Source organism: Taudactylus pleione, unplaced genomic scaffold (assembly GCF_031769625.1).
Source record: "Taudactylus pleione unplaced genomic scaffold, aTauple2 ptg000009l, whole genome shotgun sequence".
Taxonomy (NCBI): Eukaryota; Metazoa; Chordata; class Amphibia; order Anura; family Myobatrachidae; genus Taudactylus; species Taudactylus pleione.
This window is the reverse complement of record NW_028284412.1, coordinates 15069432-15141520: the sequence shown is the minus strand read 5'-3', so window position 1 is coordinate 15141520 and position 72089 is coordinate 15069432. Positions and strand designations below refer to the sequence as shown.

The window sequence follows — 72089 nt, the reverse complement described above, 5'->3', positions numbered from 1 at the left end:
TGTGAGGTTGTCCAGTCCATAGGGGCTGGCTGTTGCCCATAATCCATATAGGGGCTGGCTGTTGTCCTGTCCATAGGGGCTGGCTGGCTGTAGTCCATAGGGGCTGGCTGGCTGTTGTCCGTAGGGGCTGGCTAGCTGTTCTGCTGTGCTGTCCAGGGGTTACTCTTCACCCCCAGTGTGAAAAAGATAAAAATAGATTTTTTTATTTTTGTGTATGCATTAGCCACACTTATTATCAGCAACGTAGGTATGCAGGTGTGCTGCCTGTGTCAATTATCAAAAGGCTGCTGCTTAATTCAGGAACCTCTACCCCCCCCCCAAGTGCCCCCCCCCCAAATTTTAATAAAAAATATTTGTTTTTCCTGTGTGTGCATGTTAAAAATCCGCTCTTATCTGCAACGTAGCTGCACTAGGCGTTTTGCCAATGTCAAGGGGCTGCTGCCTCTTTCAGGGGTGCTCTTCACCCCCAGTGTGAAAAAAAAATAAAGATGTGTGTGTGTAAGCCATACTTATCAGCAACGTAGGTGTGCAGGGGTGCTGTGCTGCCTGTGTCTCATTTATCAAGGGGCTGCTGCCTCATTCAGGGGTGCTTCCCCCCCAGTTTGATAAAAATAACAACAATTTTTTGTGTGTGTGCATGTTAGCCCCACTTATCAGCAACGTAGGTGCACAGGGGTGCTGTCCTGCCTGTGTCATTTATCAAGAGGCTGCTCCCTCGTTCAGGTGCTTTCCCTCCCAAGTGCCCAAAAAAATTAATACAATCTTTTTTTTGTGTGTGTGCACATTAGCCACATTTATCAGCATCATAGCTGCGCAGGGGTGCTGTCTGTGTCGTTTATCAAGAGGCTGCTGTCTCATTCGGGTGCTCTCCCTCCCAAGTGCCCCCAAAAAATTAATTCAATGAATCAATCTTTTTTTTTATTTTTATGTGTGTGTGCGCATTAGCCACATTTATCAGCAACATAGGTGTGCAGGGTTGCTGTCTGTGTCATTTATCAAGAGGCTGCTGCCTCGTTTGGGTGATCTCCCTCCCAAGTGCCCCCCCAAATTAATTCAATCAATCAATCTTTTTGTGTGTGTGTGTGCGCGCATTAGCCACATTTATCAGCATCGTAGCTGCCCAGGGGTGCTGTCTGTTTCATTTATCAAGAGGCTGGTGCCTTGTTCAGGTGCTCTCCCTCCCAAGTGCCCCCCCAAATTTAATTAATTAATAAATCAATGTGTTTTTTTTCTGTATGTGCGCGCGTTAGCCATGGTATCACAAACGTCTCTGCTGAAATTTGCATAAACATTTTCAAAAGTGAAAATAGAGGATATTGTTAAAAAATTTAATAAAGCAGCTAAAACTGCGTTCTCTGATTATAGTGTCCCTACTCCCTACCCATGGCCCCTCTACCTGAATTTCAGAGAGTCAGAGGGGCAACTCATGCAACCGTATTCCAGAGTGCAGCTGCTTCTCCTGTAGCCCATGTCAGAATATGTGTAGGGGGTGTGGTGATGATATTGACTAAAATGGAGCTAAAATCCCCTAAAGTGAACAATAAATCCCCAATCTAACAGGGAGCGCAGCTGTAATTTATACACAACACAGGATGGGATGATGATATAGGCTTGGGTGATGGTATAATCTGGGGTGATATATACATCATCCTCTTCACACAATATTAATTTGTCCCTGCTGGAATCTACCATTACAGGTGTCTCTGTAATTTTTGCACGTAATTGACTGTAAAGGTCTTTCTCATAGAATTTATAGTTCATTTTGATGGGCATCATCTTTCCACATTTTTTGGGAAGTAGTCTCATGCCGATCACTGACAAGGTTCCCGGCTGTGCTGAAAACTCTTTCTGAAGGTGGGCAGCTCAAGTAAAGCAAAGACAGTTTTGTGTACGGGCTTCCAAATTGCCTATTTTTCCTGTCAGTAGTTATTTACATCTCTTCAGATCTGTGTCTGTTGGGAAGAAAAAACAATGTCTTCATCCCTTCTGGGATGAAAATACACTCCCAGCAGCAGGCATGGTGCTCAAGACACAACGTAAGACTTAAATTTTAAATCTTCAATGTTGCATTTGCTACTCTGTTCCGCTTGTCCACTATATCTGCTCCAGTTAAGTGGACAGTGGGTACAACGGCAGTTTGAACTGAAGGCCACTAACTAAGTTTTTTTTAATGTCCCTGTACAGGTTGGGAAATGCTTTTTCGGAAGGTTTTCAAAGAATTATTTAACAGTCAATTGTTTTTGGAAAGCACTCTTCCTGGTCCCCTTTTGGGATGAAAATCCACTGCTAGCCACAGAAGCAGATGCAGGATTCTCAAGAAAGACACAACGTAATGCCTTAAATCAGGGGTAGCCAACCTCAGTCCTCGAGAGCTACTAACAGTTCATGTTTTCCAGACCACCTAGCTGGTGCATAATTGTATTCATTACTCACAAACAAATTTGGAAAGATCCACAGGAGGACCAGGGTTGGCTACCTCTACCTTAAATCATAGATCTTATGCTTGTCTACATGTCTGTGCTGGTTAAGAGGCACTTTGAGGCCACTAACTAACTATGATTTTTTTAATGTCCCTGTACAGGTTGGGAAATGCTTTTTCATGTGGAAAGCACTACTAGAAGTCTTCCTGGTCCCCTTCTGGGATGAGAAAATCCACTCAGCAGCAGCAGGCTGTGTCAAATATTTTTTTGCAAATGCCTCCTCCCCTCCCCTTCTCCCTCATAAATTTTCTTCAGAATCAAAAAATGTAATTACATTTACTACCAATCAACCCTTCCTGTCCTGCCCTGCCTTCAACTACATACATACTCCAACCCCTTCAGGCCTCTCTTGAATAATAAAAACATTTGTTTCCTGATGTGCCATGTTGGAAGTTGAACTGCCATGTGTTTGTGCCGCCCACTGCTGCTGCCGCTTAGCTTAGTCAGCCAGCTAGCTTGGTGCAAATTTTGGGCCTAAACTGGATGAAAACAATATAGTGAGCTGTCAGGTGGGCAAAATTTACTGGAAATGAGTGGAAATAAATGTTATTGAGGTTAATAATACTGTAGGAACAAAAACAGGCCAATTTTTTTGTGATTTTAGCTGTTTTTATGATTTTTTAAGAAAAAATCCAGATCCAAAACCAAAAAACAAAACAAGGAGGTGAGGTTTTGGCATAACCAATCCAGATCCAAAACAAGGGGAAATCCAGATCCAAAACCAAAACACGGGGGTCGGCGCACATCTCTAAAAATCAGAAGCTTGATAAAGTCAGAATGAAAACCAAATTTATGCAGTATGTAAAATAAATGATCCCAGGACACCAGATCGAAGGCCTTTTCGGCATCAAGGGTAACAACACTTTCATTCGCTCCGCCAGAATTTTCAATACAATTTTATAGTCAATATTAAGAAGAGAAATGGGTCTATAGGAACTAGAACATTCCAAGTCCATGCCCTGTTTGGGCAAAACCTTAAGGATTGCTGAGTTAAAATGGTAAGGCAGGGATTTAGTAGAATGCGATTGTATACAGAGGTTAGAGTTTCCGCAATTCTGGGGGAGAGAAGTTTATAAACTTCCCCGCTAAACCCATCAGAGCTAGGAGCTTTACCAGGTTTCATACCTTGTATAATTTTTTGTACTTCTAACATGGAAATTGGTGCAGTCAGGGATGCAGCCAAGTTGGAAGGTATTTGAGGAGGAACAACCATGGACCAAAAAGAGTCACGGTTTGTCACGTCAGGGGCAGAGGGAGCATATAAATTAGCATAGAAGGAGTGGGATTTCTCAACTATTTATTTGCTGGAGGAAGTATAAGATCTAGAAGTACACAGCCATTTGATAAGGGTAGTTGGACCTTTTAAGAGATTAAATAAGTTTTGTTGCCATACTTATAAAACTGAAACACTTTATGAAAAGTATATCGATGCCCCATTTCAGTCAGAATCTCATCAAAATGGGCCTTGTGTTCCAAATATGCTTTTTTATAGGTAGGAGTAGGAGAAGATTTGAATAAAGATAAAGAATCTGTGAGGGACTGCTTAGCAGATTTAAAAATATTCAAAAATCTCTTTCGGTTATGTGCAACATACAAAACTATGTGCCCGATTCAGAGCCGGACGCAATTAGTGTTCGCTCGTCCTGAAAATAGGGGTGGCTATTCAAATGAACCGTTCGCTGTTTGCGGTCTGTTCACGCCTCTCGGTCTGAACGAGCGAACAGAACTTGCGGACGTTTTTTGGGAAACTACACCCCCTGGCCGCTCGCATCCTACGTCATGTCCGCTATTTATTAGATTAATCGAGTACATCGACCAGGGTATGAACTGCTCGCTATTCTTGTGGTTGGTTTTTGCTACCACAATTTTGCGAGCAGTTCTGGCTTAAAAAAAACCCAGTGACGTGGTCAATGACGCTGCTGTTTTAAATATGCACACCCATAAAACGCCCGTTTTGACCTTTAAGCACGCCTGCGATCGGATCTCCACTCCTCGTTTTCAAGCACCTTCCCCTGTTACCACCCACATGCGCCTCATCCTGTCACTCAAATTAGCAGGCATTCGCTATTTTGCGAGCACATGAATTTCGGCCGCACTGACTGGTTTGCGCATGCGTATAACGATCCGTACGCATGCGCAGTTGGGCAAACATCACTCGGAGCGAACGAACTGCCGCTTATGAGTGGCTCTGAATCAGGCCCTATATCCCCTCTAATCACAGCTTTTGAAGCCTGCCAGAACAACAAAGGGTCATCTTGCTCATAAAAAGTATTATCCTGCTTGTAGGCCTGCCAGGAGGACTCTATCTTATTGCGAAATTTTAATGAGGAAATCAATTGAGAAGGGAACCACTGTCGAAATGGGCATCTAATGGGCCTTTATCTACATTAACTGTCATTGCAGCACAAACAAGAGCATGGTCCGACAAACCTATTGGCTATCTAATGATTTCAAAAAGACAGAGTCGGACATCAAAATATAGTCTAGACGTGAGAGAGAGCCATGGGCAGCCGACAAGCACGAATAATCCCTGTCAATGGGATGTTTGGCCCTCCATATATCTGTCAAATGTAGCTCCTGCATAACATACGGTATACCAAATCTAGGTGAGCATGTACATCGGCGAGACGGGTGTTGACAATCCATCTCTCTCAAAGCAATCATATTAAAATCCCCACATAAAATTATTAGGATAAAGGCTAGAAACAAAACGCAAAAACAGTTTGTCATATCTATTGGAGGCATATACAGTGCAAATTACATAGGGTACATCAAAAATTTAAGTTTCTATAATGAAACAATGACCCTCAGGATCAGTCTTAGGGCCCGATTCAGACCTGCTCACTTGATATCTTCGCACGGAGCCGTCAGCTGCCAAAGTATGCAAATCCTGCGATCGCACGGCAAGACATTAGTATGCCCACTATGTCTTTGCGTACGATTGCGGTATGTATTTAGACACCCACTTTCCCTTTGTAACACACACCATCCCCAGGACGTGTATGCAACAATCGGTAACATTGAGTAACATCGGACCCATACGCAGCACTTGCGGTCGATCATACCCTACTGCAAGCACTGCGAACACTACAGTGTGTAATACAGCCATGTGACATGTACTATGAGGCTGCATCTTAATTATGCACGCCCCTGAAATGGCGTTTTGGTGCTCAGGCATGCCTGCGTTCGCACCATCACACCCCAGTTTCCATCGACCTCCCCCTGTCACCACCCACAAACAGCGGGTCCTGTCACTCATTCTAGCGAGGCATCTATGTACAGCATGCGAACACTTCCCAATCGCAGCATATGGTTCACACACGCACTGCGTCTTATACGCATGCGCAGATTGCGAAAATCAGCCAGCTATGTGCGAACGCAGCCTAGCGAGCGGGTCTGAATCAGGCCCATAGTTGAAAGAACAGAAATAGGAAGAGAGTGTTTAGCTATCTCCACCACTCCTCTGGACTTGGAGTTGTACGAGGATGATGCCAATACTGTCCACCCCAACATATTAAGTTTAGCCACTTCTGCCGAGACTAAATGTGTCTCCTGCAAACACACCAGATCTAATTGTAACTTATTTAAATATAGTTACACTATTTTGTGCTTTATCAGGGAGTGAAACCCCCCAACATTCCAAGTGCCAAATTTTACCTGTGATATATAAATATTCTAAAAATAAATTAGAAGGGTATAAACCGTGCAGCAAACAGACCGAGTTTATATGGTTCCATAAAGTGTCATAAAGATATAGCAAAAACTAATAATAACATATAAAGATATAGCAAAAACTAATAATAACATATAAATGGACAAGGGAAGGAAATAGGAATACAAATGGAAGGAGACATACAAAGGGGTAAGAAAAATACAGCTATTACAAAAAATAGCGGCAAGTGCATAATTCATTGAATACGCTGTTTCATTATCAAAGCAAAGGCTTCCGGGAGGCACTGGTGGTAAGCGCCAAAAAGAAAAGAGTCCCAGTCACCAGACTCCTAACCAGGCCCAGTCAAATCAACAGCAACATAACTTTCAGCAAACAATATCCTCATAGCTGTGAAGTGGAGAGCAATATAGTAGTACAGTTCAACTGCTATATACTGTATATAAATCAATGAACAACATCACAGGTTATAGATGGAATAGAGATAAGTGTCAGTAAGGCAAGATTTGATCAAATCAAGAAGAGGGCCCATTAGCCTTGTTGGACTCCGATAGCTCTCGTAGATATGCTTAGGCATCAGCAGCAGTAGTAAAATCTTTATAAGTATCACCGTCATATCATCTCAGACGTGCTGGGAATAAAAGAACACAGTGACAACCATGTTGAATAAAATTTGGGCAGATAGGGGAATATTATTTCTGGGGTTTGGTGACTTCTGTAGAAAAGTCCTGGAACACAAATAATCTGTGGCCTTCCCAAGTTAAATTGCGGTGCCTGTAACTTGGGGTCTGCGCTCAGGGACATTCCTTTGTGGACCCAGACGGTGAGCTCTCTCCACAATAATATCTTTACAACCTTCAGCAACATCCAAAGAGCAGGAAGTGTATTGGTCAAAAATGTAACAAGATCCAGTCCTTTAAGATTTTCCGGTAATCCTACCACTCTTAAATTGTTGCGACGCGATCTATTTTCAAGGTCGTCAACTTTATTAAGTAATTGCAAATGAGACTTATGCAGTGTAGCATAATCAGCCTTGAGAGTGTTAAGTTCATGAAAATTGTACCAGACACATTTTCAGTCTCAGAGACTCTCTGGGATAATTGCTGCAGCTGGCCCTTTAAGGCAGACAATGTTTGCTGAAAAAGATCTGCCTGTTCCTAAAGCATGGGTGTCATAGCCTCTTTAATGGCTTGAACCACCTCCCCATAAGTTATAATAGAGTCAGTGGTATGTAGCAGGTTTGGAAGAGATCTGAACAGCTGGTTATGGAGCTGTGGTCACAGAATCTCCCAGCACTGAAGTCATGGCCGCTATCTTAGATTCAGAGGGGGGCAGTCAGAACGGCTTCTCTGCATTTTGCCTGGCATTGACGAGGATAAGAAGCGATCTATACAGGTGAGGGGAGTCAGAGGTAGCAGCGGATGTTTCAGGAGGCAGATCAGAAGTCAAACAGCCATATAATGGCAAAATTGCTGGGTCTTGAGCGGAGCTGCAGCCAGGCACAGCTCGCTGCACAGTAGGCGGAGCCGGAAGTCTCAATTTTTCATACTCTTAAACAACTAAGTAATGGTCTTGTCGATTTTCATAATGTCAACAACCTCTAAAGAATTGCCTGGGCCAGGAGACAGACTATGCTACTTACAGCATTACACATGCACCAGCAGTATAATTGTAAACATGATGATTAACCACCATTTTGACAGTTGTACTGCTGGCACCCAATAAATGCTTTAAGTAAACTTGTCGATCTACTGGTACTGGCATTCGGGGGTCCCCAAACTGTTTGTCAACATTATGAATGTTGACAACACTTATGTATTTCCTTAAAAAGCTGTGTTATTTTCAGGTGTAATTGTAGTAAACCATTTTTTACATTATAGAAGTTATACTACTCTACCTATGTGAGGTGCTGCTCTTACTTTTTACTCTCTTTGTATTTGGTAAGTCATTCAAAAGGTAATAGCCAAAAAAAATAACACAATGTGATTAGTGATAGTGAAATTTACCAAAAGTGCTTCAAGTTGTGTGGGGCAGATTTTGAAACCATTGACATTTACCTTTTTAAACAACATGTTTCCATGAAGACAACAGTATAGGTGCCCATACATGGTGCTGTGCAAACGAGCATACCATTAGATGTGTCGTAAAATGATTGCAAATTGTTTACGATATATCGTATGCAGTAAACAACCTCACAATGCATCTGCTGGAATCTCAATAAGAGAGGGCTTACCTAGGGGGTATAAAAGGCAGCATCCATTTTAGATCTGGGCACACTCTCTGTGACTAGTTACTATTATTATTATTATTATTATTATTATCATTTATTTATATGGCGCCACAAGTGTTCCGCAGCGCCTTACAAGGTACATAACCAAAAAGTGACTTACAGTAAAATACAATACAATGAAGGACAAGGACATGGATAATATACATTGATATATAGGTGGCCATAACACCCAATTAAGCAACAAAGCATAGGCACCAAGTGTTAGGTGTCCTAGTGGTGAGTAAGAAGTAGATGAACATAAAGTAAAGAGAAGCACAAGAGGGTAGAGGGCCCTGCTCGCAAGAGCTTACACTCTCAAGGGGAGGGGCGGACAGACGGGCATGATACAGATGGGGAAGACAGAGAGGAGGGAGCATGCAGTAGCAAGTTAGGATGAGAGCTGGAAAGCATTGATGAAGTAGTGGGTCTTGAGAGCCCATTTGAGGAATTGTAGAGAGGTGGAGAGTCTGATGGGGAGAGGGAGAGAGTTCCAGAGGTGGGGAACAGCACGGGCAAAGTCTTGGAGGCGGGAGTGGGAGGAAGTAATCAGTTGGCATGAGAGGCATTGTGCATTTGTTGAACAAAGAGGGCGGACAGGAAAGTGAAGGGAGATGAGGTCAGAGATATAAATGGGAGAGGAGTGTGTGAGGGCTTTGTAAGTGAGTGTGAGAACCTTGAATTGGGTTCTGAAGGGGAAGGGGAGCCAGTGGATGGCTTGTAGGAGAGGGGAGGCAGATGTGGAGCATTTGGAGAGGAAGATAAACCGTGCTGCAGCATTAAGGATAGACTGGAGAGGAGAGAGATGGGATTTGGGGAGGCCAGATAGGAGGAGGTTACAGTAATCCAATCCTGAGATGACCAGTGAGTGTATTAAGGTCTTAGCAGCATCCTGGGTGAGAAAGGGTCTGATCCTGGAAATATTTTTAAGATGGAAATGACAGGACTGTGAGAGGTTCTGGATATGTGGTTTAAAGGAGAGGGAGGAGTCCAGGATAATTCCAAGACAGTGCACTTTGGGGCTAGAGGAGATAATTGTGCCATCAATTGATAAAGAAATAGTGGGAGGAGAGGTTATGTGGGAGGGTGGGAAGATGATCATCTCAGTCTTAGACATATTAAGTTTAAGAAATCGCTGGGACATCCAGGAAAATATAGCAGAAAGATAGTTGGAGATACGAGTGAGGAGAGAGGGAGAGATGTCAGGGGAGCAAAGGTAGATCTGAGTGTCGTCAGCATAGAGATGTTAATGGAGGTCAAAAGAGCTGATGAGTTCACCTAGAGAGGATGTATAGAGGGAGAAAAGGAGTGGTCCAAGAACAGAACCTTGGTGAACACCTACTGTGAGAGGTTGTGGGGGGGAAGATAAGCCATGAGAGGAGACAGAGAAGGATCGATCAGAGAGGTTAGCCAGGAGAGGGCAGTGTCACGTAGACCAAGGGAGTGAAGGATTTGCACCAGGAGAGGGTGGTCCACAGTGTCAAAAGCAGCAGAAAGGTCAAGGAGAATGAGTAGGGAGTAGTGGCCTTTGGATTTGGTAGCAAGGAGGTCATTGCTGACTTTAGTGAGGGCAGTTTCTGGAGTGGAGAGAATGGAAGCCAGACTGAAAAGGGTCAAGGAGGGAGTGGGAGGAAAGAAAGCTGGTAAGGCGGTTGTAAACAATATGCTCAAGGAGTTTGGATGCAAAAGGGAAGAGTGAAGCTTAGTTTTATACCCTGCTGAACACTGTACATTGCTATAGTGCTCTGCTTTGTTTTGGGCTTGCCTTTAACAAAGTGTGTTCTATACTACATTTTGTGGTGATAGATTCCTATCGCTATAAGCTTCTGCTAGTCTATGGCTATCTGAAGCTGAAAGGTGATGGAACTGAGGAGAGGAGGAGAATGAGATCTCGCTGGACCAAGGAGTCAGGGCCGTAACTAAGGTAGTGCGACCTGTGCCATGGCACAGGGCACCGCAGGGCAGGGGGTGCTATTTGGGCCTGTCAATTTTACTGTTTATTATCATTCTCACTTGTAGCTTCCGCTTCTTTTATCCCCAGCATCTCCTGGTTGCTCCAGGAGTACCCCTTTCTCTATCTTATGTCCCTATTTAAAAAAATGGGGGGGCGCCAATGCTCTCTCTGGCACAGGGCACCAAAAAGTCTAGTTATGGCTCTGCAAGGAGTGGCTGATGAGGAGGGAGACCCCAGAGGCTGGACACCAGCATGAGGAGGATCATCCCTGCTGAGGAGAGGCTCATTGCTACCCTGAGGTACCTGGCTACAAGAAGGTCCTTTGAAGAGGTGAAGTTTGGGACCGTCATTTCCCCCCAGACTTTGGGGCGCATCATCCCGGACATCTGTGAAGTTTCACTACTTTAAGGTGAGTAAAAACACTACACATTTTTTTTCTGGTGAAAGAAAATTTTTATTTCTCACACTGAGGGAAAAAAATCAACCAACATGGCTGTAAATATCTATAAACGTAATTTTATTTAAAAGCAAAACCAACATGGCTGCTTTTTAATGTTTACCAAAACCAACATAGTTTTAAATGTATACAAAATGCTATATCAACAAGTTTTATCTCTCCCAATAGCTAGGCAGCTGCATGGTATACGGTGTGTCAAACGTCATATTGAATAGGCCAAGAAGCACATGGCGCAAGTCCAGATTGAGGCCCCGGCATTCTCCAATCTGTCCTTGCGCCATGCGTTTAGTGACCCTGTCTAATCTGCATTATCCACACCGTACACCATGCAGTAGCTATTGGGAGAGATAAAATGTGTTGATATTTAAAATGTATTATAATTTAAAAAAGTGGGATGGCTCCTCTCCGCCAACATGGCTCTGTAAAGAACCTCAGAGGAGGATGTGGAGGGGTTGGTGGATTCGGGAGTAAATGGGATGGGGTGTAGGATGGGATGGGGTTGACCCCAGTTGTGTGGCCTGGTAGCTTGGTGGCAGGTAGGAATGAGATGAGGATGACCCATAGCATGGCTGCATCATTGTCAGGGTCAGTGGCTCATCGGTCAGCCTAGTTGTAGTGCCCAGCTGCTTCAATCTCCCCACGGATCACTGTCTCGTAGATGATCCTCTGGGCATGGATTTGTTGGCCTTCATCCATTTCCCAGAGACTACTAGCTATATGAGTGCCCAGGTGGTAAAACATGTCCGGGGGCTTTTGTAGGGCCTGCTCAACCTGCTGAAGCAGCGGATCTGGCTGCACCTGGGTCTTATGCTGGTACCTACGCCATCTTGAAGCAGGCTGAGTAAATTCATCCTCGCTCTCGCTACGGGTGGCCATTTGCGGACTATTGATGAGGTCAAGATCTGGTGTTGAAGACTGTTGGAGGAAAGAGAGAAAATATTAATGTTAATAACATGTTTTCTAATATTTTGTGTTTCTTTCTTTATTCTAGTTCCCAACAACAGTGGAGGAGTGGCAGACCATTGCTGAGGAATTTCCCCAACTGCAGAGGAGCCATTGATGGCAAACATAACCACATTAACCCACCTGCCCACAATTGATCCTTTTATTACAATAAGGTTTTTTTTAGTATAGTACTCATGGCAGTGGTGAAACACCAATTACGAATTTCTTTTTGTTGATGTGGGAATAAATGGCCGTGCTTCTAATGGAGGATCATTTAAACAAATCCTCTTCTATGAGAGACTTAACACCAACCGTCTGAATTTGCCAAATACAGAGGCAACGAAGCACAGCCTAAACTACGTTTTTGTGGCTGATGAGGCATTTGCTCTCCATGAACACTTGCTGAATTCATATGAGCAAAGGGGCCTGACAAAAGAAAAGCGCATCTTCAATTACCATCTATCCAGGGCACAGAGGATAGTGCCAGACACCTTTAGCATTCTATGCAACTGATTAAGAATCTTCCATACGGCTATAAATCTATGTGTGGACAAAATAGATTCCGTCGTTTTGGCCTGCTGTGTCCTCCACAATTACCTCCGATAAACTTTGTATATACAACAGTAGATCCGGACCATCCACAGGAGACATTGCAAATGCCCTCTGTGGCCTCATCTGCAGTTGTGGAGTCAACAGAGACTGCGCAGGCTAAAGAGAAATACCTGGAATACTTTAATGGAGTGGGGGCAGTACCATGGCAGGAGGACAGTATTCACTAGTGTGATATGGACAATTGTGGACTATTGAACTTTTAAAAAACATTTTGCATGGTGTGTATGCACATCCAAAGAGGACGGTTGTTCTGTTTCTGCGTTGTCCTCTTGCTGCTCCCCAGGGACACACTCGACCATGAGCACTTGGGATGCTCGCTGTGGCTCCTGCTCGTGCAGGAACTTGAGCAGGTGAAAGTACCACAAGTTACTGGTGTAGACCTCATCGGCCCCCATTCTCGATGCTTCTGACTCCTGCTGCTTTTTATTTTCTTTAATGTACACTGTACGCAAATTCTGTATTTTGACTTTCACCCACTTCATGGAAGCCTCGTCATGGAATGGCTTACTAAAAGATACAAGCTCTTCAATTGCAGCAGCTTTCTTGTATTTATTACTGTAGTCAGGCCCCTTTATGCGCCACAGATATTCGTAGGCGCGATAGCACTCGAGAAAACCGATGACAGATTGGCGCTCTCTTGCACTGGTCAATTCTGTGGAAAAACAGAAAAGAAAAAGATTTTTAAATTTGAAAGTAACAGTTGAATTATTTTAATTAGTTGATATGTTTTAAATGTGTTCAAAATAAATGTTTAAACCTGTGTCAGTTTATTTTCATAGTACTTTTTAAATAAAAACAATTGGGGGACAACTTGCATTGCCCTATACTGTCATAACATTGCCTGGGGCAGTGGGTACATAGCGGGTGCGGTGGATACTAACCATTGATGGGCTCGGTCGTTGGTGGCATAGGGTACATTGGGGGTGCAGTGGTTAAAATACACATTGGGGGCACAGGGATTAATACACATAGGGGGTGGAATGGTTAAATACACATTGGAAGGCAAGGATTAATACACATTGGGGTGCAGTGATTAAAATACACATTGGGGTGCAGAGGTTAAAGTACACATTGGGGTGCAGATGTTAAAATACACATTGGGGGTGCAGTGGTTAATATGCATTGGTGAGGCAGGGGTTAATACACATTGGTCGGGCAGGGGTTAACATGCATTGGTGGGGCAGGGGTAAATACGCATTGGGGTGTAGTGGTTATTATGCATAGGTGAGGCAGGGGATAATACGCATTGGGGGTGCAGTGATTATTATGCTTTAGTGGTGCAGGGCATTGGAGGTGCAGGGGTACATTGGTTCTTCAGCTGTACATAGTAAATACAGTTGATTACTCACTTTTTATGTTTTATTTGCAAGCCTCTGCAAGAGATGATGCTGTTGCTGCTTCCACTTCCCCCATCATCTGTCACAAAATGGAGGAGGGGAGTGGCCAGTGACATTATAAATCGCAATCGTACATCAAGCAAAACACTGTACGATGTGTGTCAAATCGTACACTATAGGTCAAAATCTTACTGCAGGTTCAGTTGATCTGTGATGCCGATATACGACGCCAGGGATGCGCATTGCCATTTTAATCATACTGGAATACGCAACTTTTTACATGATTGGTCGCTACGAATGATCGAAAACGGACAAATTGTGTAAAAAATTGCACCGTGTAAGGGCACCTTACATCTCGGCATTTATACATTTGTAAAAATAAGAGCAAGTTGGCATTTAAATTAAAAATAACTATTATCTTTTTTTTTTTTAGGTTGGGTTCCTCTATTTATCCACACACTCCACTTAGGTAGGAGTGGATGTAGGCAGTGTTGTTGCCTGGTTGCTTGTTGATGATATTGTGGCAGGTGGTAAGTTGTACTGTTGTTGTGTTCGTTTAGCTCTCTATGCATCATAGCTTAGGCTTTACTCACAAATTGCTTCACTTAATTCTACTAAATGCCTTTGCATTGCCACTGTTGTTGCTCTAGATTAAGTTCGGCAGTTGAGGGAAATTATGGTAGAAAATTGTATGGATTGGTCATGTATATAAACCAACTGTAGTCACCTGAACTCCTCAAGGGATCCAGAAAACTGAGACAAAATTGGCTGGACTTTTGGGAGGAAGAGCAAGTCCTGCTGGGAGTCCTGTGTGATCTGAAAGGTGCTTTGTGTTGTTTCATCTAAAGGCTCAGCAGGATTCACTACATTATATTATTGTAAACTGACCACAATACCATGCACCAGTGCACAAATCTCCTGACAACTAAAGCACACATTTTGTCCAGGTTTGGTCTCTTCAGGAGCACAAACTGCTGGCTCTTCCTCTGCCTCAACCTCCTCATCTCCACCCTCCTCCAGAGGGAATGCCCCTGCCACCTCCTCCTCCTCCTCACTAACTTGTCCCTTATTCCTTTCACCATCCTCCTATGCACAAAAGACTTACAATAATTTTCAGTGAGTAATAAAGGTAAAACAAACACTACTAACACACTAGTCACACACAAATAGGACATCACAGAAAATACAAGGAGAATAAATTTTAGAAAGAAAATTTAAGAAACTAAACACACAAATGTGTAACACTCACCAAACAAGATACTCCACCACACTACTATGCTTTCTGCTACACCTAGCTCCTTCCAAAACCTACTGTATTCAAAAAAGTATGCGAAATCTATGGTTATATGGGGGGGAATCAGTCGGGAAGCCGATGGACGGGATCCCGACCGTCGGCTTCCCGACTGTCTAATCCTGGCAAGGGGTTAAATGATAGGCATCGATATCCGAAATCCAGTCATTTTACCTACACCGGGAGCCCGACACCTGGCTTATCAATCGAAGGTAAACCGGGCGCCGGATGCGGACAGCCGCGTTTTAGGTTTAGGGTTCCCGGGGGGGACCTAGGGTTAGCCACCCCTATGGGAGGTTAGGTTTAGGCTAGGGGAAGGGGGGTAAGGGTTAGGCACCCCCGGGGGAAAGTTAGGGTTAGGCACCCCCCAGGGGACTTTGGTTTAGGCGGCGGTGAAGGGGGGGTTAGGTTAAGGCACTTAGAGAGGGAATAGAGTTAGGCACTTGGGGGGAGGGTAGGGTTAAGCACCCCTAAGGGAGGATTAGGGGGTAGAATTAGGTTAGTCAATTGGGATTTCCTCCTCTGCAGGGATGTTGGTGTCGGGATTAGAACAGCCCCAGTGTGTCAGCCTCATTCTCTCCCCCCAGCATGTCTCTGCCTCGTTCTTCCCCCCAGTGTGTGTGTCAGCCTCTTTCTCTCCCCCCCAACGTGTTTGTCAGCCTCTTCCCCCCCAGCATGTGTGTCAGCCTCTTCCCCCCAGTGTGTGTGTCAGCCTCTTTTCCTCCCCCCAGCGTGTGTGTCAGCCTCTTTCCCCCCCCCCAGTGTGTGTGTCATGTCAGCCTCTTTCCCCCCAGCGTGTGTGTCAGCCTCTTTCCCCCCCAGCGTGTGTCAACCTCTTTCCTCCCCAGTGTGTGTCAGCCTCTTTTTCTCCCCCCAGCGTGTGTGTCAACCTCTTTGCCCCCCCAGCATGTCTGTCAGCCTCTTTCCCCCCCCAGCGTGTATAAATTTTAGAAAGAAAATTTAAGAAACTAAACACACAAATGTGTAACACTCACCAAACAAGATACTCCACCACACTACTATGCTTTCTGCTACACCTAGCTCCTTCCAAAACCTACTGTATTCAAAAAAAGTATGCGAAATCTATGGTTATATGGGGGGGAATCAGTCGGGAAGCCGATGGACGGGATCCCGACCGTCGGCTTCCCGACTGTCTAATCCTGGCAAGGGGTTAAATGATAGGCATCAATATCCCAACTCCTGTCATTTTACCTACACCGGGAGCCCGACACCCGGCTTACCAATCGAAGGTAAACCGGGCGCCGGGTGCGGACAGCCGCGTTTTAGGTTTAGGGTTCCCGGGGGGGACCTAGGGTTAGCCACCCCTATGGGAGGTTAGGTTTAGGCTAGGGGAAGGGGGGTAAGGGTTAGGCACCCCCGGGGGAAGGTTAGGGTTAGGCACCCCCCAGGGGACTTTGGTTTAGGCGGCGGTGAAGGGGGGGTTAGGTTAAGGCACTTAGAGAGGGAATAGAGTTAGGCGCTTGGGGGGAGGTTAGGGTTAAGCACCCCTAAGGGAGGATTAGGGGGTAGAATTAGGTTAGTCAATTGGGATTTCCTCCTCTGCAGGGATGCTGGTGTCGGGATTAGAACCGCCGGCCATGCAGCCGGCGGTAAATCGTATGTATTCCATATGGGGCTAATAAGGTCAAACATGACTTTGCCAAGCACCTGTATTTCTCAGCATCCTCGCCTTTGTCTCTCCAGCACCATCCCTACTGTGTCTGTCCAGCACCATCACTATATCTCCAGGTTCATCCCCCCTATATCTTACTAGCCTCATCTCCCCTATGTCACTCCTGCCTCATTCCCCTGTGTCTTTCCAACTCCAGCCTTCAGCTCCTCTCTCCTGTGTCACACAGCCTCATCTCTCCTGTGTCACACAGCCTCATCTCTCCTGTGTCACACAGCCTCATCTCCCCTGTGTCACACAGCCTCATCTCTCCTGTGTCACACAGCCTCATCTCTCCTGTGTCACACAGCCTCATCTCTCCTGTGTCACACAGCCTCATCTCCCTTGTGTTTCTCAGCATTATCACCCCTGTGTCTCTCAGCCTCATCCCCTGTTTTTCTCAGCCTCGGGTCCAGTACAAGTGTCTCCATTGTACCCCCCTGTCACCAGGTAAGTCATGCCACTGGGACCTTCTGTCAAATAATGCTTCCTAATTTCATACTGAAAGTTCCATCATTTCACATGTATACTGCCTACTTAACTATTCAAAATTATCTAGAGTAACCTAAATTTGCTCTATTGTTTCTATTGCTATTAAACTGCAACTTCTTTGCTACGTACTACAATAACTGGATACAATCTTCTACAGCACACCTTAAGAATTAATTTATTGCTGGTACTTGCAGGACACTTTATTTTATTATGTTTATATCTAAATGTTGTTATTTGTATTAATTACTTATTTTATAGTGTCTAAGTTCTAGACATTATATTGTGATATTTACATTTTACTAATTGTTTTCAATTGTTTTTATTTTCAATTCATTTATTTAATAAATTAGAAGCCTCTTTGTTTTCCATGTTAAGCTGCATATAAATGAATTAATATTACTCACACCAAGGCTAGTAGTTTTGCCCATTTTTTATGTGTCTATGTCCTGCTAGGGTGTTAGTGAATGCAGGGAGGGAGAGTGTGTGTTTGCATTCTGCTGGATTGTTGGCAGTGAGTGGAGGGAATTGTGGAGAGTGTGTCTGGGGTGCTGCTGTAGTGTAGACAGTAAATGCAGCAGGGAAGTGTGTCTGGGTGCTGCTAGGGTGTTAGTGAATTCACAGAGAAGAGTGTGTGTCTGAGTACTTATAGTTTGTTAGAGTGAATGCAAAGGGGTGTCGGGGTGCTGCTGGGGTGTTGGTATTGAATTCATGGAGGGAGGGTATGTGTCTGGGTGCTGCTGGAGTGTTGACAGTGAATACAGGTAAGGAAAGAGTATGGGTTCTGCTGGGGTGTTTGCAGAAAATGCAGGGGGTGTGTGGGTGCTGCTGGGGGTGTTGGAAGTGAATGTTGAGGGGGAGGGGGGTGAGAGTGTGTGTCTGGGTGCTGCTGAAGTGTTGGAAATTAATGCAACTATCTTGTCTCTGGGCTCCTGGTATGAGCTTACACCCCTGTTGGGAGATGTGGGAGACACATGCAGGGAGGTCCAATTATGTCAAGTGGCAATTTCATGTTAAATTGTTATGTTTTGTTGCATTAGTCTGCTTTATCCACCCCCAAAACAGGGTACGGGATTTTGTAGTACTGTGTCAGACTCCAATTTTGTGCACCAATTTTAGATCTCAAAATGAGACAAAACAGTTTTCACAGAAATCTCAAATCCATCAATCATTGCATTTTGGATGTGATACATCCCGTCAATGATCGCATGCATACTGGCGTTTAGTAACACTGTATGCATGATCATTTAAGTAAAGGACAGCTCTTTCAATAAGAGCTGTCCATTGTGGTGTTGGGACTTCTGGGTATGTGACCCGGGAGTTCCTCTGCGCATGCGCAAGCCGCATGGGAACCTGGCAGGGATCCCACTAGATCCCTCTTGGGGAGCCTATAGGCTTCTACTGTATTAGGCAACGCAATCTATAGATGGTGCTGGTTATCGGGTTCAAGCAAAGCTTTCCGGAGCTTGGTGCATATGAAAAATGCGGTCAAAACCCCAAAAACTACATTTTTGAGGGTTTGACCGCATTTTTAGCTTTGATGCATCCCGCTCCTTGTGTGTTTTGGATTGCATATAAACTACTCCTTTCAACTTCTAGCTACAATTTTATACTAGGGGAGAGGTTGTGGGGCTGATTCTGAGTCACACATAAAGTGGCTGTGGTCGCGGGTAATCACGGTAGCCTGATTTGCTACCTTATGCTAATGTGAGTATATGATGAACTCTTGCAGGGGTTTGTAGTGTCAAGCAGTAACCCAGGCCATTATGTCATTCTCCACAACCCTCATCATTAGTATCTGCAATTGCACCTCATCCTAGGTTAAAGAAATATGTCTGAAATGAGCTTCCCTACCCCATGAGTATGACTTTGAATCACACAGACCTTTTTATATGCGCCCAGGACACTTCCATGAGACTCCCACAAGTAAGGGTGGACATGTGCGAAAGCATTATTACAGCCCAGGTCACGCCCTGAAACTCCCTATTTCACGGAAAGACAGACCCGGCTAAGTCGCTTCTGACTCAGAATAGGATAGATATACACAAGGATACAAAAATTTGCAACTGCGCATGCGCGGTACTGTATGCTCATAATCATCATTTGCATCAGTGGAAAGAAATTCATGTGACTCAGAATCAGCCCCAGGGTCTTTAGGTGCAGTGAGTTACTGTGATAGAGACACAAAGACTAGGGGCATATTAAGAGAGGAGGGGGCAGTGGCGGAACTATAGAGTGGTGGGTCCAGGTGCAAGAATATGCTTTGGGTCCCCCCCCCCTTCCTGGCACCCCGCACCACAACACTTTTTCACCACCCCTCACTCCACCCCAGTAATTAAATCCAGTGTCTGTCCTGCTGCCCAGCCTTGTTTTTTCACCACCCCTCACTGCCCCCCCAGTCAGTAAATCCAGTCTGTCCAGCCCCAGTGTGTCAGCCTCATTCTCTCCCCCCAGCATGTCTCTGCCTCGTTCTTCCCCCCAGTGTGTGTGTCAGCCTCTTTCTCTCCCCCCCAACGTGTTTGTCAGCCTCTTCCCCCCCCAGCATGTGTGTCAGCCTCTTCCCCCCAGTGTGTGTGTCAGCCTCTTTTCCTCCCCCCAGCGTGTGTGTCAGCCTCTTCCCCCCCCCCCAGTGTGTGTGTCATGTCAGCCTCTTTCCCCCCAGCGTGTGTGTCAGCCTCTTTCCCCCCCAGCGTGTGTGTCATCCTCTTTCCCCCCCAGTGTGTGTCAGCCTCTTTTTCTCCCCCCAGCGTGTGTGTCAACCTCTTTTCCCCCCCAGCATGTCTGTCAGCCTCTTTCCCCCCCCAGCGTGTGTCAGCCTCTTTCTCTCTCATCCCCCAGCGTGTGTCAGCCTCTTTCTCTCCCCCCACAGCGTGTGTCTCAGCCTCTTACTCTCCCCCCAGTGTGTGTATCAGCCTCTTCCCCCCCAAGCATGTGTATCAGCCTCTTCCCCCCAGCATGTGTGTCAGCCTCTTCCCCCCCAGCATGTGTGTCAGCCTCTTTCCCACCCAGCGTGTGTGTCAGCCACTCCCCCCAGCGTGTCAGCCTCTTTCCCCCCCAGCATGATTGTCAGCCTCTATTCCCCCCCCAGCGTGTGTGTCATCCTCTTTCCCCCCCAGTGTGTGTCAGCCTCTTTTTCTCCCCCCAGCATGTGTGTCAACCTCTTTTCCCCCCCAGCATGTCTGTCAGCCTCTTTCCCCCCCCAGCGTGTGTCAGCCTCTTTCTCTCCCCCCCAGCATGTGTGTCAGCCTCTTTCTCTCTGCCCCCAGAGTGTGTCAGTCTCTTTCTCCCCCCCAGCATGTTTGTGTGTCAGCCTCTTTCTCTCCCCCCCAGTGTGTGTGTCAGCCTCTTTCTCTCTCATCCCCCAGCGTGTGTCAGCCTCTTTCTCTCCCCCCACAGCGTGTGTCTCAGCCTCTTACTCTCCCCCCAGTGTGTGTATCAGCCTCTTCCCCCCCAAGCATGTGTATCAGCCTCTTCCCCCCAGCATGTGTGTCAGCCTCTTCCCCCCCAGCGTGTGTGTCAGCCTCTTTCCCACCCAGCGTGTGTGTCAGCCACTCCCCCCAGCGTGTCAGCCTCTTTCCCCCGCAGCATGATTGTCAGCCTCTATTCCCCCCCCAGCGTGTGTGTCATCCTCTTTCCCCCCCAGTGTGTGTCAGCCTCTTTTTCTCCCCCCAGCGTGTGTGTCAACCTCTTTTCCCCCCCCAGCATGTCTGTCAGCCTCTTTCCCCCCCCAGCGTGTGTCAGCCTCTTTCTCTCCCCCCCAGCATGTGTGTCAGCCTCTTTCTCTCTGCCCCCAGAGTGTGTCAGTCTCTTTCTCCCCCCAGCATGTTTGTGTGTCAGCCTCTTTCTCTCCCCCCCAGTGTGTGTGTCAGCCTCTTTCTCTCTCATCCCCCAGCGTGTGTCAGCCTCTTTCTCTCCCCCCACAGCGTGTGTCTCAGCCTCTTACTCTCCCCCCAGTGTGTGTATCAGCCTCTTCCCCCCCAAGCATGTGTATCAGCCTCTTCCCCCCAGCATGTGTGTCAGCCTCTTCCCCCCCAGCGTGTGTGTCAGCCTCTTTCCCACCCAGCGTGTGTGTCAGCCACTCCCCCCAGCGTGTCAGCCTCTTTCCCCCCCAGCATGATTGTCAGCCTCTATTCCCCCCTCAGTGTGTGTCAGCCTCTTTCTCTCCCCCCCAGCATGTTTGTCAGCCTCTTTCCCCCCCCAGTGTGTGTCATGTCAGCCTCTTTCCCCCCAGCGTCTGTGTCAACCTCTTTCCCCCCAGTGTGTGTGTCAGCCTCTTTTTCTCCCCCCAGCGTGTGTGTCAACCTCTTTTCCCCCCCAGCATGTCTGTCAGCCTCTTTCCCCCCCCAGCATGTGTGTCAGCCTCTTTCTCTCCCCCCCAGCATGTGTGTCAGCCTCTTTCTCTCTGCCCCCAGAGTGTGTCAACCTCTTTCTCTCCCCCCCAACATGTTTGTCAGCCTCTTTCTCTCTCATCCCCCAGCGTGTGTCAGCCTCTTTCTCTCCACCCCAGTGTGTGTATCAGCCTCTTCCCCCCAGCATGTGTGTCAGCCTCTACCCCCCAGCGTGTGTGTCAGCCTCTTTCCCACCCAGCGTGTCAGCCTCTTTCCCACCCAGCGTGTGTGTCAGCCACTCCCCCCCCAGTGTGTGTCAGCCCCTTTCCCCCCCAGTGTGTGTGTCAGCCTCTTTCCCCCCCAGCATGATTGTCAGCCTCTATTCCCCCCTCAGCATGTGTGTCAGCCTCTTTCTCTCCCCCCCAGCATGTGTGTCAGCCTCTTTCTCTCCCCCCCAGCGTGTGTGTCAGCCTCTTACTCCCCCCCAGCGTGTGTGTCAGCCTCTTTCTCTCCCCCCCAGCATGTGTCAGCCTCTTTCTCTCCCCCCCCCCAAACCACCACCACTTACTTACCTTATTTGCTTCTTCCTCTTTGGCTCCTCTCGATCCCTTCCAGCAGCCCAGCCCCAGTCATGACGTCACGCACGCTGTCATAACGAGGAGCCGGGCCACTGCGGGTGTCTGTCTTGTTGGAGCCGGAGCGGCCAAAGTGGGTCCGTTCCGGCTCCAACCATTTAATTAATGGGGACCAGGTTGGTGGGCAGCTGCAGTTTTGGATGCAGGCTGCCATGGGCCCCTGCTCCACAGCAGGCCCTGGTGCAAGGCACCGGCTGCACTGCCGCTAGTTCCGCCCCTGGGAGGGGGCCCATGTGCAGTCTCTCCATCAGGGCCCCCATCTCTCTATCTGGTAACCAGCACTACACTCACTGCAGCATCTTCTAGCAGAACTATGAGCATTAGTAGACTCTGGCACTGTGTCAGAGTCTACAGTGCATGCACAAGTCTTTAGGGAAATGGCGTTGCAGCTATATATGCCAGCGATTGTTCTATTGTGCATGTGCAAAATGCTGGAAAAATGGCCACCGCTCTGTTTTTCTGGTGACATATGCAGTGCTAGCGCTGCCGATGTGTGACTCCAGTAAGGTAAGTACTGAAGAAATGGGTGCAGGGTGTGCAGTGTGTGCCCTCCTGTACCCATGGGCCCATGTGCACTGCGCAATCTGGGAATTGATATGTAATCCTGACGGCTGAATAGCCGCCGGATCAAATACCGACAATGGAAGACCGTGGATCAAAATCCCGACTGGGGCTGGTAAACACCCTAATCCTCCCCTCTCCCTACCCTAACCCTCCCTTAGTGGTGCCTAACCCTAACCTCCCCCCAGTGCTTTACCCTAACCTCCCCTCATTGGTGCCTAACCCTAACCACCCCTTCCTGCACCTTAAACCTTACCCTTCCGGGGAGGTGCCTAACCCTAACCTCTCCCTAGTGGTGCCTAACCCTAACCCCCCCTTTCCCTAGCCTAACCCTAACCCACCCAGGGGGGTGCCAAACCCTAAGTCCCCCCCGGGGTTTCTAAACCTAACCCCTCCGCTGCTACAACCTAAGACACCCGGCTTACCTTCGCTCTGTGTGCCGGTGTCAGGATTTCTATGCCTTTCTGTAGTCCCATGTCGGGCTTTCAGTGCCGGGATTTCGGCAGCCGGTAACCGGACTACATCCCATACCCTGCACCTATTATAAATATGCCACTGACATAGACATATTACCAACTATAGTGGACCTATGCTCAGCACTTCTCCCACTCCATGCAGTGCCACCTACCATCTGCTATTGGTGCCATCTGCTGTGTGATATCTTTGGAAGATGATACATCTGCAGAAGATAACAAATGCACTGGCACAGTGCTTTACTATCAACTGTTCTAGCAGTACTTTTCAAAATATATCACATGAAAGATGATTCCACTGGCAGCCTGAATGGGGGGAGGCACTGCAGAGTCTGTGATGTAGGGCCTTGGCCCAGGGGCCGTATGTGTACTGCACACCCTACACCCATTATAGATGCTCCAGTGGCCCTGAGTACAGTGTACTGTACTCAGGGCCAGATTAACAATGGGGTGGATTGCACTATAGCTCCAGGCATCTGGCTGCATGATGATAACCAGCTGCCTAGCTGGCCACACAGTCAGCCATAAATCATAAATATTAAAATTGTATTTCTAGTTTTTTGACAAAATTATGTAATTTAGATTTTTTTATGTATTTAGGGAGACATTGGAGCTGATAGTGTAGGAGGTGTACACATCCGCGAGGCTCTGGCCACACCAACACAGCACTGGTCACAGCACCTGCCCTTATTAGTATAGGTCCTTGAAAATATACAGCCGCAAACCTATGTGGCTCTTAATCCAGCCCTGACTGTACTAGCTCTCATTTAATTGTTCAAAAAACTTGTTTCAGTATTCCTTCATTATAGTACTGTAAAATATAAACCATTTAATTCTTGAAATAATTAGAGTGTTTCACAGTTGTTTATTGAGAGAGTGGCAGTTTCATCACATCTCTCAAAGGAAAAGCCTTCTGTGAACATTTGACTCTACAAAAGAGCAAAAATACTTGTACTCTTGTTAAAATCGAAGTGGTTACAGTTTTGTATTGATATTGACACAGTATGCTAGTGACAGTGGGCCTGATTCAGAGCCAGACGCTCTGACAAGAGCGCTCGCTCTGAATCAGGGCCCTCCTACCTAAAATTGGAGCGGCCTTCTGGCGGCTCGCATAGCTGTGGGTGACCACCCACAGCTTATACGAGCGGCCAAAAAGATGGTCGCGATGGTCAAGACCATCGCGACCATCGGGCTTGCGACGAGACCCTGCGGTAGGGTCTCACTGCCGCAAGCCCAGGAGTGCTTTTGGCTCCGTCTGGGCAGCCACGCCCCCGGCACGCCCACCAAATGGGGCGTGCTGTCAATCACCATCGACAGTACGCCCCCTTTGCTGCGAGACCCATAACGACGGCTTGGCCGTCGTTATTCGGGTCTCGCGCATGCGCACGATGGAGTGGGCTCCCTCGTGGGCATGTGTACTTGGGCAACATCAACCCGCTTGCGAGCGCTCAGCGCTCGCGAGCGGGTCTGAATCAGGCCCTGAATGCATTTATGTTATATATACACCTTATACACAGCCTGCAGTTAATTCTAGACAATATTTTCAATAATTTTGTGTCTTAAACAAAGTTTGTGTACATTGAACCATCAAAAAACAAAGGTGTCACTATCTCAGTCATGCTAAAAATATTCTGTATTTCGGAATATTTGGATATGAGAGACTTTTGAGGAACCACTTGAAATAACTGCAAATGATGTAGGTGCCTAGATAGGTAATGTCCCTACAGTACATCTACTTACTGTGGCAAAACAAAAGCTACATATGCCTTGACAAAAATTGTCTGGGTTGGATTAAAAATATTTCCACATGTTAAAGGTGGGGTTTTAGGTTTTGTTTTTACACTTTTCGTGGGTATGAGATGGTACCACAAGTGGCTGCCTTACTTGGGGCACTACAAGAAAAATACAGACAAGAGGTAATACAAACAATGGGAACTATAAGAAAAATACAGACAGTGGGCACAGGGCCTGATTCAGCAAGGATCGCAACTGCGCTTACGCACGTAATTGGCCGATTGTTGCGTTCTGCATATGCATCACAGTGTGCGTGATAATCAATAAGACTTATTGATTATCTTTACACATCTATACTTTACACTTCACTGTCACCTTTCTTCCCTTTTTCATGTGATGCCCTGGGGATGGTCCTTGGCTGGATTCTTTTGGGGTGCCTTGCACCTCGGACATGCTAATATTGCTGCAGAGTGCTGGAGGGAATCTCCCTTTTTTTCTGTGGATTCAGTGTAAACCCCGCCCTTTACAAGCACCTGGGCAATATCATTAAGCTGATGTGAGCGACCACCATACTTTCTATTTGCAGTTCTGAGAGGCATGAAAGGAGCCAGCATTGGGAGGATGTGCTGGTCCGTAGAGTGCCATTTGGAGGTATCTGGGGTACCTCCTAGGTGAGTCAGCTCTTGGCATATACATGTGCTGTTATTAATTATGCAGTACATTAATTGTAATTATATGACCAAGAGTGGGTGCTACTATTAGGTAGCAATAATTATTTTGGGGTGAGCGTTTGGGCGTGGGGCCCCCAGAGTTGCTCTGGCTGGGCCTTTTCAGGGCATCACCACTTAATTCACATATACTTTTTTTCACCTTTCTATTTGTTTGTTTAGTATTTATGCAATTTTAATTCTTTCTCATTATATTAACATTTATTGATTATCTTTACACATCTATACTTTACACTTCACTGTCACCTTTCTTCCCTTTTCATGTGATGCCCTGGGGATAGTCCTTGGCTGGATTCTTTAGGGGTGCCTTGCACCTCGGACGTGAACCCCTTAATGTTAGGGACGCCGGTATAGAGGAGCCTTGACGTTGGCCCGGCACTTAATTATATATTTGCAAATGTATGCAACTAATACCTCTGAATTTCTATTATCATTTAGGATTCAAGTATTTTTGCTAATATTACTGCAGTGTGCTGGAGGGAATATCCCTTTTTTTCTGTGGTTCAGTGTAAACCTCATCCTTTACAAGCACTTGGGCAATATCATTAAGCTGATGTGAGCGACCACCATACTTTCTATTTACATTATATATTATGATTGTAATAGTATTGTTAGAATAAAGGCTATTTATCTAAATATATAAATCGTAATATCTATCTAAATTTATTTTTTGCGCCATTTTTATTTTTGTTTTTTTGGATATTCCCCTTTAGAATGACCTAGGCCTGTTGGAATACAACAACAACTTCAAGCTGATAAAAGCCTCAATGAAATACAGATGGTTGGAGGAGGAATGAATAGCAATGGGTGGCATAAGAAATTAGGACAATTTAATTTAAGAAATAAAAATGTTACATGTTTTGTGTTTTTCTTTTTTTTACATATTTTGGAAAGGATATTTTTATGGGTGAGGTATGGTGCCATGGTGAAATTAAGAGGAATTAGTAGGTAAGTCATGGTGTCAAAGAGGGATGGTGAGTGAGGAGTGGTTCAATGGGTGAGGTATAGTGTTAGGAAGTGATGGTGAGTAAGAAAAAGTAAAGCAGTTGTCAAGTCATGGTGTCAAGGAAAGGTGGTGAGTGATAGTCTGATGGCATATAAGAGAAACATGGAGGATTCTGGTGGCATATATTTGGAGGTGTATAATGACATATAAGCGGGATTATGGAGGGATTTGATGGCATATAATGGGCATGTGGGGAGGTACTTATAATTGGACACAGAACACGTGAATACATTCACTACCTGACCTGTGAACTGTACACAGTTGCAGGGAGGCTGCGCTCCATTGGATATCTCCAGCTAAGGACAATAAGAATCAGGCTGGATAGGTCACTCATCATTTGACCTGAAAACTGAATATATATTGTGATAGGAGCAGCCAGTTACCTTAATCTAAGTGCCTTATAAAGGACATACTATTTGACATCCTTATTGAAGATTAAAGTTTAGGCTGTAATTTCATATACTTTGAATTAAACATCCCTGAAGTAGTCATTATTGATTAAATGCGTTGGAAGACTTGTTTCTGTGACCAAAACGTGGGCTCAATGAGCTCACCCTATTAAGGGGTGACTGCGAGTTATTAACAACATCTAAACAACAATGGCTACGATATATGTGTGATGTAAGGTTTTTAATTCATTTTAAATGTATTTGTTTTAAATAAAGCCAAATGTTAACAAAGCAGACAGAAACTGATTGATTGTCATTGGGTGTACTCTGGTTGAGGGAATCATTGTAGAAATTGAAAGGAACTTTCTTCGTCTTCATCTTCAGACTCTCTCTCACATGCCACTGCTTATGGAGATTTGGGAGAACAATCCTGACTACCGCAATTTCTGCGCATGGATGATGACCGTTTTCAAAAGTTGCTGAGTCTTGTGACACCTTACATCCAGAGGCAGGACACCAAGTTTAACAGGGCCATCCCTGTTGAGGAGAAGCTAGTGGCTACCCTGAGGCACCTGGCTACTGAAGATCCCTGGCTGACCTGAACTTTGGCTCCCTCATCTCCCCTCTTTGGGCCTCATCATCCCAGAGGCAGCAGTGCTTTAAGCCAAGAAAAAGCATCCTTCTTTTATTTCTTGTGCAAGAATTTTTTTTACAATTAAAATTACAAACTCTGCACCGTGTATGAAGACAGCTATTATTTAACTATTGTCAAAAACTACGAACAAGTTTTAGCATTCCCAATAACTTTGGTGGCAATGATATATGGTACAGCATTCAGCCCTTGTTTATTGACCTTAGTCAAATGAGTGGCAGGAGCACCATAGTTATTGGGAATGATAAAACTTACTGATAATTGGGATACTTATATAAAAAAAATCTACAAATTGTAAAACTGAGGGTCCTCTTGTAGTTCCTAACAGTATATCAATGCATATATCCTGGTAGAACCCATGGACGGATAGGTGGATGAGGAAGGAATGATTGATGGGGTAGGAGCCCACATTCTTGTATTTGGGCCAATGGGATAGGGTTTTGGCTCACATATGATTGTACAGGGTGTTAGTTGCCCACTTTGGCCCCGTATAAAGAGATCATAAGCTAGACGCTCAAATTGGAGCTGCTGTTCAGGAGCCACATTGAGCATGGTAAATGTGACCATAATATGTCAAATTGATCAGGAGAGTTTTCAATAAAATTTACTAAACCACTACTTCCTTTGACTCTGACAGATTCCCGCGCTGTTTCTTGGTGGTGGTTGGAAGCAACTTTCCCCTTCACTTTCCGCGATGCAGCTTAATTTTTGTCCAGGTCAAGGGTTGAAGTCTGTAAAATTCTAAAGTTATGGTAAAGATCATTTATTTATAAAAAAAAATATTGGCCCTCATTCAGAGCCGCTCGCTAGCGGCAGTACGCTCATTCCGAGCGATGTTCGCACATCTGCGCATGCGTACGGTTTTTAGAACGCATGCGCGAACCAGTCAGTGCGGCCGAAAATCGTTTGTCCGCTATATAGCGAGTGCCTGCTATTTTGAGTGACAGAATGAGGCGTATGTGGGTGGTAACAGGGGAAGGTGCTTGAAAACGGGGGAGTGGAATTCGAACGCAGGCGTGCTTAAAGGTCAAAACAGGCGTTTTAAGGGAGTGCATAATTAATACAGCAGCGTCATTGACCACGTAACTTGTTTTTTTTTAACTCAGAACTGCTCGCAAAATAGCGGTTGAAAAAACCAACCACAAGAATAGCGAGCAGTTCATACGCTGTACGATGTACTCGATTAATCTAATAAATAGCGGATATGACGTATGGTGTGAGCGGCCAGGGGGGCGTTTTTATCAAATAAACGAGCGTATGTTTTGCTCGCTCGTTCAGACTTAGAGGTGTGAACAGACTGCAATGTGCGAACGGATCATTTGAATAGCCACCCCTTGTTTTTGAACGAACGACCGCAAATAGCGAACGGCTCTGAATGAGGGCCATAGTTCCCTACAACCGTAGAGGAATGGAAAAGTATTGCTGACCAATTTGATTCACGCTGGAACTTCCCAAACTGCGGGGGAGATATAGTTGGCAAACATGAGCGCATTACCCCTCCTGCCAACAGTGGGTACTATAACTACAATTACAAGGGATTCTTCAGCATTGTTCTGATGGCCATGGTTAATGTAAACTACGAATTCCTATTGTGGACATTGGCAAGAATGGTTGTGCTTGTGGACGTTGGCAAGAATGGTTGGCAAGAATGGGGGGTCCTTCTAACAGATGACGTTCGTCTCCCAGCCGTGGATCCAATGAGCTCAGAGATGGGCGCTGAGGGTCCTGATCCAGTGTAAATGTAAGGAAATTATAATACCACAATGTTGGAATGTGGAGCTCATCTGCCCCTGCTCCAGAGGTCATTGAGGCTTTCACCTTTTTCTGCTCTTTTAAAAAGACTGTCCGCATATTCTGTTTTTTTTATTCACCCATTCATCCTTGGCATCACTGTAGTGGGGTTTGCTGTAATCTAACAGCTCCTGTATGGCCATGTTCTTCATTGTTTTATTTGAATATTCTTTGGCTTTTATTTTCCATAAACATTCTTTCCCACAGTACAGGTCAATGAAGCTGGTCCAAAAAGTACTATTCTTCTCCATGGCCATTTCTGTAAAAATAATAAAAAAATAAATGACTTCATAAATATTGACCTGGAGGGGGAGGCCTGTTATAGATTGTGGACTACTGGCAGGACACCCCCTGGAGGGGATGGCCAGTTACAAATTGTGGAATACTGGCTGGCTATAAGGGTGTATGCATGCGCATCATATGGTACATGGGCCCCCAATCATTTTTTTCTTATTAATTTAAAAAAAATAAAAATAACATGTGATTTTCATTTTCTATTCAATCAAGTTTTAAATGTTTTTAATTAGTTTATAAAAGTAAAATTTTGTAGTAATTTTCTTAATGGTAGGGTTTTATTATTAAATATGTTTTGGTAATTTTTTGTTTTTTATAATAAAGTTTTCTTTTAATGTTTGAAAGGTGTGTTAAATTCTCCAGATAACATAGGGGTCAGCAGCACACAGGGGAGTATAGGAGTTCTGTATATGCATGCACATCATCAGCTAATATTGTGGTCAGCAGCACACATGGGTGTTTAAGAGTTCTCTATATGCATGTACATCAGCAGCTAATATTGTGGTCAGCAGCAGAACACATGGGAGTATAGGGGTTCTGTAAATGCATGCACATCAGCAGCTAATATTGGGGTGAGCAGCAGAACACATGGGTTTATAAGAGTTCTCTATATGCATGCACATCAGCAGCTAATATTGTGGTGAGCAGCAGGATGCAGGGGAGTATCTGGTGGTGCATGCTTGCATGCAAATCACAAACCTCCCCTTCTGATTGACAGGATCTCTCAATTGCTGTTGATGCTGATCAGATGCGATGCTACGATGCTGGCATAAAATGGACGAGTTGGGAGTGTCCAAGGAGTGCCTCAGGTGACGTCAGGTTGGAACGACATATCATTCATCAGTTGGAAGAGTGTACACACTGCACGATATGCCGGAAATCTGGAATGAGACTGACAGATTGAGCTACATGTAGGATCGACCTGAAAATGCAACGGTCCATGGCACGGGAGCACGCATAGTGCATACACACTAGGGGTGAGCGGGTTCGGATTTCTGAAATCCGAACCCCCCCCCCCGAGCCACCCTGATCCGAGGCCGATCCGAGTCAGGCTCGACTTTTCCCGCCTGACTCGGATCTGAAATCGAGGCAAAACGTCATCATCCCGCCTTCCGGGTATCGCGGGTTTTGGATTTTAAATAAGGTCCCTGCGTCGGTGCCATTTTCTCACTCGGCTGTGGACAGTGAAGAGGGAGGGTGGGAGTTAGGGCTGGCTGGGCTGTGTAGTGTAGTGCAGTGTAGTGTTGTGCTGTGCTGCGCTGTGCTGCTGTTGTCCATAGGGGTTGTGTCCACTCCTCCAAAGTCCATAGGGGCTGGCTGGACTGTGTTGTGCAGTCAGTTGTTCATAGGGGCTGTGTCCACTCCAAAGTCCTGTGCAATGTCCCAGTCCAAAAGGAGTGCTGTAGTGTTGTCCAGGGGGTGCTCTGTCCATCAGGGGTGCTCCCCCCAAGTGCAAAAAAAATATATATTTTTTCTGTGTTTGTGAATTGTGTGCACTGTGGCTGCACGTGCATCAACAAAGGAGCAGCGCCAAATGAGCACCTGTGTTCTATAAGTAAAAGGCCGGCTGGCTTGTCCGTTAAAGGGTGCTGTAACCCCCAAAGTACACTCCAAACAAAATAAAAAAATATTTTCTGTGTTTGTGAATTGTGTGCACTGTGGCTGCACGTGCATCAACAAAGGAGCAGCGCCAAGCGTGCGCCTGTGTCCCATAAGTAAAAGGCTAGCTGGCTTGTCCGTTAAAGGGTGCTGTAACCCCCAAAGTACACTCCAAACAAAATAAAAAAATATTTTCTGTGTTTGTGAATTGTGTACACTGTGGCTGCACGTGCAGCAACAAAGGAGCAGCGCCAAGCGTGCGCCTGTGTCCCATAAGTAAAGGGCCGGCTGGCTTGTCCGTTAAAGGGTGCTGTAACCCCCAAAGTACACTCCAAACAAAATAAAAAAATATTTTCTGTGTTTGTGAATTGTGTGCACTGTGGCTGCACGTGCATCAACAAAGGAGCAGCACCAAGCGAGCGCCTGTGTTCTATAAATAAAAGGCTGGCTGGCTTGTCCGTTAAAGGGTGCTGTAACCCCCAAAGTCCACTCCAAACAAAGTAAAAAAATATTTTCTGTGTTTGTGAATTGTGTGCACTGTGGCTGCACGTGCACAAAGGAGCAGCGCCAAGCGTACGCCTGTGTCCCATAAAAAAAGGGCCGGCTGGCTTGTCCGTTAAAGGGTGCTGTATCCCCCAAAGGGCACTCCAAACAAAATAAAAAAATATATTTTTTGTGTGTTTGTGAATTGTGTGCGCAGTGGCCGCACGTGCATCAACAAAGGAGCGCCAAGCGTGCGCCTGTGTCCCATAAGTAAAGGGCCGGCTGGCTTGTCCGTTAAAGGGTGCTTTAACCCCCAAAGTACACTCCAAACAAAATAAAAAAATATTTTCTGTGTTTGTGAATTGTGTGCACTGTGGCTGCACGTGCATCAACAAAGGAGCAGCGCCAAGCGTGCGCCTGTGTCCCATAAAAAAGGGCCGGCTGGCTTGTCCATTAAAGGGTGCTTTAACCCCCAAAGGGCACTCCAAATAAAATAAAATAAAAAATTTTTTGTGTTTGTGAATTGTGGTCGCGGTAGCCGCACGTGCATCAACAAAGTAACGCCAAGCGTGCGCCTGTGTCATAGGTAAAGGGCCGGCTGGCTTGACCATTAAAGGGTGCTGTAACCCCCAAAAGTGCACTCCAAACAAAATAAAAAAATATTTTCTGTGTTTGTGAATTGTGTGCACTGTGGCTGCACGTGCATCAACAAAGAAGCAGCGCCAAGCGTGCGCCTGTGTCCCATAAGTAAAGGGTCGGCTGGCTTGTCTGTTAAAGGGTGCTGTAACCCCCAAAGGGCACTCCAAACAAAATAAAAAAATATTTTCTGTGTTTGTGAATTGTGTGCACTGTGGCTGCACGTGCATCAACAAAGGAGCAGCGCCAAGCGTGCGCCTGTGTCCCATAAGTAAAGGGCCGGCTGGCTCATTTCTTAAAGGGTGGTGTAACCCACAAAGTGCACTAGTCTCCAACAAAAATTAAAAATTATTTTCTGTGTTTGTGTGCGCCTTAGCCGCACGTATATATCAATATAACATAAATGAAGGACCAAACTTTCTCCGATAAAAATAAAATAGGGAAAGATCAAGAACCACTTCCTCCTAGTGCTGTTGCTGCTGCTGGGAGTTGATCATTATCCCAGAGAGGAAGTAGGAACACCACTACTTTTACTAAACAATTGACCTTCCAACAGTCCTTAGTGAGGAGGATGAAGTACGACAGCAGTCATCCTGAAGCAAAACATATAACTGAGGTATGTTGGTGTTAGACGTGTGTCCGGTATCCGCCATTAGTGCAGTAGGATTTAGACAATTGAAGGAGGTAGTGTGTCCCCGGTTCCAAATCCTGTCTAGATTCCACCTGCATCCTCAAAGCAGCAGCGACAAGCATGCATCTGTCTGTTAAAGGGTGGTGTAACCCTCAAAGTGCGCTCCACAAACAATAAAAAAATTCTTATTATTTTCTGTCTTTGTAAATTATGTGGGCTGAAGCCGCACCTGCATCCTCAAAGCAGCAGCGACAAGCGTGCGTCTGTCTGTTAAAGGGTGGTGTAACCCTCAAAGTGCGCTCCACAAACAATAAAAAAAAAATTTTTTTTCTGTCTTTGTGAATTGTGTGCACTTGTAGCTGCACGTGCATCAACAAAGGAGCAGCGCCAAGCATGCGCCTGTGTCTCATAAGTCTGTTAAAGGGTGGTGTAACCCCCAAAGTGCTCCAAAAAATAAAAAAATAAAATTTTCTGTGTTTGTGACTTGTGTGCGATGTAGCCGCACGTGCATCAACACAGTAGCAGTGCCAAGCAAGCGCCTGTGTCATAAGTCAAGGGCCGGTTTGGACATCTGGTCTGGACTGAAGGACGTGCCAACAATTTCTGACAAGTCTACTGTCACTGCATGTGATACTGTCCTCAAAGCAGCAGCGACAAGTGTGCGTCTGCCTGTTAAAGGGTTGTGTTACCCCCAAAGTGCGCTCCAACAAAATAAAATAATCTTTTTTTCTGTGTTTGTGCGTGAAATGTATGCGCAGTAGCCGCACCTGCATCCTCAAAGCAGCAGCGACAAGCGTGCGTCTGTCTGTTAAAGGGTGGTGTAACCCTCAAAGTGCGCTCCACAAACAATAAAAAAAATCTTTTTTTTCTGTCTTTGTGAATTATGTGGGCTGTAGCCACACCTGCATCCTCAAAGCAGCAGCGACAAGCGTGCATCTGTCTGTTAAAGGGTGGTGTAACCTTCAAAGTGCGCTCCACAAACAATAAAAAAATTCTTTTTTTCTGTCTTTGTGAATTGTGTGGGCTGTAGCCACACCTGCATCCTCAAAGCAGCAGCGACAAGTGTGCGCCTGTCTGTTAAAGGGTTGTGTAACCCTCAAAGTGCGCTCCACAAACAATAAAAAAATTCTTTTTTTCCTGTCTTTGTGAATTGTGTGGGCTGGAGCCACACCTGCATCCTCAAAGCAGCAGCGACAAGCGTGCGCCTGTCTGTTAAAGGGTTGTGTAACCCTCAAAGTGCGCTCCACAAACAATAAAAAAATTCTTTTTTTTTCTGTCTTTGTTAATTGTGTGGGCTGTAGCCGCACCTGCATCCGCAAAGCAGCAGCGACAAGCGTGCGTCTGTCTGTTAAAGGGTTGTGTAACCCTCAAAGTGCGCTCCACAAACAATAAAACAATTATTTTTTTTCTGTCTTTGTGAATTGTGTGGGCTGTAGCTGCACCTGCATCTTCAAAGCAGCAGCGACAAGCGTGCATCTGTCTCTTAAAGGGTGGTGTAACCCTCAAAGTGCGCTCCACAAACAATAAAAAAATTCTTTTTTTTTCTGTCTTTGTGAATTGTGTGCACTGTAGCTGCACGTGCATCAACAAAGGAGCAGCGCCAAGCGTGCGCCTGTGTCCCATAAGTCTGTTAAAGGGTGGTGTAACCCCCAAAGTGCTCCAAAAAATAAAAAACAATTTTTTTCTGTGTTTGTGACTTGTGTGCGATGTAGCCGCACGTGCATCAACACAGTAGCAGTGCCAAGCGTGCGCCTGTGTCATAAGTCAAGGGCCGGTTTGGACATCTGGTCTGGACTGAAGGACATGCCAACAATTTCTGACAAGTCTACTGTCACTGCATGTGATTCTGTCCTCAAAGCAGCAGCGACAAGCATGTGTCTGCCTGTTAAAGGGTTGTGTTACCCCCAAAGTGCGCTCCAACAAAATAAAATAATCTTTTTTTCTGTGTTTGTGTGTGAAATGTATGCGCAGTAGCCGCACCTGCATCCTCAAAGCAGCAGCGACAAGCGTGCGTCTGTCTGTTAAAGGGTGGTGTAACCCTCAAAGTGCGCTCCACAAACAATAAAAAAATTCTTTTTTTTTCTGTCTTTGTGAATTGTGTGGGCTGTAGCTGCACCTGCATCCTCAAAGCAGCAGCGACAAGCGTGCGTCTGTCTGTTAAAGGATTACATCGGTGACAGCATCCAAGTAGGCATGTCAGACAGTCCGTACCTGTTCTGGCAGGAAAAAGAGGCAATTTGGGGGCCCCTGTACAAACTGGCTCTATTTTACCTGAGTTGCCCCCTCCAGTGTGTACTCCGAAAGAGTGTTTAGTGCAGCTGGGAACCTTGTCAGCGAAAGGCGTAGGAGGTTGCTTCCACAAAATGTGAAGAAGATGATGTTCATAAAAATGAATTATCAACTCTTCCAGGGAGACCAGCCTCCAGAATGTGGATTCCAGCGGGGACGAATTAATACTCTGTGAGGATGAGGATGTACACAACACTGAAGAGGGTGAGGAATCGGTGGATGAGGATGACATCTTGCCTCCGTAGAGCCAGTTTGTGCAGGGACAGGTTAATTGCCAGCTTGTTTTGTGGGGGTCCAAACGAACCAATCATTTCAGCCACAGTCGTGTGGCAGACCCTGGCGCTGAAATGATTGGTTTGTTAAAGTGTGCATGTCCTGTTTATACAACATAAGGGTGGGTGGGAGGGCCCAAGGACAATTCCATCTTGCACCTCTTTTTTTTCTTTGCATTATGTAGTGTTTGGGGCCTAGTTTTTCAAACTGCCATCCTGTCTGCCACTGCAGTGTCACTCCTAGATGGACCACGTGTTTGTGCCGCCCACTCGTGTCGCTTAGCATAGTCATCCATCTACCTCGGTGCAACTTTTGGACATAAAAACACTATTGTGAGGTGTGAGGTGTTCAGAATAGACTGGAAATTACTGGAAATTAAGTTTATTGAGGTTAATAATAGCATAGGAGCAGAAAAACCCACAATTTCTGTGATTTTAGCTGTTTTTATGCTTTTAAAAAAAAAAAAAATACAGATCCAAAACACAAAACCCAGAACCCAAAACACGGAAGGGTGGTTTTGGCAAAACCAATCCAGATCCAAAACACGAAGAAAGATCCAGATCCAAAACACGAAAAGTGGCCGGTGCACAACCCTAATACACACTTGACAATTTGTCATTTCAATACGTCAGAATCGGGCATATCGTCTGAGAAATCGTCTAATGTGTACCCATCTTAAGTCTGGGGCACTAATTACAGAAGTCCCACAAATCTGGTGAAGATAAGTTCCAAATGTAAGTGGTATTTCTAACTTCTCATAATGGAGAGCTGAAATGAAATCTTTAAGTTACGTTTGCGGTTCCCACCCTTGAAGTCAAGGGTGGGAACCGTACATTGGCTGAGAGGTGGAAGGCTCGCCACTCTCAGCCAATGAGCGCTCAGCACTGGGATTTCTGCCGATGGATCTCGCTGATCCATCCATGCATCTGTGTTTATTTTTTTACACACAGATGCATGTATCACGGCTCTCCCTGATCCGTCCGTGCATTTGTTCGTTCGGGTTAGTCAAAATCAAATGCTACATATAAATGAATAATATGAATTAGATCGAAAGATTACACCATCGAATAAAACGAATGACAGCAACTCGGCAGCTTCGTAAATTCAGTAACCTGTTTGAATAATGAAACACATGAATATGGACAATGTCATCCAAGATTTATCTTGGATGACATTGAATAGAAATTGGCAGCTTAGTAAATGTACCCTAGGTATCCATCTAAACATGGTAGTCTTGTAGCTTTGGATTAATAATTGACTTGTGCTATAAATGGCCACTAACAACTTTTTTTAATTCTGAAATATATTTTAAACAAACAGTTTATAAGATAAAAAAATACTATATTTTGATTGTATCACTTGTGCGTCTGCATTATTTACTACATATACATACAGGATGTAATTTTACTTTTAATAATACAACACTTATGACATGGAACACTAAAATGTTGTGTATTAGTTGAAACACTAACAACAGTCCACACCTTCGGCTGATGTGATTGAGGAGATAGAGGAGGATCCCCAGCAGTGCTGAAGGAGACACAGTCCCTGATTCAGAGCCGGACACTCTGACAGAGCGCTCGCTATGAATCAGGGCGTCTTTTTTTTTTTTTTTATATATATGGAACGCCTCCTGGCCATCCACAGCTAATGCGAGCGGCCAGGATGATGTTCGCAATGGTCAAGACCATCGCGACCATCGGGCTTGCGACGAGACCCTTGTGGTAGGGTCTCGTGGCCGTAAGCCCCAGAGAGCTTTCGGCTCAAACAGAGCCGAAAGCTCTCCCACTGACATCACTTGTGTTGTCAGTGGGGCCGCCCCCAAACGGTAGGCGTTCCCATGGGAACGCCTCTGTCTGGGCAGCCACCGACCCACCCACCAAAGGGGGCGTGCTGTCACTCAACATCGACAGCACGCCCCCTTTGGTACGAGACCCAGAGCGACGGATTGCCCGTCGCTATTCGGGTCTCGTGCATGCGCTCTGGGCCACCATCGACACGGTTGCGAGCGCTCGCGCTTGCGACTGGGTCTGAATCAGGCCCACAGTCCCCAGTAGCAGTGTTAACCCTCAGACCAAACAATGTTGAAAGAGGAGTGGAAGAAGAGGAGTGTCAGTAATTGGTGTCTCCGATTTGGGTGTGGTTAGGTGGAGCTGGAGGAGAAGCCAGAAATTTAATTAATATATATTTAATATCATAAACAACTACAATGTCTAATGTGTTAAGCAGGTAAATGCTTAAAATGTATTTGTAGCTTAAAAAATTTGTCAAATAGCAGTTTATATGTATTGCATCAGAGAAAATGTAGGGCCTGATTCAGATGTGGACGTACTTGCGGTTCACAATTGCGAAAATATGCTAATGACACACCCACCATCCAGTGATTAGAGACACCCACTGAAAGCATCTCACATCTGCCGCTCATGCACGAAACCAGAAACATTAGAAACAGTGAACGCAAATCAGATGGCCATCCACTTTTTTTATGGATGCACAGTGTTTAATGGTCCGACATGCCTGTGTTTTTCTAACCCCCCCCCCCGTTACCTCTCCCAAATGCTGACTACGTGTCATTCACTTTGCAAGTGAATGCTGTGTGAGCGTAATTGCAATTCAGTTGCTGCTTGTTCAGTGCAGTTTACGAGCATGAGCAATGACTAACAATCGATCAATCTGCATAAATATTGCCATGGTGTCCACATCTGAATCAGGCTCTTAGTATTTAGATTTTGAACATCATAATCTGAAGCGCTGTCTAAAACTAAATCAGTTAATGTGACCCTCACTGCCATGAACATTGTTAAACAAAAAAAAATAACCCTCTCTTTTATGCAACTCATATCACACCTATATCAATCCCCTTATAGTTACCCTCACGTTTTTGTGTTGTCTCACATACACATTGAACTGGTTTTTTTTTTCAGATTTTTTATCTTGTTACCTTTCTCACCTAGTGCTTAATGACGCAATTTGTAGCATCAGGCAATTGCTGGAATTCAGAAGTCTGCCATAAATTCCAGGAGAGGAGGCAACTATGACTAGTACACATCCTCTACTAACTCCTATACTGTCTGCATATTTTAAATTTGCAACCCCTGTAGTTGAACATGGTATTGTCAAGATGCAAAATTGAACCTTCTAGCTGTTTCTAATCCTAAGTTTTATTGGCCTAAAAGTTAGTAGGTGCATAGCGGATGTGTGCAAAGAGGTTAGTCCACACGTTCCAAACCAGCAGGGGCGTATCTACCCATTGGCCAGGATGGCACTCGCCAGGGGCGCCGGCCAAAGAGGGGGCGCCGTCCGGCAGTGCCACCAGCAGCTAATGTGTGGAATACCTCAGGGGCTTGGCCCACAAGTGTAGGGCAGACTGCAGTGAGAGCGGTCTGCCTTACACAGAAACAAACACACAGCCGTCAGCGGCAGCTGTGTGTTTGTTTATAGCAGCCAGTCTGTCTGACTCTCATTGGCTGCTGCATCGTCGACGGAGGAAGCCGGTTGGAGCTCACTCATGAGCTCCGCTTTCCGGCTTCCCCAGCAGCGGGAGATGGGAGAGATGTCATGACGTCTCTCCCATCCCATAATGCAGAGCGAGAGCGGGCCCGGAGGAGTGGACAACGGCGGACGTTGGCAGGAGCGGGGACCAGGTAAGTTGCTTTTTTTTTCTGTGTGTGTGTTTTTTTTTCTGGTACAGCACATGGGGGGAGTGTGGCTACTAGGGGGCACTGTATAGGGGTAGCTGCTACTGGGGGCACTTTATGGGGGTGGTGGCCGCTACTGGGGGCACTGTATAGGGGGGCCGCTACTGGGGGCGCGTTATGGGGGGGACTACTACTAGGGGAAATGTATAAGGGGGACTACTACTGGGGGCACTGCATAGAGGGGACTACTACTGGGGGCACTGCATAGCTGGGACTACCCTGGACACTTCCTGAAATTATGGGAGGAGGGGAGCACCAGTCCATTACCTTGCCAGGGGCGCTCGGATCCCTAGATACACCCCTGCAAACCAGAGTAGGTTTTATTGAAGATAACATGATTCAGATGATAGACGATAACATCAGTTAATAGGGTATCAATCTCTCTTGGGTTAAGTACTGTACAGAAGTACAACACTGTGACGCTCCAATAACACACAGTGACAGGTTTGCGCACATGCAGATCCTTTTACAGAGCAGAGAAAACAAGTCTTGCACCTGCAGTCTAATTGGCTTGACCTTAAGTCTAGTGACTCAGACATGTGATGAGTGATGCACAATAAACATTTGATGTTATTGTGGCTTAAGAGTCATACACAATCATAAACACAGTTAAGAGACAGCTTGTAGCATTTAACCATTTAAGTACATGTTAAGAACTTTAACTGTTGACCATTGTTCCCATTCAATAACATAAAAACAACAAAATATTGTGACATGATTATCTGACTGTTATGAATGTTTGCTATTTATTTGCTGTGCATGTATAAAGCCAAGCACAATCTGATTAGTTACAGTCTAGATCTCAATTTTGTACTGTCCACTTTTGCTTTCAGCTCCTCTCTGTTAACCTTCCTCAGGGGAATACATCTGCAGTAAATGACTAAGAAGAAAAAAGTGGACATAAGCTAAGTATATTCAAACAAGTCTTTTTCTGGTGTTTTTTTAATATCCTTACAAGAGACCCCTAGTTAGTGACTTCATCATGGCTGTGGTCAATGTCAGGTCTGGTCACCTCACTATTATGTTATTAGCCTCTACATTTTATACAATGAGCCCACCAGAGCCGGCCCTAGGCATAGGCATTCTAAGCAAATGCCTAGGGCACCTGGAATGCCTTGGGGACATCCCACGGCTCTGCAGCTCCCCCGCCGCTGCGGTGATTGTAGCTCAGCTCTGATCAAGCAGCAGTGCACAGTGGTCAGGTGACAGCAGGGACGGATTTGTGCCACCAGAATATCGAGAGTATAGGGTATATGTCGCGATCAGCACGCGGCTGTGAATGGGGGCCACGCCCCCTTGGTTCTCTCCCCGACCTGGCTTTGATTTCTACCTAACACTGGCTGCAGAGGCACGGAACTGGGGAGGAAAGGGACTGGCTGGCGGCTCCCATATATTTGGTAAGGGCTCAATTTACTTAGTTTATAATCCTTTCTTTGTTTATATAGAATTGTTTAACAACCTGGAAGAGAGGGGAAAGGGGCGGGGCAGGTGTAGTGTGTAATGCAGGAGCTGTGCAGACTCTTTTGACAGTGCACTGCCCCTGCCTACTTCATAATGCCCCAGCCCCTGTGATGTATGCTACTTCTGTGTAATGTATGTATGTGATGTCTATGTGTGATGTATGTATGTGTGTGTGTGATGTCTGTGTGTGATGTATGTATGTGTGTGCGTGATGTATGTATGTGTGATGTATGTCTGTATATATGTGTGTGTGATGTATGTGTGTGTGATGTATGTTTACCTGCATGTGTGTGTGTGATGTATGTATGTATGTGTGTGTGTATGATGTATGTCTGTATTATGTATGTGTGTGTGATGTGTGCTACTTCTGTGTGATGTATGTGTGTGTGTGTGTGTGTGTGTGTGTGTGTGATGTATGTATGTATGTATGTGTGTGTGATGTCTGTATGTGTGTGTGTGTGTGTGTGTGATGTACAGGGCCGGCAACAGAAATCTTGGGGCCCGGTACACCTGGATTTCTCGGGCCCCCAACCCTCCCCCCTCCCGTTGCCCCCTCCTTGATCTGTCCTCCAAACAAACATGCCGGGTCCACACACACACACTCACTGTATTACAGATTGAGAAATACACACACATGCATGCATACATATACACATATATACATACATATGTGGTACCGGTATGGAGGCTACTGCTGCAGCTAGATGAAGTGTTCCTCACTTGTGAGTGCTGCTGCCAGGACGTGGTGAGAGAAGAGGACCCGCCTACTGAAATGCCACTGGGAAACACTGGGAGAGCCTGAGGACCCCGCAGAGGACCGTTGCGCTGCCTGCCAGAGGGAGGAGAAGAGTCCGGGACCTGTGGATGCCATCAACAGATCCGCTGAAGAGGACGTCCCTTGCTACTCCCTGTGAAGAGGAGCCGCGTCAGCCTGTGAGGAAGACCCCGCTACTGCCGCTGCTTGCTGCACTGCCAGACTTTAAGACCCGGTGGAGGAGATGAAGCCGGCACCCGAGGACCCCGGAGCAGGATGGCTGCCCTTAGGATTGACTGACTGAAAAGTTTCAGTAGGTGCTGCAGCCCCGTTTTTTTTTGTCCCAAATCCTCGGGGCCCCTCTGATCCATGGGGCCCGGTATGTGTGTCCCCTTTGTCCCCCCCTGTTGCCGGGCCTGGTGATGTATGTATGTGTGTGTGTGATGTATGTATGTGTGTGTTAATTGGTAAACTTCTGGTACATTTTGTGCTCTAATATTTAAATGCATGCAAACAAATGGGGTTACTTTCATTATTTACATTCTGTGGTAACTTTATTAGAATACCAACTGATTTAGAGCAACTTTGTCATGACTCATTCGCTTTATACCCTTATTTTATCCTGTAAATTCAACAAATTATACTGAAAATAACTTATCTATAACTGTTAAATCTACAGCTATTTTTAAATTGCTTTAATAGTTCTACAATGTAAAATATATATAGAATTTGTTTAAAAAACAAAACAAAAAAAACCTATGCATTACTAAATAAGGTTGATCTTTGTATACTCATCACTCCAGACCTGCTACATCAACAGCAATTGCTAACCTCCCCCTTCCTGAATATCTCTAAAGGCGGGATGTACTAAGCATCGCTTCCGCGATGCGGTATATCCCCCGTGACTTCGGGTACATATTGCGGTTCTTTACCACGGTATGTACCAAGAATTTCGCAAAGGACAGCTCTCCCGATAAGAGCTGTCCTTTGCGATGCTGCTGGGCAGAGGGACTTCCGGGTTTTACTCCCAGAAGTCCTTCTGTGCATCAAGTGAGGGATCCAATCGGATCCCGCCCAGCCCGAAGCGTTCCGATAAGAATCCCATAGGCTTCTATTGGGTAATACTACCTGAAGGTGGCGTTACCTAGCAGGGCGAAGCATCAGAATGCAGCGCATTCCAGGTGCTTAGTACAGTCGGGGAATGTGGTAAAACCCCCGAAAACTGCATTTTCGGGGGGTTTACCGCATTTTTACCTTTAGTACATCCCGCCCTCACTCCCTGGATCACTGTTATCTGTCCCCAACTTAAAGTAATTCTTATAAACCCCAATACTTATACCTCTTCCACTTATCATGTACTGTATCGGGTAGGATGGAGGGGCCCAAAAACATTGCAATACTAGGCCCCAAGATTTCTGTCACCAGCCCTGACTGCATCACATAGTTAAGCGAAAGTCAGATGAGAGAGAGAGAGAGAGAAAAATAGGGGACGCAGATAGTGTAGTATGTTAAAAGCACAATGGGTTACTTAGGATAAATCACATACATCACAAAAGTTAAAAACTGGCACATCAGGGGTAAACAAGCCTGTTTGTAGAAAGTGCGTCCAGAGGATAAAAGCTAGTTCATGGTTTGAAAACTAAGTGACAGCAATTTCTACTAACAGGCTTGTTTGCCCCTGATATGCCACTTATTTAGTTTTCTGATATAGGTGTGATTTATCCTAAGTTACCCATTGTGCTTTTAACATACTACATTATCTGCGGACCCTATTTCTGTTTGTCTTTGATATTATAGATGCTGCCTTTGAGGAAGGGTAAAGACAAGAGCTGTGGTTGACATTGTTATTGGACATTATACTGAAAAATATGAATAAATCGTGTCAAATTAACACTGCCTTTATTGAGCAGTTTTGTTACCTATTTATATAATATCCCTGGCGTCAACATAAACATACTTAAGTTGATAATACACTAAACGATGTGTGTACCCAGCATTGCGACATATGACCCCCCTGCCGATGGGCCATCATATTGGGCGGTCTGTACACACTGGGCAATCTGCCCGATATGCCAGCCCCCGCTGCATATCGCTGCATGGGATCATAGGCCGCTTCGCCTTATTGGACTGCATGTACAAAAGATCAGGCAATGCGGCTGATGACCTCACAGGAATGTGCAATGCATGATATAGTGCATGCACACTGCACGATTTTAACGATATGTTGCTCTGATGCGTCGGAATCGGCAAAATCATTAACAAAATCTTCTAGTATGTAGGGGCCTTAAGATTGGAGGTGGGATTATATGCTAGGGGGCACCATCTAAAATCTTGCCTAGGGCACCAAATTGGCTAGGGCCGGCTCTGGAGCCCACTTTGGATCATCAGCACCAACAAGATATTATTAACCAGAAAAAGGAGTTTATCTAATAATCTAAAAAGACAAAGAAGTAAATTCACTAAAGTTCAATTTTGAACGATTTTGATCAATTCATAATTGATCGAAATCGATGAACATCGACAAGCTTTCTGTTGATTTTTTTAAAGCGATTTTAAATCAATCAAAATAGACCTTTAGTTAATTTACCCCAAAGAATCTACTTTGTCTTTTTAGCTTCTTAGCTAAATACTTTTTCTGAGTACTAAGGGGCACAATCATTTTGGTGCAGAATATTGGGCGCATAAATTTAAGTGGATCTTGGGACCTATTTTGACTTAAACGCTCCCAATACCTGCGGATTTTTAAAATTTGGTTGCAAACTTTTTCGCAGCAAAAAGTCGTGGGGGGGAGTAAAAAAGATGCGGCCACGGAACACCCTGACACTCACGGATGTGTTCCGGCTGATCCACTGTTTGTTGTGCCCAGCTGCCACATGCTCCACGCTCCTGACAGTGACTGGGGGGGGGGGGGAGAGATACATCTAACAGGTCTCAGACACATGACTGATGGGGACTCATATACACTGGGGTCTCATACACTGACAGCGGGTCTCACATACACTGACAGGTGGTTTCACACATGCTCTAACACATGACAGGGGTCTCACACACTGACAGGGGTTCTCACACACACTCTCACACATGACAGTGATCACACACACACAACGAGGGTCTCACATGACAAGGGGTCTCACACATGACAGGGATCTCACACAGCCTGTGGAAGACATGGCTTTAGCATCTTCAGGGAAACAGAACAGGAGGACAGTGCTGCCAGAAGGTAAGTAACTTGGACTAATTAAGTTAGTTAGAAATGCAATTGCTTAGTTAGTCATTAGGGGTGTTTTTGGGGTCCTGAAGCAAGTTTCTACAATTTTTCCTAAAAATAATAATTTTAGGAAAAATTGGACTTGCTTTCAGGGTGCTCAAAAAAACCCCAAACTAGCTTCTCCAAAACAATAAAAAATGAATATCTCGCACCCAAATAAAAATCTCGCACCCAATTGAAAGCCAAAAATCTCACACTTACGGGAAAACCCCCCGTGGCGAGAGATTTTTGGTAATTTTTAACCTAATTGAATATGCCTCTAAGCATTTGATTCTTGGGAACACCACCAACTTTTATTTTATTTTGCTCTGCAATATTTTTTTTCTATTCTTGTGCAGGATCACCCCCTACCTTTTAGAATATATTAATAGCCCTCATCAACACATTGCATTTTGCACATATTGGCATTTTTTTATAAAGAGAACCCACATAAAAGTAATAGCTAAATTATATAAATTTCCAAAGGCGCCGCTAAACTAAAAGCAATAATATAATGAGGCCTCCTTACCTGCAACTAGTAAATTTCTCTTAATTCAACACCACATTTAATTAATAACCCCAAACCTTAAGTCACTCCAGCATTAAATAGTCTTACCACTCCAAATTAAATCAATAGGCATACCCATGATGCCACTATTAAACTATACAGCCCACACTATACAATACATTGCCTTCACTATCACCCTACCAATACGGTAAATTAATATTTCAACCCACTTTTTTTTTTTTCTATGTAAATTAATCTTCCTTTTCCCCTAGCTACAGCTGGTCCATGTATAGTGTTGGGTGCCCTGCAGTGCCAGGAGCTGACTGTCCCTTCCATAACCCAGCCAAGACTGATGCAAGAACAAATATTAACCATTTAATTCACTCAACTGATTGGCACATTAGCAATAAGATACTGAAATGCCTACATTAAATGATCCATAGGATCTAAAACAATTACAAATATATTATTTGGCTTGAATGAAAATATAATATTGGTCTCACATCTTGTAAGTAACCCCATTTTACCCATTTCTATACTAGGTGGCTTGTCAGGTTAAATGTAGTTATATATTTTTGCTTGCTTTATTATATTGTTTTTTTATTATATAACATGCCAAAAACATATCTCCTTTTTACATGTGCAGTTTGTTTGGTGCTGTAAGTTCTTCAGAAAAATCAGTTTTACAGCTATTTCTAATATACCCTACATTCCAGAGTTGTTTAGACAGTTTTCTGAATACTTAATCTCTAGCCCTCTCCTTTCAGTCACAATACGCCTTTATGTTATGCACAAACCATAGAGATGAGGAGAGTTGCTATTTAGGGACAGACACCCACCCTGGTTATATTTTAACTAATGTATTGCCACATTGATTGCAAGTTACCACCCTACTGTACATCCTATTGTCCAGTACCCATACCAATGAAGAAAGGAATGTGTTAAGGGGCTTGCCAGGAAAATGCAAGGGATTCAAATGACACTGTGTGGACACTGACTCTGGGGACAGTCAGTAACAGAGAGGAAAAGGTATCAGACAACAAAGAAGTTTCCTCCAAAGTTTCTGGTACCATGGGTGAGTCAAAAGCTATCTATCTATCTATCTATCTATCTATCTATCTATCTATCTATCTATCTATCTATCTATCTATCATCTCCCTATGAATCCAGTTCTATTTGGGCATTGTTTTTCTAATAGTCGTGTAAAGTAACAAATATTTACAGTTAGGCTCTATATTATGTTGTGTGTTTCATCTGTAAAAAATATAACCTGTGGTATAATATTGTGCTAGGTAAAATATAGTTTATATAGTAGAAAATAATATAAACACATATTTAGTAGAAGTATTAGAAATAAACTCTATACTACCACTTGTTTACTATAATTTGTAGATAAAGGTCTACAAACAGTACCTAGAATCTCTTATAGTGCATCCAAGGCTTAAATGCCTAGTTTTGTGACTCAAACTCTTTGGAACTTGCTGCCCTGCACAATCCCAGACACCTCCTAGAAATCTTCAAAAACAGATTCAAATTATACCAGTTTGCTAATGCACTTCAAGAATGCACCTCTACTTAATCCTGGACTCTGTTAATATTATATGTTTATTTTGCATTACAAGTTTTTATTCTAGTAATGTAAAGTACCTTGATTGCTACTGGGATTTTCTCCCATATAAATAAAATTACTTTTCTTCTTCTTCTTACAAGTAGTAGAAGTAGTAGTAGTAGTAGTAGTAGTAGTAGTAGTAGTAGTAGTAGTAGTAGTAGTGTATTCTCATTTAAACACATTTACACTTAACCTTTTAAAGCTTAGGGGCATATTCAATTGCAGGTGAAATATTGAAAAACTCCACGCACTGGGTTTTTCCTGCAGCTGCAAGGTTTTTCCTGTTCAATTGAAGGAGAGAAAATCAATAGTATTAATTTTTATAGAAATTAATGTGACTGGGGCTGCAAGAACTATTGGAAAAATCCTTTCAACTGTTGGGACTTGTTTCAGAGTCCCTGGCACTCCCTCTACTGACTAATTAAGCATTTGGAAGTTTCCAATTAGCTAAATTAGTTCAACTACATTACATTCTGGCAGCCCTGTCCTCCGCAAACCTGACATACTGGAGATCTTCCTCCTAGTCTTTCACAGGCTGGGGAGCTCTTCGCATCCAGGTACAAGATCTGTTCCGTACATCCGACTGATACCTGCACCCCACCCCCTCTGATTCCACCCTTCTAAACCCTGCAACTGGTCACCGCACCCCTCTGATCCTTGCATCTGGTCCCCACACCCCTCTGATTCCTGCACATATGTCCCTGCACCTGGTCCCTGCACCCAGGGGCGTTTCTAGAGAGGAGAGGGCCTGTGTGCAGTCTCTGTCTGGGACCCCCTCCTCTCTCTTCGGCGGCTGGCTGCACCTGTAGGTGCTGGACACTAGAGTGTGCCAAGAGTCTACAGCACATGTGCAGGTCACCGGGAAAATGGCCATGGCGCCATTTTCCCGGTGTTTTGCCTACTGCACATGCGCAAAATGCCAGGAAAAATGGGCACAGCAGGAATTTTCCAGGCGATTTTGACAGCGCTGATACCGACACCGACGTGGGACTCAGGAGGTGGAGAGGTAAGTATTCTCTCTTCTGATTTTTTCACCCCACTCTGCGTGGGTTTTTGCAATAAAAATCTCCACCACCATTTTTTAAATTTGATGCTGCGGGTATTGGGAGTGCGCATTCCTGCAGTAATAAGAAAATTGGTGCGATGTACGCAGTCAATTGTACCACAAACAATGTGCACCCAATTGAATATGTCCCTAAAAGTTTGTTTGGATTTAATAGACAGAATGACTGTGTAATTTTTGTTTTCTCCACCCAAGTGAAAGTTCACTTGTATTGTTTATTTCAGGACAAACGGGGCTTTCATTTAAATGCATGATGTTCTTGATGTAGAGTTGAAAGTGAATCGGTTTTACATTGTTCAAAGACGTGTGCATGGAAAAATAGGTATATTCGCCCTAATGCAGTGTTATACACAGCTCAAGATTCGACCATCTAAGTGTGCGCATCTGATTTGCTACTAATCATCATCATCACTGCGTGCTTATACCTACCCTTTACTACGTGCAAATTATACACTTCCAAACATGCATATTTTCGCATATGTCCTGCTCTGCATAGAAGTCATAAAAGTTAACAGACCCTCACTGGACTTTGCCTACATAAGAATGCTCCATTGCAGTTTCACCTCTTCATTTGTAAGTGTGGTTGTGATTGAAATGTGTACAGCTCTGCATTGCCCTCACTTGAATGCTACCATTTTTGGAGCATGCACAGAGCTATTTAACAGAAAACATTCCCTGCAACTTTTCAAAATTGAACCAAACAACAGAATATAGCCAGATTTTATTTTGCACCATCAAATATCAAGGGCAAACACAGGATTTGTAACTAATGTACCCGCTTTCACCTGGGCTATTTTCATTTCCTTCATACCATCTTAATTTATATTCTTAGTTTATTTTATGCCTCTAGTGTAAAGGAGCATGCTAGTATGAAGATTAAGTAAATTCATTTTTTTCTAGTTCTTAGCAGTGACGACTCCAGTGGTGAGGCTGAAGCGTAGTCCAATATTCAAATAGGAAAAGCCACACCAACTGTCACCCCAAATGCTGGCAAACATCACTGCCAGTTGGTGTGGCTCCCCTATTTGAGTATTAGACTGTACTGCAACCCCACCTCTGACGCCACCACTCAACCCAGACAATGAGCTTACAATCCCATAGCACTTGGGACATGTTGCTTTGTCACCCAATTACTCGGTCGAGAGGAAACAGTTTACCATTTTTCACCCAATAGGGGTTGAATTACTAAAAATCCCTGCTTAGTGGGTGCCTATATCATGAAAGGAATACACTCCCCGAATTTCATGTTTCTAGGTGTTTGTACTGGTCAATGATGAGACAGTGAGTGAGTCAATCAAGACAATTGTATATATATATATATATATATATATATATATATAATTATATATATACACATACATATATATATAGTTATACATGTATATATACAATATATCATACATAACACACACACACATATATATATATATATATATATATATATATATATAAATATATCTCTCTTTAAGGCAGGACCCAGTTTTCTGTTTAAAATGTATGCAAGCTTGAGGCCAAGATGGCAGATCAAGTTCATTTATCTGAGAATCAGTGTAGGGACTGGCTAGATGGGAATGACCGTGAAGCGGTGGCCAGCTTAACAAATTATTGCAATATTTTGGAACCAACATTCCCTATGTTCAAAGGAGTTGCAGTTTGAAAAGCATGTGAGTGCCGAGTTTGTATGATATTTTTTATGTAGATGGTGTGGTCACATACCAAGGGCACCTGGTCGAGTGCCGTGGATTGAGCCTGTCGTTTATATATAAATATATATATATATATATAGCACACACAATATATATAACAAACATACACAATATATATATATATATATATATATATACACATATATAAATAAATAAAACACATATATGATATATAACAATTGGCTGCAGCCCTCCCCCATCCCCCCAGTAAAGTCCGCCACTCCCCTGTGAATTAGCATTGAATTCCCATTGGAACGACTTTCTGCTAATTACACGTCAGACAGACAGTCCCAGGGGGAGGCATTTTGTACCCCTGGCACTGCCATTAGCAGGAAATGCTTCCAATGGGAAGCTGCTTCTGCTTTATTACAGTAGCCTTATTCAACTTCTAGGGGCTGCAGCAGAATAAGCCCCTTGTCAATGCTGTTTGTCTACATGTTTTTTCCCTAGCCGCATGCAAAATGAATATGGAGCGCGTGCCAATGCCGCTGTGGCATTGGACTGCAGTCTGGGCAGCAGTTATGTGCGGTTGATGTTAAAGGCTGGGGAGGCACACATGGAGATGGGTCTGAGTGCTGGGAGCTTGTCTCACCCCCTACTTTCTGAAACTCTTCCCTCACTACACTAAGCTTCAGTGTGCATTGATTCTCCTGCCTGTATCACTGTGTGTTCTCTTGCTGCTGCTGACTGAGCTCTGATCTCTAAACACTGCAAAGCACTTCCTGGTCCCATGACACATCCAAGGTGTCCATCAGTGCTCAAGGCACACCCCCATACTCAGAGGCATGCTCCTATTAGCACTCTTTCTGTGCAGCTTACTGTCCGTGGGTTGGCGCCGGCCCCAGCTCTGCAAGCAGTGTCTGAATATACAGAAGCGAGGCTGAACTGTTTCTGCCTCATCTCTCATCTTCCTGCAGTCACAGGGAGCTTCACAAAGCTGGTGAGTATTAACTATAAACATTATTACAATAAACAAAGAAGATGTATACAAGTTATAAATATCTTCTTTGTATTATTCTAAGAATTTTTATATCAAATTTCAAGAGTACGACAGGGGAGGCTCTGCCCTTGCCTACCCTGACTGCATGTCCCTGCTGGGCAGCCACCCCGTAGTAAAAAGGTAAGAGCCACCGCTGTATATAACATACAGAGAGGGATATTAAATATAGTACATACATAAATACACACTAACACATGTACTGTATATACACACTTTTAATGAAGCAGCTGCAGGCTGCTGATATGCACCTCACATCGGTAGGCCTAGCCTCCTCACAACGTAATTCTGGGATTCACAAGGAAATTGAAAGAGGAGCAGAGCCACCCCCTCCATGTGGCCATTGGGGGAAGGGTTTCTGGGTACTCATGGACAGTGAGTACTTTATTAGAAGATAGTCACATTATAGGAAGTATATATAATTTTTTCTGCATTTTATATTATTTACATTTGTTAAAAAATTCCTTGAAGGACCCTGCCCTGGTTTTTATAATTACTGCCCTGGTTTTTGCATTTGGAGTTATCTGTTCCATAATTGCTGATGGCAGCCCTGAACACAGCCACTGATTTCCGATTCAGGTGTTACCAGCACACCTCGAGTACCCTTGCCTCTGAGTTCAGCTGTTGGCGCAAGTACATAGATGTTTCTCCCCACCAGCTGATATTTGCTGCATATACACTACCAGCAGCACTCTTTCTATACCTTCAGTTGGTGATCTACACTGCTGTCTCCAGGCATGTACGTGGCTGTTCTGACAGGCAAATCCTGCTGCAGGTGTAGCTTCACCAGCGCACTCCTACATCTAGAGCAAGTGAGTTATACCGAATAGTTACATACTTGCCTACTTTTGAAAAAGCAATTCAGGGATATTGTGATTGTAATAGCTAGGGGTAAATTTACTAAAGTGAGTGTTTTTAAAAGTGATGTTGCCCATAGCAACCAATCAGATGCTACTTAACATTTAACTAGCACCTTCTAGAAGATAATAGCTATAATCTGATTGGTTGCTATGGGCAACATCACTTTTAAAACTCACTTCTAAAAACTCTCACTTTACTAAATTTACCCCCTAGAGTCTGATTGGTTGCTATGGGCAACATTTCCACTTCTAAAAACTCTCACTTTAGTAAATTTACCCCCTAGACTCTTCAGGGAGTCAGGGAGATTGATACTATTTCAGGGAGTCTCCCAAACAATCAGTTGGCAAGTATGAAATTATTGTGTATCATCACTGCAGCCATTGTATTCACACTGTATTTGGCAGTGACACCTGGATAACATTGGTACAGTGGGTTTAGTACCCCTTCATCATTGTATGGGGCCTCCTTCTGGCACAGGGCACCAAAAGGTATAGCTACGGCTCTGCAAGCAATCCAAAGTGCGGCACTCAGTGGTCTTAAATGAATAACGAAAGTAACGCAATATGTCCATCAAATGTTTTGGGCTGTATTCGGCCGTTGTCAGGCTATATATCATATATATGAGAGTGACGACACACAGCAGAGCACCTATCACACAATAAAACAATGGACAGACCCAAACTCTGCGCGCTCCTATTATAGTGCCACTAGTGATATATGGTACACCGTGCGTTAAATAATAAAGTAAGAAAACATGCTCTAACTAGAAATAACTTCTATACATTTGAGGTAGAGTAATACAATACCCAATGACAATGGTCACTGGGTATTATATTACTCTACCTCAAATGTATAGAAGTTATTTCTAGTTAGAGCATGTTTTCTTACTTTATTATTTAACGCACGGTGTACCATATATCACTAGTGGCACTATAATAGGAGTGCGCAGAGTTTGGGTCTGTCCATTGTTTTTTTATCAGTTTATCTATTGCTGGAGGGCGGTGACCACCCCCCGGTCAGTTCCCACTTTGCAGCACCCTGTGCGCGGTTGTCAACTGTATCTATTTTCTCGAACACCTATTACACAATGCCCACAGTAGTAGGGCCCCTTATACAATTTTCCACAGCAGTAGAGCCCCTTATGAAATGCCCACAAAAATAGTACTCCTTACACATAATGCCCATAGCAGTAGTGCCCCTTATGCAATGCCCCCAGTAGTGGTAGTGCCCCTTATGCAGTGCCCCCAGTAGTGGTAATGCCCCTTATGCAGTGCCCACAGCAGTAGTACTCCTTACATATAATGCCCACAACAGTAGTGCCACTTATGCAATGCCCCCTGTAGTGGTGATCCTTATACAATGCCACCAGTAGTGGTAATGCCCCTTATGCAGTGCCCACAGTGGTAATGCCCCTTATGCAGTGCCCCCAGTAGAGGTGTCCTTTATTCAATGCCCCCAGTAGTGGTGCCCCTTATACAGAGCCCACAGTGGTAATGCCCCTTATGCAGTGCCCCCAGTACTAGTGCCCCTTATTCAGTGCCCCCAGTAGTAATGCCCCTTATGCAGTGCCCCAGTAGTGGTGACCTTATGCAAAGCCCACAGTAGTGGTGCCCCTTATGCAGTGCCCCCAGGAGTGGTACTCCTTATGCAGTACCCCTTATGCAATGCCCCCATTAATGCCCCCTGTACTAATGCCCCCAATAGTAATGCCCCCTCATAGTAGTGCCCCCTGTAGTGAACCTGCTTACACAGAAAAAAACAAAAACCTAATACTTACCTTATGCCCCACTCTTGCATCCGCTGCCGTCTGGTCCGCCTGGCTGCTCTTCTGAACTATGGGAGAGATGTCATTGCACATGGCAGGAGCCGGAAGCTGGAGCTCAGGAGTGAGCTCCAGCTTCCGGCTGCCGCCTGCTCTGGGAAAGAGCCGTATGCTCGCTGGTAACAAAATCTCGGTGGGCGCCCACTAAATGGAGCCTGTCGGTGGGCCTCGGGGAACCACTCCATGGTTTCTCGGTCAGTGGGCGGCGGGCTACGGGGAACAGCTCCATTGGCCACCAAGAAGTCCTCCAAAAAGTAACTTCATACCCCTTTTATTTGCACATGAACGCGCATCTACCTGAACAGCTCCATGGGCCACCAAGAAGTAACTTCATACTCCTTTTATTTGCACATGAATGCGCATCTACCTGAACTTTTGCTATGTGTGAAAGTAAACAACCCGGGTTGAAGTCCCAGGCCAACGACCCTGCTCTGAACCAGGCTCGGGGACTGAGGACCTCATTCAGAGCCGGTCGCACAGAGCGTGCGGTTGGTTTGAATGAGGGGAGGACCTCTTGAATTTTCAAGACGTCCTCCTTTGCGGTGGTAAGGCTGTGGGTTAACACTCACAGCCTTACGACTGCCTAAGGTGATGGTCGCGATGGTCAAGACCATCGAGACCATCGGGGCTTACGACGAGACCCTAGGGTAGGCGCCGTCGTGCGCATGCTCTGTGGGGGGCCATCGACCCGGTCCGAGCGCATCGGCGCTAACGACCGGGTCTGAATGACCCCCAGAGACCCGGGAAATTAATGAGTTGATAAACCCATATATTTCCCGAGTTGTAAGTCTGAAAGGGGAATGATACAGTTTTAAAAATAAAAAAAAACACAATATGATTATATATATATAATGCGTGCAGCTTAGCAATTGTGATCCTTGCTGAATCAGGCCCAGAGATGTTACCTATACCTGTAGCCCTGGAATGATACTTTACAAGTAATTATACAATTATACAGTCTGCACCCACTGATCCTCCAAATATAAATAGACCCCTAATGATTTGGAACCATTGCAATGTACTATTAAAGCATTTCAAGGTATAACACATGTCTCATGATTCATTATTTGGGACACACCAGTTATATTATATATACGGTAATTGAAATAATGCTAAAAAAAATTTGAAATGATCCCTCTTAATTTCATGATCACAAGCAAAGTAGCTATTTGACATGTATATGTGATTTGGAATTTCTGTTACAGAGATAAACTGTTTAAGTGGATTTTGTCTGTTTGTTACACAGAGTTGTCTGTTACAAGCCTCTCTTACAAGTTTTAAAATACTTCTCATTACTATACAATGAAACATGTTTATCAACAGAATTGCACAATATTCTTTGTGTTTCTGTAACTGAGTGGGAGTAATGGGAGGTAACCAGTGTCAGGACATGCCATGCACTCATCACTATAGCCATTTGTTTGTAACACAGAGCTTAATTGTGTGCTTGTGTGACTGCATGTGGGTGTGTTGTGTATTGTATACAGGTTACAAATATATTTTCTGGATTTACAAGTGAGTACTTAAATATTTGAAGTTAAATATGCATTAAAACAAACAAGTATTTGTCAAATATTTCAAATACATAAAGTAGTTTAGCACCATGAGTGGATGTTTTAACTAGGACTCATTGTTTGTTTGCAGTTTTGTGGTGTGAGCTTTGTATACGATTAGTATATGTTTAGTTAATGATTGGATTGCCTGCAATTGGATCTGCATATTTAATTTAATAGTAGTTTTTCTTATTGTTTACTGTTTATAAAAATATAACAATGGTGTGAATTATAACTTTTAATAACTTACTCGCAAGGTGATACCCAGGAAATATACCTTTAAATCATTAGGATAATTCTATTCAAGAAAGATTGAACACAAGATGTAGTAAAGTGTATTTTCATTAACGTTCACATATACAGAGTCAGCCCTAGTCATAGGCATTCTAAGCAAATGCCTAGTACGATTGGAATCCACGGCTCAGCACAGTGCAGCTCCCACGATCGGAGTTCAGCTCCGATTGGGCAGCGCAGAGGTCAGCCTGTCATGGGACAGCCAGGTCAGAGATTTGGGGGTATATACTAAAGAGTTTTTAGAAGTGTAGATGTTGCCCATAGCAACCAACCAGATTCTAGCTATTATCTTCTAGAAGGTGCTAGTTAAATATTAAGTAGATTCTGATTATGGGCAACATCTCCACTTCTAAAAACTCTCACTTTAGTAAATATACACCTCAGAATGAGCTTCTGCACAAAGCTCATTCTGGCTACAGAAGGAGACTAGGAAGATGGCCGTGGGAGGGCATGCTGCACATGCCCAGCTGTGGCCACTCCTCCCATGGGCCTTTGCAGAGCAGAGCCTTGAGTGACAACTCACAGCTCCACCTCCACATTAGTTGTGGGGCAGTCCCAAAACAAGTTTCCTCATGATGGATGCACCATGGGCAATGTTTGTATCTGCACAGGTTTTGGGAGTGCATAAATGACCTGAAGGGCAGACCTCCTTCGATGGCAATCCATGATATGTCTTTATGTCTATTTGTGAGCCTCTTAGAGGCCACATTCTCCCAAACATGCTTGCTTGTTACACCTGGGAGCCCTGGAATAAACTCAAATGTGTCCTTAGTCATGATGAGTTTGTGGATTGTCTTTGGTTTCCACCAGTCAGGTTTAACTCCCTCCAGTTGATGCTCCCTCACAAACTTGGCCACATCCAGGTATAACCAGGGAGTGTCCTAGTTGTACTTAATAGAGCTGTCCCATTTGTCGCAGCTGAGGCCTCTTCAAAGGTGTAGGAGGATAAAAACAAGACATGGAGATCCCTGAAGAGCTGCTGTTTTTTCCACAAAGAGTCCTGTGGATGCAGTTATACACAAAGAAGGCTTGCAGCATGGTCGGGAAATCAGGAATACCTTCCCACCTTTTGAGGGGCTCCTTGTGCATAACTAATTGCTTAACTCTGTCCATCTTGTAGCTCTAGAAGAAGTGAAACACTGCCCTTGTGATGGCAGACCACTACCAGTAGTAGCTACTCCTGTGCTGTGTACCGCAGAATGGGAGGATTTTGTTGTGCTGTACAAGTGTTTTTTCTTCGATGGTGAGATTTTCTGAGGCTTCACAGTGTTGAACAGTAGCCAGTCTCTCATCCCAACATTTCAGGACTGCACCCTCTCCATCAAACCAGACTACAAGGATTTTGATAGGTTTGATAGTGAAAGGGACTGGGGCAGAGGATGACAGATGCCACTGCCTGAAGAGCATTGCCTCTGACTTGGCCTTTGCCCCTGCAGCTCAGCCAAAGATCTTGCAGGTCTGGACTAGTGCTGTTTTGCACACAAGACAGTGACGTCATCCATGTATAGCGAACACTTGGCCTCTTGTCGATCTGGACCTGGTGTGATGATACCTCTGATCTCTGGACTCTGCCTGATGAATAGCCAGGAGCTCTTTAACACAAACAAAAGAAGAGGTGAGAGTGTTTAAACAGTCAACTCTGATCCCAGTGGTCTACCAGTTACTTCTGATGCGTGCGTTTTCTCAGTTACCTCTAAAGTCAGAGATCCCATGATCACCTAATTTGAATCTGATAGTCTCTTATTCTTACAGTGCCCTTATACATACACTAGCTATTTTTGTTTTTATCCAAATTCCCTTGGTTTGAGTGATAATTCTGGCTCCTGGGTAACCTAAGAGACACTGTTAGACGTATGAATGCCTCTGGAGATCCTAAAGAATGCTGATCTGTGACCACAATTGACCCCAATGGGCTTCCTTCTGTGACTACAGCGAGCCTTATAAGTACAAGTCTGGTACTACAGTTGACTCCAGGGAGCAATCTTTTGTGACTACTATAAAATTCCATAGGCATTTTTGGGGGAATATGTCTTGCTATGGCTGTCCTGTTTAGATTTTCAATATCTTGTGTTATTTATCTCTGCTTGGCTGTGGTTTGGCTGTCAATTTTGACCCTATGCTGTACGATTACCCAATGTGGACACCTGGCCCCCTTGTCTATTTGTCTTTTTGTGACTCACATGCTGGGTACATACTAAACAGATATATCTGCAGATCATGGTTGTTGGTACACACTGAACAACCCTCATCTGTGTTCAGTGTGTAGGAGGGGCGGTTCCCCACTGGCCGGGGTGTTTCCGTCCCCCTCCCCGCGGCTGCCGTTGCATGTGTACGGGCGGGCTGCAGACCAGTTGTACACACTTGCCGATGGACAGATATGTCCGCAGACATCGGCTGTGCAGCACAGCCAATGCAATATGTCTGTGAACGATGTCGTTCACAGACATATTTCAGGTACATACTGGCTGATGGGTAGTAGATATATATGTCAATTGATCGGACAATATATCTGTCAGTGTGTATCCAGCTTTTACCCTTGGTTGCGATATCTGTTTTTGTTATTATCATGAATCATAAACCTTATCTTTATCAACTTAAGCTGACTGGTTCATTTATGTTAGCTCCTGCACCGTGATTCTTTTCTCACTCAGATACTGATCAGTGATTACTTGCTAATAAATATATAAGGATGGCAGTTATATAATGGACAAATAAAAATACATAGACAATAGTGTGAATTGAAAATTGTAATCATGGAACATATAGAAGAGCAATTTATTGAAAATGAGGAGAAAAAACAAGACTTTGGGGGTCATTCAGACCCACTCGCGAGCGGCAGTACGCTCGTAAGTGGGTCGATGGTCCCCACTGTGCATGCGCACGATGGAGGGGGCTCCGTCGTGCGCATGCGCGAGACCCGGCGAGCGAAGGACTTTCCATCGCTCCGGGTCTCGCACCAAAGGGGGCGTGCTGTCGATGTTGATTGACAGCACGCCCCCTTTGGTGGGCGTGCCGGGGGCGTGCCTGCCAGACGGAGGCGTTCCATGGGAACGCCTACCGTCTGAAGCCGGCCCCACTGACATCACTAGTGATGTCAGTGAGAGTGATTTTGGCTCTGATAGGGCTTGTGGTTGAGAAACCCGACCACAGGGTTTCACTCGCAAGTCCGATGGTCGCGATGGTCAAGACCATCGCGACCATCTTGTTGGATGCTCGTATATGCTGTGGGTGGTCACCCACAGCTATACGAGCGTCCAGGAGGACGCTCCATATTAATGGAGGAGGGCCCTGATTCAGAGCGAGCGCTCTGGTCAGAGCGTCCGGCTCTGAATCAGGGCCTTTGTTTCAAACAATATGGAATACAACTTGAAACTAAGGCTTATCTGTGCATGTAGTATACATTTTGCTTACAGCATGTTCCCAATAACTTATACAATTTGTGTCAGTGATTGAAAAATCATTGGAAAATCTGCAACTGCACAAGCATTGTTATAAAAAAAAATGTTTCTTTGTGCAGTTTTCAATTAGCCAGAATCAACACTAGTCCCCATGTGCCGCTCACAGTAATGAAATAACCAGGTCTTGCTATTTTGCTATCTTGCTATTTTGAGCCAAATATTTCTAATCTATTTTTTTTATTATTCTTTTTGTTAATTTCAATTCTTGGGCCACAACTGATTTTACTCTTGGCAATCAATGCAGTGATACATGCTTTTAAATGTTTCCTGAGTTACAGTATAAAGCTTCAATTATTCTCTTTTTATCAGAAGTGTTTTGCTGATCTCTTCCTCCCACTTTCCTGCACAACCTAATGTTTACTTTTTGTTTCATTCTTCTGACATGATTCTAGGCTGGCACGATGGCTGTGTTCGTTGTATGGTTGGAGTTCCAGTTGCTTCAGTCATTGCCACTGTCCTTTGTTTTGCCGGTGTGGCTCTGTTTTGTGGATGTGGCCATGAAGCTCTCAGTGGAACTGAGAAATTGATTGAGACATACTTCTCCAAGAATTACCAGGAATATGAATACCTCATTCATGTGTGAGTACCTAAATACCATAAAACTGCAAAAATACAGACAGGCAATAAAAATAGTTTTCTGTGACTTTGTGCAAAAATCTACATTTGTACGGAATGCCATGTTATTTAGCAAGTTACATACAGTAGCAGGAGGAGCTTGGCAATTCAAGGTGATCCTTGCTGAGTGCAGACCTGCACCCTTACTAATCTTATATTGTGCAATAGTCCAGATTTTGTGTAGAGGTATCAGATACCTGAATGAACTTCATGGAATGAGAGAGCATTGGATGTGGTAAAGCACACGTTTAAAACAGTAAATGTAGAAATGTGGCAAATAATATAGACAGTCCCGATATTTCTTGACTCTAAATACTTGCCTGTGACATAAATGAGGGTCAGATGAGCAGTACTAAATCGGACATGTTTATTTGAATTAAGGGGTGGCAATAAACTACTAGTAGGTAGAACTTTTAATTGACTCAAATGGGAAATGTATTAGCCTACTAGATGCAGGCATCAGCGTGATTCTGGTGAGTTTACCCTTTCTTTTAAAGCAGTAATAATTTAAAAGGAAAAACCAGGTTGCTGTTTGTGGTAAAACGGTCTTCCTGCTACAGATACCGGTAGACCCCTACCGTAGGCCAGAATAACTGCACATGTACGGCGCAGAATAAACTATATAAATTTTTTTAGAATAGGTAAAATCAGAGCTGATGAACCAGCCCTCAGAACTGATGAACCAGTGTGAGATTCATAGGGAATGGAAACACCCTATGACCTACTGTAGACTGCATAGCATTACACCCATACACTCAGTAGCAGTTCCTGCCCTCTTACCTGAGGGGGGCCGCTGCTGCTGCTGCAGGTCTGGCCATGGCCGGCCAGGTCCCAGTGCCTGCAAAATGAATCTGGCAGGCACAGGGACTGGCTTCTGGGGACTGCACTAGTTGCAGCCCTGAGAAGCCCTGTTGGGCTGCACGAAAGGCAGAGCAGCGGCTTCCACTGGAAGACACTCTTTGCTAATCGCAGCCTGGACTGGCAGTCCCAGGGGGAGGAGACACCTCCCCCTGGGGCTGTCTGTCTTTTGTGTGACTGGCAGGTGGCACTTCCAAAGGGAAGCCACCTCCAATCACAGTGAAGCCAGTGCAGTCACTGACTGCAACTGGCTCACTGAAGAAGTGGATTTTACTGGGGGGATGCAGCTTCGCAGCCCCTAGGTAAATTCCGCCACTGCATACTCTGTAGTCTGTACAACACTGCATCCATATATTGCAGACTACACAAAATTGCACCCATATACTGTAAACTGCATAATATGGCACCCATATACTGTAGACTGCGCAGCATTATACCCATATAGAGTAGACTGCACAGCATTGCACACGTATACCGTAGACTGCATAGCATTGCACCCATATACACTACAGACAGATCATGCCAGATGACTCAATTTGTTCTTTGTTTGCCCCCAAACACAGTAATTTGTGAACTGTGGAGCCTCCACAGTGTGCTGTGCGCCACCCCTTAAGCTGGTCCTAAACAAGACATATCTAAGGATAGGCTCTGACTTACGTGCTGCAGTCTGAATCTAATGGACTGTTACTCACTGATCTGAACTGGGGAGAAACATTGGGTATGGGCAGCCAGGAGATTTATGGTGATGCTGGGCATTGTGGTGTGACACTGTACTGTCACTACAGTCAGTGGTGGCAGTGGGATCTATAATAATATGCTCCTGTGACACTGTGGAATCGTGATCCTTGTGGTGCCTCCCATTACACGGTGTAACTCAGGGGCATGGCTGTTAGCTTATATGGATGGAGAGGAAAGACAGTGAGTGTCACTGTGCATGCGCAGAATGCGCATGCTGGTGGTCGCGCCTTCAATCTGCTGGATCCTAGTGCCAGCAATACTGAGGCAGTGCAGAGTGAGCCTCTAACAGTGCCATCAGGTCAGTGAGTTTCCAGACAGGTCGGTGTTGCCCCAAGTCACATGAAGCTAGGGGTGCCCCCCTTGAGGGATTGAGTTGCACTCCATACAGTTGCATGGCTCACATGCCCTTAGAAACGGCACAGGTTATATAATCTCTGATTTAATTAAATGCTATTCTGCTTGATTAAGTTTACCTGTGAGATGTCACTAAATAGCTACTTTTCTTTGCAGGATTAATGGCTTCCAATATGTGATTTATGGCATAGCTGTCTTCTTCTTCTTGTTTGGCATTCTGCTCCTGGCTGAAGGCTTTTACACCACCACTGCAATCAAACATATCCTCGGGGAATTTAAGCCATCAGCTTTAAAAGGTGGTCTTATCTCTACTGTTACAGGAGGACCACCTAAAAGTAGAAGTTCCAGAGCAAGGCAGCCAGTCCACACATTAGAACTGCTTTGCCGTTGCTTGGGCAGGTGGCTAGGACACCCCGACAAGGTAATTAAAAGTTTATTAATTACTTTAAAAAACTTAACACAACCTATTGCCTCTACAAGGGCAACTCTAGAGAATGATGCTGAAATCATAAAGCATACGTGTCTTTTTAAAAAAAATATTGTCATAACAATCAATTGTTATTGCTGTATACACAAGATAAGCAAATGTAACAACAATAAACATTACAATTGTTAATCAATGTGGTAATGATAAAATAGGGGTTAACTGAAGACAGTATTGGCTTAGTGAATAGTGAATTTTCAGCTTCTGTCTTGCTTAAGTCATTGGGACTTGAGTATCTTCTCCTCTAATGAATAATACAAATTCATCATTTTTTGTATTGCACATTTTTGTGTATTCAGGCTATAGAATGTGCTATTTCAATAATCAATGGGCCCCTCATAATCGTGCTACAGTCAGAACATTATCTTGTGCCCACAGTAAAGGGACATTTATCAATGATTTAACGTTTTAATGATTTAAAAATTTTGGCCCCACTGTCCCACCCTGCATTCTTTTTCTCATTTATTTGCCATATGAATGAACAACATGAAAAAAATATTTTCTGCAATGTAGTATGTTTTCCTTGTTTGCAATGCATCATTTATGAAATCTCAAAAGCTATAGTGGAAATATAAAACTTAGCCATCACTATCATCCAAAAGGGTTTAAAAAAAATACCATAGTATTTTTTATGTCCTTTCAAAAGAAGAGTCTTGTTAATTCCTGATTTTCCAAAAACCTGACTATGCACTATACAGTTTGCAATAATTATGTACTGTACCTGGTTCATTGTGACTCTTTTTTATTATGGAATTGTCTTGGTTTTTTCTGTGTAGTTTGTTGGTGTTACCTATGCTGTGACCATCCTGTGGATCTTGATCTTTGCCTGCTCTGCTGTTCCTGTCTACATTTATTTCAACACTTGGGTCACTTGTCAGTCTATTGCATTTCCTGCTAAGACTTCAGCTGGCATCAGTAACCTGTGTGCTGATGCACGCATGTATGGTAGGTGTGAATATCGAATGGTGAATAGTTAGGTAACATAACAACACTACAATTTAAAAAACTACAGTACAGCTTCACTTCTCTTTAAGCTATTGTCAGACACCATGCTGTCCAACAATAGAAATAAGATTTTTAGTTAACAAAATTATGTTTTTTTTCTAGATTGTTGTAATTCTTCACAAGTTCATGATCCGCAAAATGACTGTTTACTTATACATCTAACAATCCAATCTTATGCCTATTTCTGTATATTGCTGTGGAAATTATTCTTCACCAATGGTTCTCTTTCGACAGGGGTTTTGCCATGGAATTCTTTCCCTGGGAAAGTGTGTGGAGCCAGTCTACTTGCCATCTGCAAGACCAGTGAGGTTGGCATTCCAGTCCCTGAAATGTCATTGATTAAACATGTTTACTCTATTTGTTTTCTTTAATATTCCTCTATTTTTGTGTAAACCTGGGTACACACTGTTTGATATATAACGTTCATACAGCCAATAAATGATATATCATTCAGTGCATCTGCAGGTGTGTACACACAATTTAACTATAAATAACCATTATTTACAGATATATTGCATCAGCTGTGCAGCATGGTACACATGCAATACATTGCCAGATATATTGTGCACATCTGCCTGCGTATACAGATGACCAACCGACCCATATGCTGACCATAGGAACCGCCAACAGCGGCATCAACAGTGCTTTGTCTGGTCAGATATATTGGATGGCTGATTGGCAAGTATGTGCCTGTGCATACACACTTACCAAATTGTTTATTCGGTTGGACAACCAATCCATTGGCCAAGTGTGCACATTACAATTTCCTAACGTTTTCATATATTTTTTTATTTTGTTGTTTAATATAACTATTGTATGCACCATTATAATGTATAGTTACTGTTGTTTCTTATTATTATTTTACATAACAGATTCCTATGTATTACTATATTCCACATAAATTCCTCAGTAGGGACCTATCATTATATTTTCAGAATAATTAAAATTCTTAAATTTTTTTGTTTGCATGCAAGCTATATACTAAATGTTTTTGTATGCAGCCCACTAAAGTTAGACTCTGCACTTTTTAAATCTCAAATTGGTTTTGCCCATGTGCAAAGTCAGTTACTTTTTTTGGTTTACCCCAACTCAGACTCAGCCCCAAATGTGTTGTACAGAGTAAAATATTATTTTTAATTTTATATATTTTATGGGAACCATCTGTTATGCTATTATTACTATATCATATATATATATATATATATATATATATATATATATATATATATATATGTCTTTTTGAAATGATCCCTTCATTTTGTAATTGTTGTAGTGATGGGTCCACGGAAAAACTGGAAAATAATAGTGGTCTCTTCTCTCAGATGTATATATTAGCAAGGAGTACTATACGATTTCTTGATGTGCAAGAGTATGGAATCTCTGCAGCTTAAAGTTTGTAGAGGTCATTAGCTAAACTAGAGTATAGGAGACAATACTGGTAATCAATCTAGTCATAAGCAAACACAGGAATCTGGGAAGAGTGAGAATCTCACCAAAAGCACTATATTTGACAAATAAAGCCGGTATTGCATACGTTACGGGATATTGGCAGATGTACTAAGCTTTGGAAAGTGATAAATTGGAGAGTGATGAACAACCAACCAATCAGCTCCTAATTGTCATTTTTCAAACGCAGCCTGTAACATGTAATAAGAAAAAATCTGACTGCGCTACCCTATATCTTCTGAGACCACAAAATAAAGATGCTCTGCTGCTCTTTTCAATAAAAAGGGCACCCTCCCCCTTTTTTAATCAATAAAATGCTATATATGAAAATGGGCACCAAACATGTGTATAATTTGATTAATATTTAATAATACTAGAAAAAAAGCTCAGCAGATATTCATAAAAATATACATAATATATACATAATGATATGTGCAATTTAGCAATGAGAATTCTCAATAAAAAATGCGCATACTATAAAAAGAAAAAAATTAAATAAAACACACAGTAAAATCAATGATATAGGGAAAAGTACCTGTGCAAGTGTTTTCATGCCTTTAAAAGATATATACCAACATAGTGAGATAGATATATATATATATATCTATCACAAAAGAACAGTTCAATGTTGCTGATTGGATCTTTTATGGTCCATTGGCAATCTAAGATGGACACGTTCTTTATAGGTATTATGATGCAATATTTTCTCAAGTTTGCATACACAAAGAAGGGATACTTTATAGCATTTAAAAGTTCTGCTATTATGAATCAAAAGACTTTATATACTTCTGTGCTCACACATAAGTATAGCAACTTTTCTATTAACTGATAAATATTCGTATTGTTCATGCAGGCTGTGATCCTACTATAGTAACTTCCTGTTAAATACGCCATTCGTATAACACAGTTATAAAACTGTTTCCCGTCTATGTGGGATGATAGTGATCGAGAGTCCCACTCTTACTAGGCTTACCAGTAAGAAATACTCCCGTCCTTACCGGCGGCAGAAGGACAAGGAGGGGAGTACTGCTTACCGGTAAGTCTAGTAAGAGCAGGTCCAGTACAGGGCCAGGGAATGCAGACCTTTGTAGTACTAGAAGCTCCAGTATAACCAAACAGTTTAGGGCTGCCAAGATTTGCTAGGACAAGTAGTGTAACTAATAAATAAATGCTAATATCTGTCTTTAAATAAATAAATAAATACTAATACTGTACCTATCAACTTTTTTCATGTCCCCCCCAAAAAGCATACATTAATGTTACAGTGATCTCCCTGGTAATCCCATTTTTTTCCACCTAAAAATTAAATTCTTAACACTATCTAATGTTACCATTATTTAAACCCAAATTAACAGCATATGTTAGACACACACACGTCTTTTCCCATCATATAAAGCCAAATTAATAGAACATGTTAGAATAGTTACCTATAACTGCCTAAATTAATGGGGACCTTAGGAAATATGAGGTAAAATGTATGGTCTGATCAAGCCTTGGGCCTCTTGGGCATTTTGTATTTTTTTTATTTAAAAATGATGGGAGCTATACTCCTTTCAAACTAATGAGGGAATGTTGTCAATTTCACCTCTCTGTGAAACAAATATTCATACTTGCAACTTCTATTTGATACTTTTTGGCCTATCTATTATTCTTTCATGATCCACATCAATGATATATATCAACTTTTCCTAAAATAATGGTTAAATCTTATTTATATTGACAAATTATATTTACTGTAAATGTGTTTTGGAATATTATTAGAATTGTAAATGTAGTCTTCTGTAAAAAAGTGCACCTGGATGATTTAAAAGTCAGTCCCTTATAAGTGTAGTCTGATATCCAATCTCTGCCACTTCTTAGGTGAAAAACATAATTTTGCAGAGGCAAAGATATTTGCAACCACTAGGGCCATGTTGAGGGCCACATGGGCCTGAGACTTAAAATGGTCAAGTGGATATTTGGAGAAGCAGAGGAATTGTGACAAGTGCTGTCTGGGTGTGGCCAGTGATATGTAGGTGTTTTCACTCCTACACTACCAGCCCCAATGTCTCGTTGAATACATAAGCATACAATTTTAATCATTTTGTGAGGAAAATTCAATTTTATTAACAAAATCTATGGCTGACCGTGTAGCCAGCTGGGTGGTTGGTCATGATTTTGCCATTGTGATGATAGGACAATTTTTAAATGGAGGGCTGGATCTGTAGTCCCATCCAACCCATTGGTAATCTGACTCTGCCCATCCCACACATGCTTACTCACTACCACAAGGCTCATTTAAATATCTCATACAAGATCACAAAATCTTATTTTTGTATATGAGGCATGGCAATACCCTTGAGTAAACTTAGCCAGCATTCAGCATTGAATGCTCAGCTTAGTCCAGTATCTCCCTGCTCCTCCCATTGGATGCAAATTTTGCACTTCCAACAGATTCTGCCATTTTAACCTTCTACTGTACTTTGTGCACTACTTTTAATAAATGGACACTTTAGCAAACACAAATAGTTTTACGACCTGACAGTAGCTTCGTACATTACCCTGACCTCTATTGGTACAGACATTTACTAGTTGAAGGGAAATGTTATACAACCATTAGCAGAGCTCTAATGTGTAGTTGAAGTAATTTCTTCATTGTTTTTTGTCTTTTAGTTTCAAATGACATTCCACCTCTTCATTGCTGCCTTTGTTGGTGCAGCTGCAAATCTTGTGGCTCTGGTGAGTGATATTAGTGATATTGATTATGTATCAAAGATAAATATTAAAAAGGACCATTTTTAGCTAATCATTGTGTAGACATAAAGATGTTTGGCGTAGAAAGTATGTCTCAATATTCTCGCTACTCAATGCTTCACATAAAGATGGCTTTCTGTAGTATTATACTATAGATTTTCAGAAACACATGTACCTTATAGAATAATAAAGAAGCTTACCAATTGGAAATAACATTATTTTCTCCATCCTGCATATTTTTAACTTGTAACAGAAGCATAAGTCCTAAGTATTTTATCTACTCCACTTATACTTATATAGTGAGCATATTATAGTTTACTAGTTGTCTAAATTGCTAATTACCTAGGAAACTAGTACGATTTTATGAGCCAAATCCTCATACATCAAATGTGCCTAAAGGTTTTATATTTCTAAAGGAAGAATAAACACACTCAAAATAAATTATGTATATAATTTATTTCACAAAACTGAAACATATCTACAACTACATAGTTAGCTACATATTTAGACTTCAGGATTTTAGGCAATGGGGACCTTACTGTAGCAGATTAACCATTTGCTGATTTTACGCTACAGTTAGAAGGGCACTAGTATTTTTCCAATGTAATCATTATTGTAGCACATCAGTATTGTAAGACATAGCATATTATAAACAATAATAGATGGAAAGTTGATGTTTATACAATGCGTGTTCTCTCTTCTGTATGTTCCTTTGCAGCTCACTTATATGATAGGTGCATCTTTCAACTATGCTGTGCTTCGAGTTACTGGCCTAAGCGATCGTTCAAAGTTTTAGACTCCAAGCTGGGGACTGAGTAAAAAAACTGTCTTCACCATTATGTTCATAATATTTTATTTTGATTATTTTTTATTTAATGTCAGATTTTTAATAACTTGACCTATGGCTTCCATAACTGGACTGCCCTTTATTTCTAGCTTTTAAAGCTTTTATCTTGGAGATAAGATTTCCATCTGATTTTATTGCAATGTCTAACTCAGGAATCTTTACAATTACACATTGTATTCCTACAATTAAAATGCAGTGATGTTGTTAACTTAAAGGACATAATTCAGTTGGAAACCACATTAGTTGTTGTAGATATGGGATAAAAAAGGTAATCTATGAAAGAGAAGTATGGAAATAGAGAAAAATCTTATTTAAAATTTGCTTTAAATGAACTCCATAGTTTATACAAAAATATTTAATTTTTAGAATTGAGTCACTACTGAGAGTTTTTTTAACTATTGTTTCATAATTACATTTTTATTATGTAGAACAAAGAAATACTGCAAATTATTATTGTGCCAAATTCAAAAGGGAAGTTTTTAATGGACACAGGAACAATACCTTTATTAGCAGGTATTTGTGCATGACATTAAAATAAAAAAAATATAGTACCTGGGACTTGACACTGAAACACTTTCCTTTCTGCACATCAAACAATTTCTTCAGCACAGAAATACAATAATAAACATTATGCAAGTATCTATAATAATTCTAAATGTAAATGATAACAATTCATAAAATTTATAACATTGAGTTCAATTCTGCAATCTCTGGTGATGCAGTATGGAAATAATTAATTTGTAGATACCATGATAATGGGTATATATTCAGCCCTTATCTATTTTTTTTATTAGAAACACAAGTAATTGAGATAAACTGAAAATATATGCTATAGCATTAAATATGTATGGAAAACATATCTAAGTTAATATATTATGGTATGGAACAAACTAATGAAGAAATATGGCAGCATCTAATGCTGACCTGCAGGAGATATGGTAAATGTAGTTCAACAACATATGGGGAGATTAATAGATTTTCCATGCCTGATATTGAAAGAGTTAAAGGGCTATTTCACAAATTTGTAATAAATGGTTTTATAGTTTGCAGAATACATAAAATGTTAATTTACATTAAGTACTGATTATTAGAGTAATATATAGTGCAATAAAGAAAAAACAAATAAACAGTATACCAACATTGAAACCTATAGTTTAATATGGTTATTATATTAAAAAAAGTTGTATAATTCAAATAAATATACACAAGTTGTTGAACACATTGGCTGTTAACAATTGTTATCCATTACATTGTAAAATTGACTAGACCAGAGCAATATTATTTCAATGTAAAATTAAATAGGGATCAACTATTGTAATATAATTGAAGACATAATTTGTCTGTATAAATATGTTCTCATACTAGCCCCAGAGTTTATATTCCTCCAAGAAATGCTTTTCATTTTACATTGCAAGAATACAAGAGAGACTGAGGGCAGTCACAAGGTGCTTTTATCTCAGTATAGACACATGGGAAAGGGAATTAGAGACTTAGGGCCAGGAACCACTTTTTAGGAGGTGAGCCCTGAATCTCTGCACTATTCTATCCCTTCCCACTAACTTGCTTATAATACATAGCCTTATGAGGACCCTATAGTTACAGATCATAGTTGTAGAACTAGTTATACAAAGTTCAGTATTACTAGAAGACCAAGAATTAGGTATAGTCAAAATCTTATAGTGCAGACTAATCAGTCCATCTTCAAACTGAACTGCCATTGTACAGTATGTTCCCAATTGACAGGAACCCAATATACAGTTTATGAAATGTAAAGGCAGTTTATTAACAGTAAATGTCCTTACTGGGACTTCCTACAGGAATATGTGCATGTGTGTATGTCTATATACAGTATCATATATATACCCACACACAACCCCACACAAATCCAGGGGTCTACAGCAGACAATGGGCATTAATATATTATTTTCCTTTTACATTATTTGATTTGTTTTAATTATTTTGGTTTTGCTGTGAATCACTAATTGTGAAATGTAAGAGCTTAAAAAGTAATTAAATGTTTCTTTATTAAATTTCAGACGTGTCTGTCTGGGTGAATTTATTAATGTGTCACAAATAACTGTTTATACAAGTATATAATTTGGTGTCTGTTATATGAAGTTTAAATAGCAGCATACATGATTAGTTATAGATAGGTATGAAAGGTAACCTATGCAAATTGATACATCCATCTATTAAAAAACAAGTTACATTTATCAGAAGCAAAGACCACAAAATGATGGCATACCTGAACATTCAGCTGTCCGAGGTTGCATTTCTGTCTCCACCTAATCATTTCAGTCAGCCTTATTATAGGTCAAACCTGGGATAATTAAAATAGATATTTTGAATTGGAATTAGTGAAACTTGATTTTGTCAATGACAAATAATAATAAGAGTAACAAATTCCTAAAATATTTTATCGAAAATACATAAAGAAAAAAATCTAAAAGGACTATGTAAACCTATTTTCGAAAACAGGAAGTTAATGGAGTGAAGGTGTGTGTGGGGTGAGGGGTGGTTACTTTTTGACACATCTTTTGAATGCACAAACATCATTTACATTTTAAAAATTATTAGTGCAATACTCAAGTATTTTAGACATGTTTCAGGCTACTAGTACAAATAAAAATGTGTTATTTTCTATGAGTTTGTTAAGTAAAAAAATATATTAAATCCATAAAGCTATAAAGAAAAATACTTTGCTTTAAAATATTCACCAAAATGTTTCCCAGGCTGTCACAATTATCAGAAATTATCATAAAGCCTCGTGATATTTTAGAACATGTAAGAACAACATAATTCTACAAAAACAACAATGTGTCAATCAAGGGGCATATTTAAATTAGCATATTATGATTCAAGAAATTAGGAGTTATTCCAAGGCTTTCAATTTTATTGTGCTTTCTCTGATGTCGTTCAAGGATGTCCAAAACTTGCTTGAATTAAATTGCATGTTTGAATAGCTCCACTTAGTGGATACATCCTATAACATATGTAATGAAAATAATTAAGATACAGTGCTTGGCCTTTGAATTAAAAGTTTACTCCTTCCAATGCATCTATTTTCAGTCTTGATGATCAGCTTAACGGAAAACACAATTTATTGACATATCCAGATAAACCCAGATTTCAGAGAAATTCAGCAGAGCTACTAATGTGCTAATGTGTAGTTGAACCATGCAAAAACATTTGAATTTTGTGATGTGAACTTGTGATATCATTACTCATGCCATTATCTGATGAATTTCTCTTGAAGTGGTAGTTGGATGTTAGTCACATGTGTTTCTCCTGGGATTTCCAGTTTTGGTAAGTCAAGTTAATAAAATAGGAAAAAACTTTTTGTTAGGATATTTTTGGACCCAAAGGCAGACACTAGTCTCCCTTTTCTTTCAGATACACTCCCTCATGTGTCTGTCGGCCAACAGGGTATATCATCAGCAAGCCCTAGAGACGGGGAAAAGCCGGGAGACTCCACAGGCTGAGAGCTCAGAACTCACTGAGATCCTTCCGGAGCTCCCACAAAGAAGCGCAGAGAACCTGGTGTAAAACGCCTGTTTTGTATGGGGTGTCCCAGGTTGGGAGCATGCCTTTTATTCAGTCACAGTTGTATTGCATAGGGGAGTTTATTTTGTCATGTACCAATTTTATTGATGGTGTACATCATCTCCATTGATAGTTTATTATTTTGCTCTGGGATAATTTATTTATTTATTTTCTAGTATTATGGTTTTGTTTACTATCAGTTTTTATTGCAAATAATCCATTTCCCTATGAAGATACTAAATCCATATTTTGCCACATTATTTGCTGTTGCATTGTGCAACAAATCACATGTGTGTGAATTATATATTGTACTATTGTGTCAGTAGATTGTGATTGTTGAACAGGTTAAATATAAAGTTGTTTAATTCATACACCAATTTTAATATACATTACCTTTATACAGCGGTAGAAGTAAGATATTTCTGAACTAATAGCTGTCTGTAAAATATTTTACAAAATTTACAATAAATATGCATAGTTTTGAATCCATATTTGCTAAATCAATGGTTTGGGTATGACAAAGCCAAGTCTAAAAAGAGACATCACCAATGCACACAAATATACAAATGTGTAATGCAAACACCCACTGATGTGTCAATACCCCATTTTACCAAGACCATAGTTGATTTGTATGTACTCTATCTACTACCGAAGGACTACCAATGATTAGTAATTGTCACATAAACCCATCAAGAACTTGCTAGATTGATTATTAAAAATTAAGCTACATAAACACCTGTAGAAATTGCTTGCGGTACTGTGA

General features: G+C 43.1%; 1 protein-coding gene across 2 annotated transcripts; it reads left to right on the top strand.

The window, feature by feature from the left end:
- The first annotated feature begins 46211 nt into the window (after positions 1-46211).
- PLP1 (proteolipid protein 1) lies at positions 46212-71833 on the top strand. 2 transcript variants are annotated; one of them, XM_088467400.1, is made up of 7 exons: positions 46212-46415; positions 59096-59282; positions 61425-61689; positions 62529-62697; positions 62992-63065; positions 66856-66921; positions 71177-71833. In XM_088467400.1, exons 1-7 carry the CDS (start codon positions 46412-46414, stop codon positions 71327-71329), a joined length of 918 nt encoding a protein of 305 aa, XP_088323526.1. In that variant the 5' UTR covers positions 46212-46411; the 3' UTR covers positions 71330-71833. The 2 variants fall into 2 exon arrangements, with proteins under 2 accessions (XP_088323526.1, XP_088323527.1); XM_088467401.1 differs by lacking the exon at positions 71177-71833 and adding an exon at positions 67655-69818 and having other exon boundaries at positions 46222-46415.
- The last annotated feature ends 256 nt before the right edge of the window (positions 71834-72089 follow it).

Excerpts from the sequence above, each read along its gene's own strand:
- PLP1 (XM_088467400.1), top strand. Across the intron at positions 62,698-62,991 it reads TGCTGATGCACGCATGTATG|GGGTTTTGCCATGGAATTCT; the intron begins GTAGGTGTGAAT and ends CTCTTTCGACAG. Across the intron at positions 63,066-66,855 it reads CCATCTGCAAGACCAGTGAG|TTTCAAATGACATTCCACCT; the intron begins GTTGGCATTCCA and ends TTTGTCTTTTAG.